General features: G+C 43.6%; 2 protein-coding genes across 5 annotated transcripts; one reads left to right on the top strand and one right to left on the bottom strand.

Annotated features, from left to right (window-relative positions):
• Nucleotides 1-12,115: 12,115 nt before the first annotated feature.
• Nucleotides 12,116-22,669, top strand: GZF1 (GDNF inducible zinc finger protein 1). 3 transcript variants are annotated; one of them, XM_028123780.2, is made up of 6 exons: nucleotides 12,116-12,187; nucleotides 14,806-16,207; nucleotides 17,507-17,601; nucleotides 19,192-19,359; nucleotides 19,964-20,121; nucleotides 20,492-22,669. In XM_028123780.2, exons 2-6 carry the CDS (start codon nucleotides 14,829-14,831, stop codon nucleotides 20,840-20,842), a joined length of 2,151 nt encoding a protein of 716 aa, XP_027979581.1. In that variant the 5' UTR covers nucleotides 12,116-12,187; nucleotides 14,806-14,828; the 3' UTR covers nucleotides 20,843-22,669. The 3 variants fall into 3 exon arrangements, with proteins under 3 accessions (XP_027979581.1, XP_087882810.1, XP_027979579.1); XM_088026684.1 differs by lacking the exon at nucleotides 12,116-12,187 and adding an exon at nucleotides 12,340-12,410 and having other exon boundaries at nucleotides 20,538-22,669; XM_028123778.2 differs by lacking the exon at nucleotides 12,116-12,187 and adding an exon at nucleotides 12,340-12,410.
• Nucleotides 22,670-24,544: 1,875 nt separating this feature from the next.
• NAPB (NSF attachment protein beta) lies at nucleotides 24,545-66,891 on the bottom strand. 2 transcript variants are annotated; one of them, XM_028123709.2, is made up of 11 exons: nucleotides 66,773-66,891; nucleotides 49,967-50,046; nucleotides 47,166-47,282; nucleotides 45,331-45,377; nucleotides 45,101-45,178; nucleotides 37,215-37,270; nucleotides 36,958-37,042; nucleotides 30,273-30,377; nucleotides 29,228-29,296; nucleotides 28,804-28,854; nucleotides 24,545-27,797 (listed from the first exon to the last, which is right to left on the bottom strand). In XM_028123709.2, the coding sequence occupies exons 1-11, from the start codon at nucleotides 66,868-66,870 to the stop codon at nucleotides 27,687-27,689; spliced, it is 897 nt and encodes a 298-aa protein (XP_027979510.1). In that variant the 5' UTR covers nucleotides 66,871-66,891; the 3' UTR covers nucleotides 24,545-27,686. The 2 variants fall into 2 exon arrangements, with proteins under 2 accessions (XP_027979510.1, XP_027979509.1); XM_028123708.2 differs by lacking the exons at nucleotides 45,331-45,377; nucleotides 49,967-50,046; nucleotides 66,773-66,891 and having other exon boundaries at nucleotides 47,166-47,225.
• Nucleotides 66,892-71,501: the final 4,610 nt, after the last annotated feature.

The raw sequence follows: 71,501 nt of genomic DNA, 5'->3' as shown, positions 1-71,501 counted from the left end.
ACTTCATGTGCTGTTTTAAATACTTACATAGGATCCTTGATAGTGATAAAGTAAGATCGCAGTAGTGTTACAGGAAGGTTTTATTTGAAATTGTTCTATAAAAGTGGTGCATCACCCTTTTTGACATTCCATGTTGAATCAAAGTTGATTTATTTAAAAACCAGATTAAATTTATCTAAATGTGAGGGCTGGATTATGTTTATCTGAATGTGATGCTCATGATGAGAAGATATATGCATTCTTAACTCTTAATGGAACCTGAACTCTTTTCAAAATAAAGTGTCATTTATTAGTATATTTCCCATCTCCTGTCATGAATTATCAGATAGGCTTTTCTTGGAGACATTTTATTTGGACTCAAATCCTGAACACTGAAAACTATTTTTTTAAAACTATTGAGAGTATTGTTAGTTTTGATAAAACTATTGAGAACATCATGCTGAAAAGATTATGTATGTGTAAAAATCTCTTGCTTAAAAATGCTTCAGTCCATTGTTGAGGATATAGAGAAATTAGAAACAGAATTAACATATGATCCAGCAATACTGCTTCTAAATATATACCTGAAAGAAGTGAAAACAAGGACTCAGATACCTGCACACCAATATTTATAGCAGTATATCCCCAATAGCAAAAGGATGGAAACAACCCAAATATGTATCAACAGATAAATAGGTAAACAAGACCAGTATATACATACAACTGAACATTATCCACACTTCAAAGGTAATGACATTTTGACAGATGTTTTGACATGGATGAACTTGTGCTAAGTGAAATAAGCCAGACCCCAAAGGCTACAGTTTGTGTACTTCCATTTCGATGAGGTCCCTAGAGTGTAAGATTCAGAGAGACAGAAAGTAGAATGGTGCCTGGGGGAGGCAGATTGGGGAGTTATTGTTAATGTGTACAGAGTTTCAGTTTGGAATGCTGAGAAAGTTTTGGAGATGGGTGGTGGTGATGGCTGTAGAATACTGTGAATGTACTTAATGCCCCAAAGTGCACACTTAAACATGGTTCAACTGGTGAAGTTTATGTTTATATAATTCCTCACACTAAAAAAGAAAGATGCCGTCCAGAAGCATTGTAAAACGATTTACGAAGATCTTCAAGGAACAGTGCCTTAAAGATAAAAAGTGTTTTTAAAAGGCAAATGACCTTTCCCCACCTCCTTCACCCTTAGTGCTTAGACAGAGCTTCTGTCACCCGTTTTTCTTAATGCTTGTAGTGAGCTGGAAGTCATGCAGCTGTGCAAACAAAACTGGGACTGGGCTGCCAACACCTTGCCGTTCTTGGCGAGGACAGGAAGAATCTCATGCGCCTGTGTGAGATGAGCTTAGGCCAGCTGAAACCAACAACCTCCACAGCTCCAATTCCAGTCAAAGCCATCAAGCACATCAAACCAAAAACTTTCAACAAACTATATCTTAGAGATCTTTACGGATCCTTGTGTAGAAACTGTGTCCCTCTGTGGGCTCAGCTTTGCCACCAACTAGCATGCTCTGAGAGACTACGTCAGTGGTCCCCACCCCAGAGTCCAGTCTGGTGACTGAGGTCTGATGTGACTGTCATTGGTGCAAGCCGGGAGGATGGAAGGACGTTTGGAAGTGAGCAGAGGTTAACTTTAACGAGGAGTGAACTTTGGCCTAGACATATAACTCTCTTAACGTTTAAACACTTAAAAAATAACTTACAAATTAATCTGCTGGAAGAGGAGATAGCCTGAGGCCCTGGTCCTCCTTTTCCCTTAGCAGATGGGCCTCTGGAGGCCTGTGAAGGCTTTGAAACTGTGTGCAAAATTACTTAGGTGTATATGGTTCCCTTTTTCCTAGAAAGGAGAGCCGTAACTTTCAATTAGATCCTGCTTAGACAGAGTTTCAGGATTGTGCATCAATTTAGAGAAGTGCTCATGACAAACACACTGTGTGGCCGCCACTTAGGCATTTTGCAGCTATCAGCTGGTTTAGAATTCTAGAAACTGTGATCTGTGATCATAACATGAATCCAAAGTGACAGGAGCACTGCTACCGTATTCTATACTCCTCACTGAAGACTGAGACAACCCGTTCTGCCACTGGGGCTCCAGAGAACCTCAAAAGCCTCCCACATAGTAGGTGCATTGAATGCATTTCTCTGGCATTAGGGAAATGAAATGAAGCTGTGTGATAGGTGTTTCTTCTTGCTCAGTGCATCTGAGCTGAATTCAGCCAGGAGAAGCGGAAAATAGTCATCTGAACTCTTATAGTGGTCTCTGGTTTGGCTTCTTTAGGGCATACGACCGTGCCCATGACCCACATCATCATGTCCAGGACAGCACTGAGAGTCAAGTCTGTCAATCAGACCAGCCATGGGCAAAAGAATGAGAGGGCTACAGAGGATAGGAAGGGCTGGGAAGCTGCATGCACCTTCTGTGAAGTTTCCAGGGAACCGATGACACCAAAGGCAGCTGACAGCCTGGGGGACCCTGTGCAAAAGACAAATGAGTGGCCATTCCTTGATTTATTCACTCATTCATTCATTCATTCATTCGCTTAGGTGCCAGGATGCAGAGCTGGCCACTAGGGATTCACCATTCTGTGCTCATAAACCCCACAGCCTAGTTGGGGGGAGAAAGATTGTGATCCAACAATCACCAAATAAGTATTACATCACACTGTCCTGTGTGTGACTATTGAGTGGTACGTGGAACTCTGAGCTTATGGAATGCGGCTCTGTCATGGTCAGGGCGCTGGGGTTGGCTTTCCTGGGGAGGAGACAAATGAAAGGAGGCTGAAGGGATATGTGGGAACTAAGTGGGGAAAGAAGGGAAGATCAGGCCAGGATGTGCAAATGGCCTGTGCAGCCACTGCCAGACTGTAACCCTGGCCTCGGTGCCCAGGAGTGTAGAGGTGAGAGATGGCGGTGATGCGGCCAGGCGGAGAAGGGCTGGGTTCCTGGGCTCGTGCACGAACTACACTTCTCAGTGTTCACTTCAGGATTCATGCAAACCGAAGATATGGCACTTTTCGGAGGTTATTTAATCACACCCTCTCCAGCTCCCTTTGGATTTTTTGGAGCTGGGAAGCCTTATGGTCTGGGCAGAGCTCACACTCTGGAGCTTCCTGGTTCTGTGGGTCAGATCCTGGCTCTGGCCCTTCAAAGCCTTATCCTCTCTGTGCCACAGTTTCTCCATTTGTAAAAAGGGGTAAAAATACTACCCCTTCATAGTTTTGTGAGAATTGAGTAACGCCAGCAATGTACTTGACATGGTGGCTCACCCACTGTAAGCATGAAATGCACTTTGTTATTATTTTCATTATTGTTAACTTGAGAATTGGGACCAGTTTTGGGGGGAGGTTGCAGGGAGGGGATCTATGTTTGCAATGTTTGAAGGAGGAAGGGAAGGTCCTGGGTCGGGGGGAGGAGCAGGAACAGTCCTGGATTGCAGAAAGGCCAAATCCTTAGCACACACAGCTAGGGAGAAGCCCCATCCTGTAGGAACTGAGATGGCATCAGGAAACCCTCCTGAGGAAGGGGAGCGACTGTGGGATCCACTTCTGGGTGAGGACCAGGGCTGCCGGTGGAGTGAGGAGGAGCCAACAGGTGTTGGAGGAGGGCAGAGCATATATATATAGAGGAGGGCAGAGCATATATATATATATATATATATATATATATATATATATATATATATTTCAAGCTGGAAAAAAGATAGTAGAAACTGGGCAGAGCATATATATATAGAGGAGGGCAGAGCATATATATATATATATATATATATATATATATATATATATTTCAAGCTGGAAAAAAGATAGTAGAAACTGTACATAGGTTTGTCCAAATCAGAAGCTAGAAAGTAGGGCAGGGACAGTCAGTGGAATTGCTTTGTCACTGTTGGGTGTTCACCATGCACAGCGGCTAACCCACCTCCCCGAGGTCACTGAGCCCTGTCCACACCCAGTGAGAGCAGGCAGGTGCAGGTGGCTTGGGGAGGGCCCAGAAGAATCTGCCCTGAATTGAGGAAGAGCCTGTGGCCTAGGCAAGCCCAGCCATCATCCCAGGCCACAGAGCTTCCAGACTTACCGACCCCAGGGGCCGTCCACCACGCACACTGCTTTCACAAGGGCGAGTCCTTTTCACGCTGTAATTCTATCCCCAAAGAAAGAAAGCTAAATGGTGGTCATTAACATTACATTCAATTGCTCCAGTTCTGCTTATTCCTTCCTCCTCTCTGACCAGATGGAGAAGCAGCCACTGCTCATGAGTCCTCCGAGGGTCCTGCACGGCCCTACAGGCTGGGCAGATCGTGGGATCCTTGGGATCGCGGGCTGTGACACCAGCCCTGCTCACCCAGGGACCCTGGAAGCCTTTCTGGTCCACAAATTATCTTAGCTGTTTCAAGCAGCTGCTTCAAGGACTGTCTCAGAAATGAGACGCCAGACTTTAAGAGATAGATTGCCTTAGATGACATTTGCATCGAGGAATTTGCCTCATTTCTGGAGTTTGTTTACAGCGCACAAACTGAACCAGAAAAATTGCAGAGTGGCAGCCGAGGGACCTGAGTGCCAGGGTCTACTGGATATTTGCGAAGAAATGAGAGCAAATGGAAGGCTTGGAGGAACAGCACAGAACAACCGCCGTGTGAGTGGCGGGGCCTCAAGGACTGGGGGCCAGGGATGGGAAAAGTAGACGTTTCCCACCAAGAGAAAACTGTGGCACATGTGTGCACAGAGCCTCGTCAGCAGGTGGACAACCGGAGTGCCTGGATGCAAAGGGCATGGTGGGAGGAGCCTGGAAACTAGATATGCCCTTTAGGCAGATGGAAGGGAGCACAGCATGTGGGGGCTGCGACCGAGGCGGCAAGGGAGCTGCCAGGCCTTGCTGGGGGGGCCCATGCCATCATGGCTGCACTCTCTTCAGACCCCAGGGCCTGGAGAACCGTGGGCAGTCCCGAACGACTGAATGACTGCAGGTGGGATCAGTGCCCTCCAGGGGCCAGCAGAGCAGCGCTCCTCCCAGTGCCCTCTGACAGAGAGCCCGCAGAGTGTCTTGTCCTCTGGGGGCCTCCAGGCTTGTCCCTTCTGTCACAAAGTGCAGTATGCCAGGCACCTGGAACCCACACTAGGAGAAGCCCCATGAATGTGGCTGCTGCAGAGAGCTGTGCGGGTTCCATAGTGGGCTGCCTGCAACACTTGTTAGGGACTTTGTGTGTGTGTGTGTGTGTGTGTGTGTGTGTGTGTGTGAGAGAGAGAGAGAGAGAGAGAGAGAGAGAGAGAGAGAGATGCTGCAGAGAGCTGTGTGGGTTCCGTAGTGGGCTGCCTGCAACACTTGTTAGGGACTTTGTGTGTGTGTGTGTGTGTGTGTGTGAGAGAGAGAGAGAGAGAGAGAGAGAGAGAGAGGGAGATGCTGCAGAGAGCTGTGTGGGTTCCGTAGTGGGCTGCCTGCAACTCACGTTAGGGACTCGTGTGTGTATGTGTGTGCGTGTGTGTGTGAGAGAGAGAGAGAGAGAGAGAGAGAGAGAGACTGAGAGAGAAAGAGTCTGTGTTCACAGTTATGGCAAGTTTTGTCAAGGTTTAAACTTCTAATCACCTTGACTTTCTATTGGAATTGCTTAATGAAGAACCAGCAAAAGAGGTAAGACATTTAAATGGCAGATAGAAACATCTGCTTCATCGCCAGAGAGCTGACTTATAATTTGACTTTAGAACCTGTGGGTTGGATTCTTGTTTTGAACATTACAGTAGGCAAGTGAATGAATTATCATCTAATGTTGTATTTCTTTTATAAGAAGTTGAACTTGCACCATTCATTTGAAGATAATCAAAAATATAAAATACATAAAAACGTAAAATCCAATTTTAATAGAAACTATCAATTTTTACATTGTAATGTGGATTCATTAAAAAGGAAACCTCTTTCAAGTACAAATTTGAATGCAGTGTAATGGACTCATATGAGAAAATTTGACACATATTTCAAGAAGTAGTGGTTTGAGAACTTTGGAGAATTAACTGAGGCCATGACTTAATAGGTTTTCTGTCCTGAGAGTATATCTTAGTGCCAAGAATTTTCAGATAGGGTCAGAAAGTGACAGAGTTAAAATGAGGGGAGGGGCAAGGGGGAACTGCTCAAGGTCAAGGTGGTTAGAGGATATGGAATGGTGGACCTGCCCTGGTGTTAGTCCAGGCTCTCCAGACAAACGGTAGCTGGATATATTGAGATAAATAAGAGGAGACTCATGACAGGAATTGGGTCATACAGTTCTGGAGGTCAAGAAGCCCCATAGTCTGCTGGCTGCAAGGTGGAAAACAAGAAAGCCAGGGAATCATTCAGTCTGAGGTCAAAGGCCACTGGTATACATGCTAGAGTCCGAAAGCCCAAGAACTAGGAGCTCTGAGCTCAGAGGGCAGGGGAAGATGGACGTCTTGGCTCAAGAAGAGAGAGAATTGGCCCTCGCTTTGCCTTTTTGTTCCATTTGGGCCCCCAATGGATTGGACGATGCTGCCCACATTGGTGAAGGTGGATCTTCTTTTCAGTGTACTGACCCAAACGCTAATTTCTCCCATCCCTGCAGACACACGCAGAAATACTATTTTACCAGCTATCAGGGCCTCCCTTGGGCCAGTCAAGTTGGAACAAAATTAACTGTCACACCTGGGATTAGACCAGAGACTAGAAAAATTGAGGGGAAGAAAAATCTCAGTTCTTGAATTGGGGAATATTTCTGTGGAACTCATCCTTTATCATTTCCATAAAGAAGGCTGCTACTTGCACTCAGCATTTCTGCTGCTGAATTTATGGGTGCCTATCTCCTTGCCCTCGGCGTGAATCTTGTACACAGATCATGGGCTTCCTTTTATGATCTTGGAGAATTTTACTCAGTTCTCTCTGGTCTGTCTCTGGATAATTTTAAGATCTCTTTGGTTCTCTTGTTCTGCAGTTTCATTATATTGTGTCTAGATGCGAATTTATTTTTATCCATCCTTCCCAAACCTGAGAATTTATTTAGTTCTGGAAAATTATCAGCCAACCTCTTTGAATCTTGCCTCTCGTTTTTTTTTTTTCCTTCTTCAAGTCCTATTGGGAGTATATTAGACTTTATTATTCTTTCCTCCATCTTCCTTAACCTCTCTTTCACATCTCCCATCCTGTGTCTCCACTGCATTCTTGGTAACATCATCAGGTCTGTTTCCAGCCTAGTAATCCTTCAGCTGTGCCGAATATTGCTTACCTCAATACAGCTTTTGATTTCAGTGAGTATATTTTAACTTTCAGAAGTTTTATTTAGTTCTTTTTCATATCTGCTTGCCCTTTATCTTATTCTAACATATTTAAGTCCTCCTTTTGTTTTAAACAATGTGAACATATTTATGGTAGAATCTGAGAGTCCTACTAAAGTTTTTATGGGTCCAACCTGCTGTATGTTACACCGCTGGCATCCATTCACTCAGGAAGCTTGCTCCCTGTCTGTCCCTCCAGAGCAGTTTTGCATTTGCTTCTACGGGAGCTCCTGGGATGTTTCTGGCCAGAGACCAGGCTTTCTGTTAATTTCCAAGCTAACGGGTTCCCAGGTCTCAGGGACAGCATAACCTGAACCACAACTCCATATGCGGAGGCAGGCCCATAGTTATAAACCTTCAGGGGAGCCTTTTACACCCCTAGCTCACGGTAAACTCAACAGCTCCTTGATTCTCTGTGCTGATAGATTTTGTTTTCTTCTAAACTACTGTTTCATTGAAGGTGTGGTTCTTTGTCTCAGCTTTATGCAAGGTCTCACTGTTCTTACTTTCCCGACTATGTGTGTGTGTGTGTGTGTAAATCCAGACTCCTAGCTCTATTATCAAGACCAGACCCACAGTCCCTTCCAGGGTGGTGCAGCTCACTCACTGACAGGCTTCATGTTGAACTCCTTCTTTATTTCTGGACCCCAGAGATTTTCCAGATTCCTTGCAAACTTGGCCATGAATTCAAACGACAGTTGCTATATTTAAGCTACCATTTCTAAGGGTTTGTAGCAGGAGGACTGTCGTCATTACATAGTTGGCTCTATTGCTGGAATTTTTCAAATCTTGTTTCTATAGCCTAACTTGGGAGAGATCTTTGGCTCCTGGCGGGGTCAGCAATTCAAGGTCACACATACCATTCCTTTTGCTTTGCTTGCAGGAACAAAGTGGGGCTATACTGTAACTGAAGAGACCTTGCTGGTGATCTGAGGGACCCAATAACTACAGTGTGGGAAACAAAAGACCAAGTAGAGAAGTGGCCCTTTAGCCACATGTCTGCAGTCAGAAACGGGGCAGGCACACTCACTGCTGAGCACATGTTCCATTGGTAGAAAGGAATAAGCGTTGCTTCTTTATCTCCTTTATTTTCTTTTTACTGAAAAATAAGACACAGATACAGAAAACTACACAAAACAAGTATTAAGCTTAGTAACAGACCCCCTTGTAACCACCACCCAGGTCAAGATAGATGTGCAGCCACCCCAGCAGCCTGTCCTGTGCCCATCCCAGAGCCGCTGCTCTCCTCCCAGGACATCTCTGAATGGCACATGCTACTTTCTTGCCAATCTCTGTATGTTTTAGGCTCTCCCCCAAGGAACTGTCATGTTTGGTCACTAGCGACCAGGGAGCTGGCACCACTAACCCACTAAAGCACATTCTTTTAGTGTGTCCAACACCACGGTGAAATAAAGTGCCATCTTCACCGGAGATGTGCAATGTTCCCAGAGCCTCCACCTGTCCAGGAGCTCATAGAGAGGCATACACTGACAGACTGGGTGAGCTGCTTGCCTCAAGTCACGTGGGTAAGGAGTATTTTTTTTACCTGGAACCCATGGGTCTCTCATCAGCCTGTTTCCCCCTTGAGTCTTCATCCCCATAGGGGATGCGAGCTGTGCATTACATCTCATTCCAATGTTTACCTTATTTCTTATAGTTGCCCAGTTCACAAAAATGAGTGTTTATCCACTGCAGTTACATCTTGTTTTTCTACAGAAAAATACATGAATCCAGACAAGACAAAAAACTCAGCCAGTGTGCTAGGTGGTGGTCCCACTCACCAGCTAATCAGCAGCCAGAGGTTATGATACAGATGTACCTGGAGGAATACAGCAGGAGCCAATCACAGGGAATCTGCTGGTGGTGAAGAGGGGGCAGCAAAGTCATTTAATGCAAATTTGAAGAGAGAAAAGATGAAAAAGATGATGAAGAACACGGAGGTCGGTTCATCTTAAGAATGCTCTTTAGGACAGATACTGCCCACAACATACATAAAACTTACATAAAACTTCCCCTGAGCAAACTAAATACGCTTTGTTCTTTCTGGTAGACAAAGCTTTATGGCCTTTTTCTCTTTGACCACGAGGAGTCTCAGAGCCACATCCGCAGCCTGTTCTAGTGACGGTAGGTGCTTGGGGTATCATTTCTGCACCTTTGTTCTTCCTATTCTTTCTGCTTTACATTTCAAAGTGTTTTCTGAGCTTAAAATCAGCAGAAGAAACCCAAAAGAAAAGACTGGCAGATCAGCACAAACTTTAAAACTTCTCCATGAAAAAGGAAAACATACACACTAACCGAGACAGTGTGGTACTGAGGATAGTCCTGTGGATCAACTGAACCCGAGTCAAATAAATAATGGCATTTACAGTCAAATGATTTTTGACAAGGAGGCCAGGCAGTTTAATGGAGGAAGGGTCTTTCCAACCAATGTTGGGACAACTGGATAATCACGTGCAATTAGAATTAAGTAGGACCCCTACCTCATATGTATACAAAAGTTAACTCAAAATGGATGAAACTTAAATATAAGAGCTAAAACTACAAAGCTTTTAGAAGAAAGCAGTGGTAAATCATCATGAACTTGGATTAGGCAACAGGTTCCAAAAAAAAACAGATTGGAGTCCATCAAAATTAAAAACCCCTGTGCTTCAAAGGATACCATCCAGAAAGTAAAAACAAGTATCTACAAAATATATCTGATACGGGCCTTTCATCTAGAATTTATAAAAATAACTCTTACAACTCAATAATATAAAGAACAATAACTGAAGAAAAATAGAGGGTCTGAATGAATAAAAAATTTTTCTAAAGGAGATACACAGATGGCCAACAAGCACTGAAGATTTAAGTGAGGAAGCAAATCACCTTTGAGCAACGCAAAACAAAATCATAAAATAAAAAATTATTCTGAACCTGGGGCCACAACTGAAAATTGTGTTCATACCTATTTTCTGGAATCATGGAATGCAAATAGAAAGAGTGTGCCTATGCAAAGATGCCTCTCATTCACTCTTAAAATAGACTGAGAACCTATTATGTGTGGGAAGCTGGCTCCTATTGAGGAGATAAAATTTATTTATTTTTTTTAAAGATTTTATTTATTTGACAGAGAGAGACAGAGCGAGAGAGGGAACAGAAGAAGGGGGAGTGGGAGAGGGCGAAGTAGGCCTCCTGCCAAGCAGGGAGTCCGATGTAGGGCTCAATCCCAGGACCCCAGGACCATGACCCCAGCTGAAGGCAGACTGAGCCACCCAGGAACCCCGAGGTGATAAAGTTGAAAATAAAATCTTCTCCCCAAATGTCTATAAACGTAGTAAAGAAAACACCTGTATTATCAGATAGGCCTTACACCAGAATGTGACGTGCATCACAGGCAACTGACAAAGACAGAAAGAAATCTCACCCTTTCCGTGTTAGCTAACCAGGTACAATCTGTCTCAATGTAAACAGTAATAACTAGTCCTCCAGTAAGAGGACTAGACAGTACGACTGATCACACATAGTTGATCCTCTTTACCTAGTAAGTAGGATGACTATCTAGGTCATCTATTTGGTTTATCCAAAGTAAAAACACACTTCTCATACCTTTGACAGGAGTTAGTTGTGCAACTTTGGAACAAGACGCCCATTAAAGTTAGTCTCCTAGGAAACTGGGAGATTGGGCGCTTTCTCTCTGGATGTCTACACTGCAAAAAGACGGCTCCGGGAGCCCTTGAGCAAGGTTTTTCTAGGTTCTAGGTCGTAAAGCTGACCCAGGGCCTAGCTAGTCTTCAAAAGGAATTAGGTACATTTCAAAGAATACTTACAATGATCACTTTTCTAAACTATATGCTCAAAAAGAGTAAAATATTTTCAACAGTAAGAATTAAGCGTCTTTTTAATCTGCGTTTTATAGTCCTACACATTACCGACATACTCTGCAGGTAAGAAGCCGCCCAGTGCAAGGCTGGCCGCTGAGGAACAGGATCTCGCACAGCTTTAGCGGTGGCTAGCAGCGGGAAGCCAGGGGCCGGATTAACCGAGAACTGTTGGTTTAAGTCAAGTCTTCCAAAGCGGAATTTTGATTAAGAGTGCACAAGGATGCGTGGAAGCAGCAAGGTTTTGGGCTGAAGGATTCAAAGACGGAGCATGAATTCTTTCCACCCAAGGGAGGCTGGGTCTTTGGGAAGCTCCGTAATGACCGCTCAAACCACGTGCGTGGCTGCAGACTCCGGAGACACCAAACCGCACGCTGAAGCAAGGTGTGAGGTGTGATCTCGGCGCTCTTCGGCCGGGGCCGAACCTGGCGGCGACGCTGCGGGAAGAATGCCCGCCGAGCACCCCGCCCCTCGCCAACCCTGTCCTGCAGCACGTGGAAGCGCTTTGTCCGCCACCGGCGGTCCCAGGACGCCCGCGGGCCGCCCGCTCCTTCCCGGTGCCGGCCGGCGTCGTAGACCCTCCCCTTCTCCGAGTGGCGGACACTGCCCGGAACTGCGCGTAGCACAAGGACTACTGGCGCCACGGGCGAACGACCGAGACGGACCCAAAAGTGACCACGCACCTCTCCCCCGCTCACGTGACCTCTGGGGCTGGCCCGGCTCCGCCCCCCGCCGCACCAAGAACAGACGCGGAGCCGCCTTCTTGGTCTTCTGCGCAGGCGCAGACCTTGACTCGCAGCTGGTGACGCATTCCTGCGCGGACTCGGGCCCCGAGCGAACGTCGAATCACGTAACTCAGCCCGAACGGCCGCCGCAGTCGGACGTGCGCACGCAGCCCCCACCCCCAGCCACGGGAGGGGGCGGGGCCGTCTGGGGGCGGGGCGGGCCCCGCGGCGACCAATCGGCGGCGCCCGTGCTGTTGTCCCGCCCCGCCCAGCCGGCCGTCGGTCCCCCGGGGGCCTGGTCCGGTGGACGCGCTGTAGCGGCGGCGGCGACGCCGGCTGGGAGGTGAGTGTGCGGCCCGCGGGCCGTTCAGGCTGCTCGCGCCAGCCGCTGCCTCCCGACTTGTCCGGGCGTGGCGAGCTGGCCGGCCGCGCGTGCCCTTGAGGAGAAGCGGCGGGCCTTGGGGGCGCAGGAGTCGGGGGCGGCCCCGGGGTCGGAGGTCCAGGCCCAATCACGCGGGCGCCGTGAATGCCTGCGGCCCAGCAGGCACCGGATCCGTTTGCAGAGGGTGCGTGTGTCCCTCTGAAGTGTGCGGGTCAGAGGGGCGGAGGGGGCGGGGGCGTGCGCCGTCGGAGCGCGATGCGGACCCGGACGCGGCCGGCGGGAGCGCCGCACCCTCCTTAGTGCGGAGGAGCGGCGGAGAACGGCCGGCGGGAGGGAGATGCTCGGGGACGGAGGTGCGGCCGGGCGCCAGCCAATTACAGTGGGAGATGCAGCTGTCACCCAGGCCAGAGGATTCTTGTCGCCATGATCGCTGCCTTCCCTTCCTGTGCTGAGACAGGATGGGAAATCATGCTCAGAAACCACTTTATTGATTGACTCAAAAATCGCTGTCAGGCCGCCTGTAGGTTCGCACGTCTGCTTAAGGGCCCGGTTGGCCGAGGTTTGGGGAAGTGGAGGGCTGCTGGTGAGGATGGACATCAGGTTGAGCGAGCCCTCTGCAGCCATTTCTCCGAGGCTGGGGCTGGAATCAGTGACAGTCCTTGGCATAGTGTACCGCCCCTCCCCCGCCTCACCCATCTAAGCTTGGTGGGTGTTTTCAGTTGACTATGGAGTCTTCTTCCGGTGACTGCTCAGGCCTCCTGGATATCCTTGTTACAGTTGAACTCTCAGAGGGCAGTCTTTTTTCATGTTTGGGGGTGGCTGGTGGTTGTAGGAAGCCAACTGTAGCCCCAGGTACTGGAAATAGTATCACTGGTGGGACTGGAGAACTGGGTAGAGGTGAGGCTGGTTTTCCAGGGAAGATGAAGACAAGTTCTGCCCTAGACATGTTGAATCTGAGGCAACATCTAAGATCTGGCTGAAGGGGGTTATTAGGAGGACAGGTACTTTGGACGGGTGGTGGAGATTTAGGAACTAAAACGTACTGTGAGAAGGAAGGTAGATTCTAGAGCATAAGGTTGGGTGCATCTTGAGAAAGCACCTAGTCAGGGAGTCTGAGGAAAAAGTAGCTCCATTAAAGCAGAAGTGACCCATGCTGCTGTGGGGTGCCACGGAAGCCAGGGGGAAGAGACCTTGGAGTGGGGAGTGCAGTCTGCAGTGTCCACAGGTGTGGAAAGATCTAGGGAGGAAAAGCAGCTCTTTGCATTTGGCACTGCTGAGGTGAGGGGCATGTTGAGCAGTTTCAGTGTGAGTCCAGAGTCCCACCAGGCCCAGGCTCAAGTGGCAGCCCAACCACTTACTCTTATCTTGTTAGTTACTCTTCTGTGAAGTGGGAATGGTAATAGTGACAGTGGCACCTAGGCCTGGTGTATGGGAAGCCAGTAGCAAGTAGCTTACAAGCCTCAGGTGAGGCTGTAAGCACTTGGCATGTTTGTACTCACTGGAGCCTCATGGGCTCTGGCAGTTTTCTACAAAGGAGCAGACTCAGGTTCAGAGAAATTAAGTTACTTGCTCAAGGTAGCACAGCTCGTGAAATTATTCTCGTAGAGTAGCGGTAATTCACTTATGAGATGTTTAGGGGTGCTGGAAATGGCCATGGATTGTGGACTACTTTTTCATGAAGTTTTCCTCATGGAAAGTAGTTTTTTATTTAGTTGGTTGTTTTCTTTTTTCCTTTTTTTTTAAATTTATTTATTGTCAGAGAGAGAGAGCGCGTGCGTGCACACAAGCAGGGGAGCGGCAGGCAGAGGGAGAAGCAGGCTCCCTGCTGAGCAAGGAGCCCGATGCGGGACTCGATCCCAGGACCCTGGGATCATGACCTGAGCTGAAGGCAGACACCTAACTGATTGAGCCACCCAGGCGTCCCAAGTTAGTTGTTGTCTTTCTTTCTTATTTTATTTCTTTATGAGAGAGAGAGAGCATGGGGGGGGGAGGAGGCAGAGGGAGAGGGAGAAGCAGGCTCCCAGCTGAGCAGGGAGCCCGAAGCGGGACTCAATTCCAGGACCCTGGGATCATGACCTGAGCTGAAGGCAGTCAACCTACTGAGCCACCCAGGCACCCCACGTTGGTTGTTTTCAAAGGCAGACATGATTCTCTAAGGTTTGGTGGCCACGTGTTTTGTTTTAATTATTTGGTTTCCTGGTCAAAGAGCTAGACATTGTTGTTATAAATTCTGTTACGGTTTTGAGGTCTGTGTCCATAAACAAGTTAGAAAATGACCTAGATAAGCAATTACTGCTGTACTATATTTCATTAAGCATCACTTTGGTCAGTTGTGTTTATCATTGGGAGAAACCCTAGTAATATTTTTTGTGTGTGTGCAAACATTATCTTATGAGGGTGCATTAGGACTTCGCTTTAGAACCCGCTAAGAAGTGGTGTGATTTGTATCTTTAGCTGAGGAAAGCTACGTTTTGGCTGTTAATCAGTTTATATCCTCTAGAGAATTGAAATAATCCTAATTTTTAATCCTTTCACTTCAGTGTTTGCTCAGGCTTGAATAATTCTTGTTCTGTTTTCAGAGCTGTTATTAGAAAGAAGAAACATGGAAAGTGGCGCAGTTCTGCTGGAATCCAAATCCTCACCGTTCAACCTTCTGCATGAAATGCATCAACTACGCCTTCTCGGTCACCTGTGTGACGTGACTGTCAGTGTGGAGTACCAGGGCGTCCGCAAAGAGTTCATGGCTCATAAGGCGGTGCTGGCAGCCACCAGCAAGTTCTTTAAGGAGATGTTCCTTAATGAGAAGACTGTGGATGGTACGAGGACTAACGTCTACCTAAATGAAGTGCAAGTTGTTGACTTTGCCTCGTTTCTTGAGTTTGTGTACACTGCAAAGGTACAGGTAGAAGAAGATCGGGTGCAGCGAATGCTAGAAATGGCTGAGAAACTAAAATGTCTGGACTTATCAGAAACTTGTTTTCAGTTGAAGAAACAGATGTTAGAGTCTGTACTTCTGGAGTTGCAGAACTTCTCTGAGTCTCAGGAGGCAGAAGGGAGCAGTGGCTCCCAAGCTGCTGTTGCTCCTGACCCCAGGGCAAGTCCCCCTGGGGACAGTCCTCTCCCTAACGGCCTCGGGGATTCCTCCGATCCCCTAGTGGAGACAATCAGCAATGGTGTGTTGCCAGATGTGCCCCCGAGGAAGTCCAAGGAGAAGCCAGACAAGAAAAAAGATGCAGTCAAGCCTCCCTACCCGAAAATCAGAAGGGCCAGCGGAAGGCTGGCTGGAAGAAAGGTGTTTGTGGAAATCCCTAAAAAGAAATACACGAGAAGACTGCGGGAGCAGCAGAAAAGCGCCGAGGACGACATGGGGGACGCCTGTGGCCCCCAGGACCCTGACCCGGAGGCCATGGGAGCAGAGATGGAGCCCGTCCCAAAGCGTGAGGAGTGCGGTGTGGGGGTGGAGGCGGCACAGGTGCTGCCGAAAGCAGGCAGCAGGGAGGACGCAGGCCGCGGGGAGGGGGAGGACGACGACGAGGACGAGGAGGGCGAGAAGAGGAAGAGCAACTTCAAGTGCACTATCTGTGAAAAAGCCTTTCTGTATGAGAAGAGCTTCCTGAAGCACATCCGGCACCACCATGGGGTGGCCACCGAGGTGGTTCATCGCTGCGACACGTGCGGCCAGACCTTTGCCAACCGCTGCAACCTCAAGAGCCACCAGCGCCACGTGCACAGCAGCGAGCGCCACTTCCCGTGCGAGCTGTGCGGCAAGAAGTTCAAGAGGAAGAAGGACGTCAAGCGGCACGTGGTGCAGGTGCACGAGGGCGGCGGCGAGCGGCACCAGTGCCAGCAGTGTGGCAAGGGCCTGAGCTCCAAGACGGCGCTGCGGCTGCATGAGCGGACGCACACAGGCCACAAGCCATACGGCTGCACCGAGTGCGAGGCCAAGTTTTCGCAGCCCTCGGCGCTGAAGACCCACATGAGGTAGGGTCGCGGCCGCCGGGCCAGGGCCGCTGCGAGGGTGCTCTTTGCCCACAATGCGGCCTGTTTGTGTGCTGGGGCTGGGGGTGTGGAGAGATGGAGGTCGTGCTAGGGTTTGACCGGCGTGGCTGTGTCTGCAGACGTTCCACTTCTTAATTTGTGCCCTCTAGAAATTGGCGCGGTGGGGCTGCTTTGGGACATCTGTGAATTCTCTTCTCCACTCAGCCTTCCTACAGGCCCCAGGCTGATGGCTGTCCCCCTCACCCTGTGCCCAGTGCCAGCGCAGAAGCCTGGACACGGAACCCAGGCCCCGCCTGTCTTGTTGCACGACCACTGCAGGCCAGGCTTTCCTGATCCCAGAGTAGCCTCTGGAGCTTACGGTGCCCGCCATGCTTATGCTTGAGGGCCATTCGGGCTAATGACCATCATTGCTGTTTTCCTGACTCTTCATTTAGAACTTGGGCCTGTGACCAGCTGGGTCCCACGGTCCCATTAAAGACCTCCATGTGAGGACGTTTAGGGCTTTAGGACACTCTGGTCGTAGGTGTTCGTTCTCGGGGCTTGGAAAGTGCCACTGGTTAGTCTAACCTCCAGCATCAGGACAGTGTTTTCTGTTCATAATTTTTGAACTATAGGTGGAGTACACCAGTTTTTAAATAGGTTTACTTCCAGTGCTGACTGTTTGCGCTTGAAATCCAGACAAGCAGTTTCTCCTCTATTGTAGACCTGCTGTCAGGCTGGGGCGTCTTTGGGGTGGTCGCATGGTGTTCATTGTCTTTTTACTCTGTGATCAGTTAAAACCTTGGTGTAGGAAGTGCGCAGTGAGTCGTGGTTGATGGCTGCTTCATACTGGTTGTGAAACTCAAATGCTGGTGCACGCTCCTCAGAAACCAGCTTTCCTTAGCATTTTGAGAACCGTTCTTTCTGGACTGGTCACGTCGTCTTAGGAATCGACGGTAATGTTTTTGATCGCATGGTGCTTGGTCAGCCGTAGTCCCCAGGGTGTCTGTGGTCGATTACTCTGATGAGGAAGCTTTGCAAATACTGCACGGTACTATTCAGTGGTGAAGAGAGCGAGCAAAGGCGAGTGTCTGCTGGCCAGGGCCGTGCAGCACCCCCCGCCCGGCTGGCCTCCCACGGAAATGGACTTGGGGATGGAGGTCGTGGGCCTGTGTATTTCCACTTCAGCCATTCCCATTCGGTCTCTTGGAATAACCATCTTTGCAGGCTAGCGTGGAAATTGTATTGCAAAGTGAGCTTTGAGATACATCCTAAGTTATCATCTGAATGTTGTACTTTCAGAATTCATACAGGGGAAAAACCTTTTGTCTGTGATGAATGTGGTGCAAGATTCACTCAGAACCACATGCTGATTTATCATAAAAGGTGTCACACAGGTAAATACTCAATGCTGTTGTGATTGAATGTCTTTCTAGCTGTAGAAGAAACTGCCATTTAATTTAGAAGTTGGCATCTACCAAAGTGGTGCAGGCTAAGGCCATGATAATAGCTTTTCCATCTCATAAGTGAGCAAAAACGAACAGCTCACACATGCCCGGGGCTCTGGTGTTGGCATGCTCGTGGCGGCAGCCTGTGCACACTGGGCGGTGGGAGCCGGCATGCGAGTCTGACATATCAAGAGGTGTGAAACAGCTCCTGCTGTTCTAGCCCCAAATTCCATTTCCAGGAATCTGTCTTAAAGAAATTGTTCAAAATATGGGAAAAGCTATATGCTGTCATTCCCCTTCTTGCTCTCCCTAATAACAGAGCATTGGAAACAGCCTGATTGTCCAACCACAAGGAAGTGTGGTTCAATAAACTGGTAAATCCATCCCTTCCCGGTGCCTGATGGGGCCACTCCCAGGGCTCTGAACATTAGGAAAAACACCTGTGCTTGGATGTGGACTGGAAAATGCACAATTATGCAGACAGCTAGTCCCAGCTACATTGAAAACCTGCACTTAAAAGACTGGATGAAAATAAATTGCTATATAATGTTTGAGGTGGTGGGATTATCTCATTTCTATTTTTCAAAATTTTGTGATATGATTTTATTACATGAGGGAGAAAATTTAAGTTGACTTTATTCAAATTCAGCACAGCAATGCTGAGGTTCAGAACCTTGTATAGGATACAGAATCTAACTGTTGTATACTGCTGTTATCATACTAACCCAGTTCTTTCTTGCTTGCACTTAAAATTTTTTATCTCTAAACACCGCCATATGAGCCTCAAGTTCAAACGCAGGCGAGGCAGAGCTGAGGCATTTAACGATGGGAATTACTGAGACTCTAAAATGAGAATTGGTGCCTAATGGAAGATTGAGGGTGGAGGTGAGGTCAGGTCTCACTGAAGCATTATGCGAGAACCAGTCATGTGATGAAAATATTAATGTACTCAGGTTCTGTTAACGCCAGTATTTTTATTTTGATGTTTGTAAAGTCAGGGGTACACCTAATAATTGGATGAGTCTGATTTGTGGGATTAAAAGACTCAAACTATACAACATGAAGTGGGAACATTTTTCTCCTGTTCTGTAACCCAGCCCAGGTTAATTGGAGTTGCTGCCCCAGAGCAGCCATTTATACGTGTCCAAGTAAAAACTTCCTCTCCTCTCAAGGGGCTTTTGCCCTGATAAAGTGCCACGTGAGTGCTGCTTTGAAAAATCCAACAATTTCCCCAAACAGGTTGTAAGGTTAATTTCTTGTTTGGAATGACTAAGTTTCCAAAATGTGGGCTGCCTGAATGATCTAATTCTAGGCTGGTGGAATCCTTTTTGGGATTCCCAAGGCTATTTTACCTGAACTTCCAGGAAGTAGCAGGCATCTTACACAAATAGGTGTTCTAGGACAGTTTTAACTAGAAGATGTAATGTGCTGCCCAGCACGGTGCTTCTGAGTTCATATGTGTTCTAGAGTGTGGGCCAGCTTGTCAAGTGTTCTGGTGCCTGTATCATTTCTAACTTTCCGTCTCATCTTTTCATGTAGGTGAAAGACCTTTTATGTGTGAAACATGTGGCAAGAGTTTTGCTTCTAAGGAGTATTTAAAACATCACAATAGAATCCATACTGGATCCAAACCCTTTAAATGTGAAGTTTGTTTCAGGACTTTTGCCCAGCGGAATTCACTCTACCAGCACATTAAAGTCCATACAGGTATGGCTGGCATGTCGTCAGGGAAGGGAGTCCAGTATGGCAAGGATAATGTCCCAAAAGTTTTTGATTTACTAGAAAACTATTTGGAATTTAGCATTGTTCTGTGTGTCATAATAGCATTTTTAAATTTCTGAGTTTCTAAATTTAAATTTTAAATTTCTGAGTTTCTAAATTTCCTGGAAACAAAACAGTTTCCAGGCCCTGACAAACTGGAAAGGTATGAGTGTTTGGATGTGGATATGCAGACATTTTTAACATTTTCAGATTAGGAGTCAGGGTAATGGTCTATACATATTCGTGTACACACACATAAATTCAGTTATAATGGGACTTGGAATTTTATATTCTATTACTGCGGAAAAAGGTGAACTTCTGTAGACGTAGTACCAGCTTTTGGCTTTGGCCCTTTTTGGGTGTAGACCATAAATCCTGGTACTAGAGGGATAGATTTGTACCTGTCAGTCGACTCTCGAGTCGTTCCCAGCGTAGCCTTCCTGCAGCTGCTTGCCAGTGGGCTCCCAGCAGCATGACTGCAGAGCGTTTCAGAACTCAGCACAGTAGGCTGGGGAGACCAACCAGTGGCTTTCTTCCCTTCCCATCTCAGGGGAACGTCCTTATTGCTGTGACCAGTGCGGGAAGCAGTTCACCCAGCTCAACGCTCTCCAGCGTCACCATCGCATCCACACGGGGGAGAAGCCATTCATGTGTAACGCGTGTGGGCGGACATTCACCGACAAGTCCACTCTCCGGCGGCATACCTCGGTAAGCAGTGGCGTGGCTTCTGCGGGGCCCGTCGCTGGTCCCCAGGTACACGTAACTCTAGGCAGTCAGAAATGCCAGCCATCATTCCATACGGTGGTCATAGAAGATAGCGGGCCTTTCCTTTTCAGGTCTTCCCTGCAGGGAGTACATTCACAGTGTGAACGGAGAACCTAGTCTCAGGGCCCCAAAGGCACAATCTGTGATAAGTGCTTCTTCACTGTGACAGTGGTGGGAGAGAGAGATTTGGCCATTAGTGAAAGGGTATTTTGCTATGGTGGAAACTAAATTTAAGTTGAAAAGAGACCATTGTTTTGAAAGATGCATTTGTTCAGAGACATGTTGTGACTTCTGTTTTGTGTTTGATTTGTAGATACATGATAAGAATACTCCATGGAAGTCTTTCCTTGTTATTGTAGATGGCTCACCCAAGAATGATGATGCGCACAAGACTGAGCAGCCAGATGAAGAATATACGCCATCCAAACTTTCAGATAAATTGCTGTCTTTTGCAGAAAATGGCCATTTTCACAACCTCGCCACAGTCCAAGGCAGTGTACCCATGGTGCATGAGAACAGTTCTGCAGACACGGCCTGCAAGTCGGATGATTGCGTGGTGTCTCAGGACACGCTGCTGGCCACCACCATCAGTGAGCTTAGTGAGCTGACTCCGCAGACAGACCCGATGCCCGCACAGCTTCACTCGCTGACCAACATGGAATGAGAGCTTAGTTAGCTGCCAAGCAGATCCTATACTGCTTCTCCACGTGTGTGATTGCTGTATGCAGGTTAATGTCAGGGGCTAAGACGAAGAACTGTCTATGGGCAGAGTGGGCAAGAATACCTTCTGCACATTTTCCTGAATCTCTGCTAACTTGCACGTGTTTATCAAAGCATTTTTAGAGCTTACCCTTAAAAATCCCAGTCTGCATGATCTCAGCCACGCTTGATCGACAAACAAGGCAGTTAACATGACCTCACTGGATCCTGGTGCAGGTTGTGTGCGTAACACTTGTCCTGATGTGTAGGAAGTTTGGACAACTACGTAACTGTAGAATACAGAGCCCTGGCCCAGCTCATGAAGTTACTGTTAGTGATCTCCCTGGTCTCTCAGCCTGCCTTACCCTTCTGTGTGGGTTTAGTTCTCTGATAATTTTAAGCTATTTTTCTACCAAGCTAAAATAAAACTGGGACCATGTATTTTCAGCTCTTTCTTGTTGAATGGAAGCAAGTCCGTTTTGCTCTGGGGACCCTTGAGTTGGACTGAAGAAATGGATGGTTGCATTCATTCCCCTCCACCTCCTGTCTGTAGGCACTAAAAAAGGAATGACAAATTGAACACTTGAAAAATGGCTTCGTATAATCTGTATTCACAGCACATTCGCAGCTAGGGAGTTGGCCATAGGATAACTGCTGAAATGAAGTGTGGTTGTTGGGTTTCATTCCTAAAGTCTGATTAGATAAAAGCTGTCCTACCAAAGATTCTAGCAGCAAATGGTGTAGTAGGTTTTGCAGAGGTGTGAAAGTGAAGAGGCTTTAGAACACTTGAAACACTGTGGAGTCCTTTTATTCACAAGTAGCAATGAGGTGATCTGGCAAATCTTAGAACACAGAGTGTTAGTATTTTTGGCTAGGTTTTCCCGACTTACTCTGTGATTTTCAGAAACCTAGAATTTCTCATTTACGTATCAGCAGCTTGAAACAGCCAAGTAATTCCCACGCATTTGTTTCCTTGGGAACATGTGAGCGTATAAGCAGAAGGGACCAAAAGCCTTGGAGTGTCTTTGATTATGCCTTAAGAGTGGGTTGTGAAGAACCAGGAACTTTGTTTTCAGTGCTCCTGTGGCTGGCTCTGCTGGCCTTCTGCTTAAAATGAATTTGCAGTGAAGTTAATTCTGCTGTATTTGCTAAGCCCAATTCTTGGTTCCAGTGGCTTGGGTGTGTTGCCGCATGCTAAGTGCTTTGACTCACATGTAACCCTAAACATAATAATTTAAAGAGAGAACCCCGAAGAATTCTTTTGTTCACTAGTTGCTCTTTTTCTTACGTTTTAATTTATTAAACTTGCTGTGAAAACGTTCACTTTCTGAGAGAAAGGTACTTTATCCTAAGTTCCAGGATGAAGACACAGCTGCACTATGCCAGAAACTAATGTGGGAAGACTCTCCCTAAATGCTTATTTTGTTCTAACTTGTAACATGTTAATTAAATACTAAAGCCACTCTAAGATGTTTTAGAGGTGCTGATAACATGTTTCACACTTGCTCTTGAAGATGGCAGTACTGAATTTTCAATGATGACAGCATATCCTGGTTGTGTCTACAGAACAACAACAACAAAACTGTCACACAACCATTTTACTTTTGCTAAGAGAATGAGCCTGCTCAGCTGATGTACTGTTTCATGGAATAAAGTCATCTTAATGAGAAGGAGTTTAAATAATAGATTATTTTGTTACCTACTGGAAGAATTTTTGTCTTGAATTTGTTTCTTTAGAAATTCTACAAAAAATCGTTTAATGTGTTAATAAATGTTTGCTTTCTAAAAAGTTCGGCAGGTCTAGAGTTTATTTCCACTGTTAGAATCTAGTCTTTGTAGAAATAAGATTCTTAATTGGAACAAGTGTAATTCTCTTCCATTTCATGAGTAGTGAAATGTCAAATCAGGATCTATAGTCCTAGGACTAACTGTCTGGACTGCATAATGACTACACACATGAAAGCCTGGTGGTGAGGGACGCTGGCCTCTGCCTGCAGGGGTAGTATGCCGTGTAGTTGGTGCTGGGGCGGCTGCCGAAAGGCCTCTTCAGTGATGTGACAGTCTCCGTCATGGGTACGTCTCCAGCTAGACCCATTTCTCTGTCCTTAGGGCACGTCTCCAGCTAGACCCATTTCTCTGTCCTTCCCAGGAGGGTAAGGCTGCGTCCGAGAGCAGAGAAATGCAAAAACCCTGTAGAAGACCCAGCACAGAGGGATTTGTGGGTGTCGTGATTCCTCCTAATCCAAGTACAGTCCTGCTGAGAGAAAGCAAGGCTGGCCTCTGAGTATGTGGGTCCCAAAAGCATGATCAGAAAGTGCCCAGGGTGCGGGTGCTGCTCCTCCCAGAGCATCATGAAAGGCGACTGCGGGGGTGATTTAGTGCCCTCCAAACATTTTATGGGAAATGCTCTCAGCACAAAGTCCAAAGCATTCTGCCACCTTGGATTTTACCAAAATTTGTTGTACAGAATTTGAAGAAAAAAGCCATGTTGTGGTGGGGGTCGCTGGGGAAGACCTTTATACTAATTGACTTTAATAGAAATGTGGTTTTGCTGTAGGTGATAATCCAAACCAACAAATTTAAGTTTTAATTCTAACCTGTTCAGTTTTACACCTTGCCACACCAGGGACATATTTTGAGACCAAATGTATGCTTGTCTCTTTAACTAAACTTGATGGTGTTCATGTTACTTGAAGTAACGATATTGTTTCAGTGGGGAGTATGAGGCCTGGGGCACTCATGCAAAGGGTCATTTGTTCACTTGTACCCAGCAGGCCGCAATAACCAAGCAGGCTACAAACGTGTCTCAGAGGGCCATCTGGCATATCATCCTAGTTGGGCCCCAGAAATCATCTACTCACTTCTACCAATCTGTACAGGGACCCTTTACCACGGCTGGTAAAGCCAGGTTTTTAAACCACCATGGTGGCTTCCATTAGGAAAGGATTCTGAGAAGAGAATTTGAATGAGAACTAAATGAGAATGATCAACTTCTCAGAACGCCTAGACTGGAACAGCCTGTTCTACCATTCATTTTTTAAAACTTGCTTTGAATTATCTTTTAAGTTGTTGTGAATATATTGATGGACCTGACCACTGTTCTCTGAGGGGAGGAGCCGGCCCCGTGAGAGCTCCTGCCCCCAACCACATCCTCCTCCTCCCCAGAACTTGAGGCCCAAATGGCCTGTGGCTCGACCTACCCCAGGGGCATGTGTCGCCCCATACAGACATCCTGCAGAGTTACACGAACACCCGCACTGTGAACAGACTTGAGGGGCTTCAAGGTTCCTCACCCCTCCCCCCCGACCTAACAGTCTTCTAGAAACCCTGCCTCCCTGTACCTGGCAGGTGACTGGGGCCTAAGGTATGCCAGCAAGAGTCCCTTGCCAGGGGTGGCCAGAAGGGACGACACCGTGCAACCCAGTGACTGCACCTACAGGCTGGTACTAGGGCTTCCTCATAAACCCTCTGCTGGCAGACCTGCTGCAGTGCCCTGCATTTCCAAGTGATGGAGGTTTTGAGGTAGCCAAACTCATGTTTGGATGGATATTCAAAGAGCCTAGTGAATATTAATATCCATTTCCTTAAACCTTAATGGGAACAACTTCAAAGAAAGGAAACTACTCTTGATTTGTGTAAATTTACATAGGAAAGACCCATCAAAATATTACTCATAATTTCCACTTTATTTTCTGTACAGGGTGACATAAAACATACTCTTTCTGCTAAGGTAGAGTGATCGTCACATGGTTAGTTTTCACAACATAATCCTCCACTGGAGAGCACGAGGGAGGAGACCCCACAGTGCCCGACACCGCACTTGGCAGGCAGGGGCCCGCTCCGGGCCACAGCTCCCGCTTCAGGCAGGTGGGTCGCAGGCGGCATGCTGTGCTGCCGGGTCCCCCGAAGGAAGCCACAGAGGTTTGCATTTGGACATTTTAAATGCACAGTATCAGAGAAAACAATAAATGCACACACTTTGGTTACAGGGATGGCATCACACACGGTCACAACTGTGCAAAAATACTGTTTTCAAATCATTAAATAAAAAAGGAACTCACACAAGCTATAAAAATGTTGCCACAAAAAGCAAAGCTTTCCTGTAAGAAATTTTAACTGACTCTATGAACCCCAGATTTGCTAAAATACAAGAACCAGAACATAAATAGTCATTATATTTTATTCATAAAGAACATTCTGTTAACTCCTGAAAACCTAACTCGGGCCTCTGAGTCATGGTACTACCCTATGTTAAGGGGACATTTCAAAAGAAGGAAGTTTGGATAATGTTAATGGGACTTTTTCTTCTCATTTTCCTTTTATCTTCTGGCAGTTCTGTTCTAACCATTACAATTATTTTTACTCTTTTCATGTGAAGTATTAAAAACAAAAAATTCTTAACCCAGCCACTGATCCCAGTGTTTATTTCAAGACAAACCAGCAACTCTCCAACTGACAAAACAAAATGGTACCAGTACTGTTTTTACAAACCCCACCTCTTTCTCAGACAGGGATCTGACAGGGGACCATGATGAAAGCTAAAGGAATCCTCTTAAGAGCAATCATTTGGTTCCTACTTTCAGTGGTCAAACCAGACAGTCCTTTTAACAAGTGAAAACAAACCTTGCACACTAGTGATGAAACAAGCAGGCTGGCAGGCTAGGATTTAAATGCTCTCCAGATGGGACAGACTTATAGCCTGAGGACACAGGCAACAAAAGCACCCCTCATGCCTCACTTTCACAAAAGTGCATTTGGCTGGTTGTGGAACAGATGAGGCATAGGAACCCACTCTCTGCTCTAATCATTTCTTTGTAAGAAAGTCTGACAGGAAGTGAAGAAGTACCAAATGGGCTGCATTCCAAATTGTACTGTAAGTGATAGCCAGCTTTCTTCTAAGAATCCCAGAACTTTGAAGGAAGGAACATTCATCATATCCCAGGGTGCAAGGCAAGAATGTCCACTTCTTCTGGTCCATTTGGCCCACACTGTGACATCTCTGACCTTCCTCCCCACCAGGCTATGTTGGCAAAGGTGGCCCTACAACTGCAGCCAGGAAATCCACAGCCGCCTGAGGGACAACCTCCACTACCAGGCCTCAGCTGGCCCTTTCCAGCCGCCTGAGGGACAGCCTCCACTACCAGGCCTCAGCTGGCCCTTTCCAGCCGCCTGAGGGACAGCCTCCACTACCAGGCCTCAGCTGGCCCTTTCCAGCCGCCTGAGGGACAGCCTCCACTACCAGGCCTCAGCTGGCCCTTTCCAGCCGCCTGAGGGACAGCCTCCACTACCAGGCCTCAGCTGGCTCTTTCCAGCCGCCTGAGGGACAGCCTCCACTACCAGGCCTCAGTTGGCCCTTTCCAGCTACTTTCTTACTACTTTCTCCTTCATCTCAGCCCGACCCAAGCACCATCCCCTTGCCTTCCTCCACACTCAGCCCATTTCGTGGCCACACTCTCTACTTCTGCCCAACATAAGCCTACCAATCCCAGTGGAGGGAATCCAAAAATGACAACACCCTTCAAATGCCAGTTTCCATGTGACCTAACATGGGAAATTTCATTATCTGTCTTTAATGACAGCTACATAATTTAGAAAGACCCACAAGCTAGGACTGGCAAAAAAATGCATGTCAAACTTAAGTCAGTTAAGCATAAAAATACACACAGGGAAGATTCCAGAAACAAGACCATGTCTAAAGTACAGTATCTGCATGTAAGTTCATAAATCAATAGAGCACATATTATGTAAACCAAAACGACATACTAAATTCAAACATACAAGCCAAAACAGTTCCATTAGCCGAGAGGAAAATCAATTCTCCCCAGAAGCTGGTTGCCCTTCTTCCCCAACTGGACACATAGTAAACCTCTGTACTATATTTACCCCACCTAACCCATCACATTCCATAAAAGGGTAAAATTAATGACCCACTCTCTCTGCAGCCTTGAAGAGGATTCACATGGTGGTGGCACACCAGGCACAGTCTCAACGTGGGTAAGTGTATGAATGTGAAAGTAAGCAAAAGGGACATGCCAGTCAAATCACTTTTATGTGAATATCTCAACTAAAAGTGGAAACTATCTCCAGGAAAGGGAAAAACTGTTTTGTACAGATCTCTTGTGTGTAAAGGAGTACGAATCCATCAGACTCATCCTGACGTTCGCCCACACACATCAGCAAGCCCTGCCAGGAAACTCTCTTTTCTCACAACGTTAACTAAGGGATGCTGGCAGACCCCGGCTGTTCTGAATTTTCGCATGCATGTTAGCAAACACAACAATATAAAAAGCAAACAAATGGGTCACTAGCACCGTCAAAAGAATCATGACGACAACAACAAAAACCATTTCTAGGAAGTGAAGTCATAAAGCTCATTCTTAACAACCATCCCGAACTAAACATGTACACTTAAAGAATACATCCAGGTGGGAATTTATGGAAAATATGCAAAGCATCTATTACAATGATTAGGCTGGGTACTCCAGTCCAAGAAAATGACATAAAAATACATAACAAAGTTGAACACGGGCTCTGCAGATATCAAAATAACAGGAAAAAAATTCTGAAGTAGTTCTCAGAAAACTCTGGGGGCTCTGACAAGCATGAAATAGCCCATCACACCCACGATATGCACAGGAGCTTCCCAGCCGTCCGCTTCATGAAGACACAAACACAGGGAGTTTAAACACACAGATGGTTTGGCTCATGTGCAACAGAAGTAAGCCATTAAATGGGCATCCCATAAAGATCATGTGGCCCTAACATGAAACTAAAGAGGAGTCAGCTGCATGCCACAAAGACATAAATGTTCACTTTAGGTCCCCGTCTCCTTCTCCATCCCCTTGGATGGACTTTTTGATACGAAGCAACATGGTCGTGAGCCACTGATCTAAGCGAGATATTGAGTCAAATTCCTTCACCTAATTTAAAAAAAGAGGAACAGGAATTAGTCTATGGAAATACAACCAAAACACACACAAAAAAAACACCTCAAGCTGTTTAAACATTTCTAGTGATAATCCTTCATTTAAATCATTCATTCTAGTCTATAACTTTATTCGTGAAAAATGGTTTGTTTAAATCATTCATTCCACTTTATAACTCTTTTCATTAAAATGGTTTGTTCTGTGACTATCTGGATGGAACCAGTGACAAGTTCCTGTGCTTTTTAAACCGCTCTGTGTGCTAACATGCTGAGCTCCTAACTGCCTTTGTAACTGGAAGAGTATACTTAATGTGACAAAGGAAACAAGACCCTGTATAAGAAGGGAACATGGAAAATTCATAGTGTTCTAATATTCACTGAACATGCATCCACGTACTTGCAGACACAGGATGTGTGAAAGTGGAATTCCTTTAACTCATTTCAGTGCACTACCAGAAAGTGATTATTTCAATAGGATGCAAATGGTTTGGTAGCCAAAGTGAAACAGGAAAACATTCTTTTCCACTACTGCTTCAAAGCCATGAGTAAATTAAAGGAGAATACTAAGAAATCTGCTTGATTCTAAACATAAGATGGCAAATATGGGAAAACAGAAAACTAATGAGTATAAAAAAGTCTTCCATTTCTTTTATGCCAAGAATATAGCAAACTCTCACTGTTTTTATATTTTAAGCTGTACTTAACTGATTTTACTTTATACTTATTTATGGATCAGATTATTTTCAAAAGAAAACATTCAAATAGCAAATTTTAACAGTATGCGATAGTCTCTTAAATTTGCATCCCAGCCAAATTCAACATGGCTAATAGAATTAAGTAACTGTAAAGATTTGTGGGATATATAAAACATGACCTTTGGGAAATACAACTTAGGCATATTGGAAAAATGTTCGAATAAACATTCAGCACTCATACAATGAAAAGATGTTTCTGTAGATTAAACTTCCAAGAATGTACTGTACCCCGAATGCATAACTTACTGCTTCAGTGTAAGCTTCACTGTTCTGTTCTTCATGAGCTTCTAGAAGTTTCTGGTAGCGTAAGTATGGAAAAATTAGTTTGGTAGGCTAAAAAATTCCACCTATGAATAGATACTTCAAATACAGAAATAGCCTTAGTATCACATCAACTGATATTGCCAAACACCTTACAGAATAGAGAAAATACTCAAATATAAGCCATGAATTATCCCAAATCAGGGACCTAGTTTTTGTGCTCACATTTCTGAGTTGCTTGGTTTAGAACACAATGCTTATGTCCTTGACTCTGCTGGCATCTGAAACCTATTCTACAAAAGCAGGAGAGTACCAGTGCTCCTCAAAGAATTAGAGTTTCACTTTAGACCTGATCCCACCTGACAGCAAAGGCTTTTTTTTTCTTCTTCAAATTTGTGATGTTACTTACTTTCAGTAACTTACATTCCCTTGAATCAGTAAATGCTGGAAACATTTCCTCATATTTCTCAAGAGCAAGCTGAAAGAGAAAAGCCACTCATTAATGTCAAACTCACTGAATCAGGAAATAAAGCCCTTTCTATCTGAACATCTTACCACTTCAGTAAGATCTTTCTGCAGCCTATTTAATTAAATGTATAAGAAGTATGCTGTTAAACTCAACATCAAAATCAACACAGGAAACCCTATTCAATTTGAATTGCCACCTTCAGTTAAGAATAAATTTCTAAACCAGTTTTTCTGAATTAGGTTGCTGTAGAGAGGACAACATGGACCAAATCTAATTTGTAAGAACTCACAGACCAGGTGTCTGTTTCCACCCACTACATAAAAAAGCTCTTCCTTAACACTGTCCAGATTCCACATAAATCACAGTCAGACCTCTGTGCTTGAGTCTGGAGGGAAGGACGCCTTTCCTCTCAGCAGTTTTACTTCTGCTTTCCCAGCCCCAGACATGACGACAGCAAGGCCGCCCAAGTCTCTGCCTCTGGTCTCCCCAGGCCACATTCTGATGTGATTTTGGAGTTTGAAACAAAGACTGTTATTCCACTTTTATTGTCTCCTCCCTATGCCCCCTAATTTCTTTTTTTAAAGATAGATTTATTTATTTGAGAGAGAGCATGAGCGGGAGGGGCAGAGAATCTCCAGGAGACTCCCCGCTGAGCAGGGAACCTGACACAGGACCCTGAGATCACAACCTGAGCTGAGACCCAGAGTCCGATGCTTAACCAACTGTGCCACCCAGGGGCCCCAGCCGCCTAATTTCTTTAAAGCAAAACTACTGAAGGGAATGCAGCTAGCACTTCGGCAGTGGTTTCAAGATTACAGCTGGGATGCACAGCATAGTATTACTGTTATTATTATTATTATTAATGCATGCAGTTTGGTCTTACTATAACCAATATCACCCAACAAAGCATATCGTGAATGACAGAGGACCTGAGGCCTGTTCTCATGGTAAAGTGCAGCTGAAATTGGCACTGCAGGACTCTTACCTTGGCATTCAGTTCATCTACTATGAAGTGACAGAGGGCTGCTTTAAAGAAGTAGTCCTTTGCACTGTACTTCAACAAAGGATTATCCATGGTGTTTGCCCCAACCTAGGCACAGAAAGATTTAGATTTCAAGGGTTTGCCTTCTTGTAGTAGGCAAACTGATCCTCATCTGCCCTTTAGAAAATACTTGTGTATCTTACATCAGTTTAGCTATGAATATATTCTTTTAACCCAGTATCACACACTAGACAAGAAACAATATTTAATATATAAGTGCTAACCTGTTAAAAATGCCCCAGAAAACTTCTACTTCTACTTCCAGGAAGATGGAATAGACATTATTTTTCTCTATCCCTCCTGCTAAGAGCAACTGAAAGCCCCAGTCATTTTATATAAAACCAACATAAGGAGACTGAAAAGTAGAGACAAGACAGGAGACCAGCTAGGGACCTTGAGACACACAGAAAACACAGCAGGGAGTTCTCTGGGTTTTCGTTTTCTTTCACATATCCCTAACTTGGAACAGAAAAAGCCAGCAACCCGTAAATGCCACACTAGAAGCAGCAGAAAAAAAAAAGAAAGAAAAGAAAAGAATACACAGAAGTTTGCTTTCTCTAGCTGAAGGACCTGGAAAAGGGCAGCCTAGCAAGAAAGAAAAGTTTAGGTAATTACTGCTCTACTCTAGCCAAACACCACAGAACACTATGGCCCCACCCCTACTCACTTCAGTAAAGGCCCTAGAGAGAACTGAGATGTCAATGCTTTTGAGATGCAATTGTGGAGGAACCCCAAATCCCTGCCAAGGTGGCTTCACAAAGGCCCAGAAGGGAGCCACGCCTTCATCCCTGTCAGCTTGTAATGGCCCACCCTCCTCCATCCCTGCTGTGAGGCAATGGAGACCATGTGGGGAGCCTGGGTCTCTCCTCCACCCAGCAGGAATGAGGCATCATCCCTCATCTCCCAGCAGTTGTGGTTTCAGAAGAGGCCTAGTGGAGGATTAAGACTTCTATCACCACCCAGTAGTAATGAGAACAATCCCAATGTGGTGTTGGTGGAGGGCAAGAAAGGGTAGGAATGGCCGCCTCTGCCCAGCAGTAAGCAACACTCCCCTTCTGCTGCCAGAGCAGGGTCACAGGAAACCAGCTGAAAGAGAAGGTTTATTTATTTGTTTTAAGGAGAGAGAGAGAGCATGAGCAGGATGGGCAGAAGGAGAGGGAGAGAGAATCTCAAGCAGACTCCGTGCTGAGTGCAGAGCCTGACACAGGATTCGATCTCACGACCATAAGATCATGACCTGAGCCAAAACCAAGAGTTGGACGCTTAACTGACTGCGCCCCCCAAGCCCCCCTGAGAGAAGGTTTAAATATGATCTAGTCCAGCTGTCACTAAGAAAGGAGATCTTAAGCTGAATGAAAAATAACAACCAATAGATGACGGCTCTGAGGTGACAGAAATGTTAAGATTATCCAACAAAGATTTTTAAAGGAGCCCTTAAAAAAATGCTTCAACAAGCAATTACAAAAATGCTTAAAACTAAAGAAAAAACAGAAAGCATCAACAAAGAAAAAAGAAATTTCCAGCAAAAAAACCCCCATAAGATATAAAGAAGAAACAAATGGAAATTTCAGAACTGAAAAACACAATAACTTCACAAAAAGTGGACGGGTTCAACAGAATAGACAGGAGAGGAAAAGAATCAGTGAACTGATGACAGAACATTAGAAATTACTCAGTCTGAATAAAAGAGAGCAGAAAACAGACTGAAAAAAAAAACAAAACAAAAAACAAACGAACAGAGCATCAGGGACCTATTGGACTATAAAATAAGGTCTAACCCTCAGGTTGTCTAAGTCCTGGGAGGGGAGGACAGAGAGAAGGGCTGAAAGAGTAATTTAAGAAATAATGGCTGAAAACTTCCTAAATTTGGCAAGAAACATAAACCTACAGATTCAAGAAGTTTAGTGAAACCCAAACAGGATAAAAGCAAAGACACCCAAGCCAAGCCACATAAACTTCTGAAAAACTGAAGCTAAGGAAAAAACTTTAAAAGTGGCCAGAAAAAAAACAACACCTTACCTACAGGAGAAAAATAACTTGAATGAAAGTGGACTTCTCATCTCTCAACATGCTTCAGGAATGAAGGGGAAATCAAAACATTCCCAGATGAAGGAACACAAAGAATTTGACAGCAGTAAAACCTATCCTAAGAGAATGGCAAAAGGATGTTCTCTAAATGCAAAGGACACAATGAAAGAAGTAATCTTGGAACATCAGAAGAAAGAAAGAACACAATAAGCAAAATATGAGTAAATACAATGGGCTTTTCTTCTCCTCTTGAGTTTACTAATATGTTGGAAGATTGAAATTAAAATTATATCATTGACTGAGGTGGTTCTTAAATATGCAGAGAAAACAGTTAATTTATACTGAATGGGGAGGAAAAAGGGACAAAAAGTAAGACCTCTATATTTCACTGGAAATGATAAAATGATATCATCATCAGCTTATGATAAATCATGTACATGTTACTTAGAGCAACCACTAAAAACAGGTAGTCAAAGACATTTACTCGAAAACACTACAGATAATCAAGCAACCCACTATAAGGCAGGAAAAAGAAAACAGAAAAAAAAAACCCAGATAAATAGAAAACAATAAATAAAATGGCAGACTTAAGCCCTAATATATCAATAATTATATTAAATGTGAATGGTCTAAATATACCAATTAAAAGAGAGAGATTGGAAGAATAGATTAAAAAGCATGACATAACTATATGCTGTCCATAAGAAACTCACTTCCATTATAGTGATAAAGACAGGTTCAAAGAAAAAGGATGGGAAAAGATATATCACATAAATATTAACCAAAAGGAAGCAGGTGAGGCTATATTATCAGATAAAGCAAGACTTCAGAACAAAGAAAACTACCAGGGACAGAGGGGAACATTATATAATGATGAAAGTGTCAACCCACCAAAAAAACATGGCAATCCTAAACATGTATGCAGCAAACAAGAGAGCTGCAAAATATGTGAAGCAAAGACTGATAGTAATGAAAGAAGAGAGACAAATCCACAATCACAGTCAGAGACTCCCAACACTCCACTCTCAACAATGGATAGAGATAGAAAATCAGCAAGTATACTGAACTCAATAACGCCATCAACTGAGAAGATCTAATCAATACTACAGAACATGTTACCAAGCAACAGCAGTCTCACAGAACAAATGCCAAGTCAGACCATATTCTGGGCCATAAAACAACTTCAACAAATTTATAAGACTTGAAATCACAGAGTGAATTCTCCAGCCACAATGGAATCAAACCAGAAATCAACAGAAAGATAAAGAGGAAAACCTCCAAACACTTGGTAATTAAGCAAAACACATCTAAATAATCCACAGAAATCAATACATACAATGAAATAAATAAAATATACCAGAATTGTGAGACATAGTGAAAGCAGTGTTTAGAGGAGAACTTATAGCACTAAACATGTATACACAACAAAGAGGAAAACCAGTTCCTATCTCAACGCCCTAAAAAAAGTATAAAATAAATCTAAAGAAAATAGAAGGATGAAATAATAATATTAGAAATCAATGACACTGAAAACAGAAATACAGAGAAAATCATTGAATTCTACCAAATGTTTAAAGAACAAACATCAATCATTCACAAATTTTTCCAAAGAAGAGAAGGGAATACTTTCCAACTCATTCCATGAGGCTACTATTACCTTGCTACCAAAACCAGACAAAAATCTCACAAGAAAATTAAAGATCAATATCCTTATGAATATAGATTGAAAATCCTCCACAAAATACTAGCAAACTAACTGTGACAACTTATTAAAAGGATTACACATTATGACTATACAGTACAGGATTAATTTTCTCCTAAGTGAGGTCTTGCCTTTGTCTGTGGTTCCTGGGGTGTTATCTCTAAGCCCTTGCTTGGAACGGCCTGCTTGAAAGACTGTTTTTGTTTACCTGGGTGTCTCTGACAACACGGTTCAGCTGAACCGTTGGAGGGACTGGAGAATCTGTGACTGAGCCACAATAAAAATTCTAGACACCCAGTACAGGTGAACTTCTTCCCCTGTTGGCAATACTCCATGGATATTTTCATCACACATCATCATTGGGAGAAGTAAGTGCTACCTGTACAACTCCACTGGGGAAGGGCAAAACAAGTTCTACACCTGCAACTCTCCTGGACCCTGCCCTAAGCACACCTCTTGCTTTTGCTGATTTTAATCTGTATCCTTTGGTATAATAAACCATAACTGTGGCGTAACAGCTTTCACTGAGTCCTGTGAGTGCTTCTAGAGAATGATCAAACCTAAAGGTACTCTTGAAGAGCCCCAAACTTTGCAATAATCAAGAAGGATTTATCCCAGGAATATAAGGTTGGTTCTAAATATGAAAATCCATCAATGAAATACAGCATATTAATAAAGAACAAAAACCATACGATCATCTCAACAGATGCAGAAAAAAACACTTGACAAAACCCAATATGCCTCAAGGATAAAAACACTCAACAAAGGAAGAGAAGGGTACTTCCTCAAACTGATAAAGCATATCCACAGAAGCCCCACAGCTAACATCCTATTTAATGATGAAAGACTGAAAGCTTTCTGTCTAAGATGGGAATAAGACAAGGATGTGTGCTCTTGCTACTTCTAGTTACCATTGTTCTAGAAGGTCCAGTCAGGGCAAATAACAAGAAAATGAAGTAAAAGGCATCCAAATTGGAGAACAAGTATAGCTATCTGCAGATGACATGATTACATGATTTTGTACAAACAGAATCCCAAGGAATCAAAAAAAAAAACAAAAATCAAACAAACAAAAATACCCAAACCCATTAGAGTTAATAAAGTAGTTCAGCAGGGTTGCAGTGTATAAAACTAGCAATTAACAATCTAAAAAGGAAACTGAGAAAACAATTACATTTACAATAGCATCAAAAAGAATAAAATACTTAGGAGTATATTTAACCAAAGAAGTGCAAGGCTTACACACTAAAAACTTTAAGATATTACTGAACAAAATTAGAGAAAATCTAAATAAATGCAAAGGCAACTTGAGCTCATAGTTTGGAAGACTTAACAATGTTAAGACATCAATACTTTCCAGATTGGTCTACAGATTCAATGTAATCTCTTATCAAATTCCAGCTGACTTCTTAGCACAGACTGACAAACTGATCCTAAAATTTGTATGGAGATGACAGGGTCCCAGAATAGCCAAACAATCTTAGGGAAAAAAAGGATCAAAGTTGGAGGACTCACAGTTCATGATTTCAAAACAAAGCTACATGATCAAAACAATGTGATACTGGCACACAGACAGACACGTTAACCAACAGGACAGAATAGATGGTCAAACAGAGTATCAGTCAAATAACTTCCAATAAGGGGGCCCAGACCATTTAATGGCAGAAGGACAGTGTAGTCAACAAAAAGTGCTGGGAAAACTGCATATCCACAAGCAAAAGAATGAAGTTGGATCCTTACCTAACACTACATACAAAAATTAACTCAAAATGAATCAAAAGACCTAAACCTAAGAGCTCTAACTATAAAACTCTTAGGATTTCGTCCAAGTTAAAAACTACATGTCAAAGGACATCAACAACAGAGTAAAAAAGCAACCCACAGAATAGGAGAAAATATGTGCACATCACATATCCGATAATATCTAAAATATAAATATAAACGAAATATGAATATCTAAAATAAGAATTTCTAAATTCTTAAGAAATAAGAATTCCAAAATGTAATACTAAAAAGCAAACAACCCACTTCAAAAATGGGCAAAGAAATCGAACCATTTCTCCAGTGAAGATATAAAATGGCTAACAAGCGATTGAAAAGGGTCAACATCACCAACCATGAGGATAATGGAAATCAAAACCACAACGAATCACTTCATACTCATTAGGGTAACTATTACCAAAAAAACCCAAAAAGTACTGGTGAGGATGTGGAGCAACTGGAATCCTGGCACATTGCTGGTGGGATGTAAAATGGTGCAGGTGCTGTGGAAGAGTCTGGCGGTTCCTCAAAAAGTTAAAAAAAGACCTGCCACATAAACCAGCAATCCCAATCCTAGGTATATAACCGAGACAACAGCAAGCCTCCCCTCACAAAAACATGAACACAAGTGTTCAGAGCAGCATTATTCATAATAGTTCAAAAGTGAAGAAAACTCAAATGATAAACATTCACTGATAAACAGGTAAACAAACTGTGGAATATTACTCAGCTATGAAAAGAAAGGAAGTATCATTACATGTTAAAATAAAGAACTTTGAAAAAACTATGCTATGTGAAAGAAGTCAGTCACAAAAGGCCACTTATCCTAGAAGGCCTAGAATAAACAAATCCATTGAGACAGAAATTAGACACTGGTTTCCAGAGACTGGGAGGAGGGGAGAATGGGGTGTCTCCCCAGTGGTGGATAACGAAAATGCCTTGGAATTAGGTGCTGGTGATGGTTACACAATTCTGTGAATATATTAAAACCCGCTGACTTGTATTCTTTACCAGGATGAATTATATGATGTGTGAATTATATCTCAATTAAAAGCAAAATTAAGTAAAATGTATAATTAAAAAAGAACAAGATTCAGTGACTTCTGCCGGAAGTTGGTGAGACCGTAGCAGCCTCACCTGCTCGTAGATCTCGATGGCTTTCTGGTACTGCTCCAGCTGGGCGGCATACGCTGCCACTTTCAGCAGACACTTGTTAGCTGAACTGAAATCAAGAACCAGAGCAGAGCGAATAACAATCCAACAAAAAAATTAAAAGGTATCCCAGTACACCTCCATTTGGTACAGCCCAATATGCTCACAGAGTGCAGTAAAGGTTTGTCTTTTATCGCACATAACAAAACCCATTTAATTATATTAAGGAAAACAGCACTTGCCTGTTGGATTCTTCCCCTTTGTAATAATCAGCCGATTGTTCATAATGTGCAATAGCCTGAAAAACACACATGTATTTTATTCAAACTACTTCTCTGAAGAGCTACATTTAAAAATTACATTTGCATAGGTATTATTCCTACAGATAAGCCTATTTCAACAGCACACCTTTCACAACTTGGCCTCCTTTATTTGGGGAAGACACGAAAGCATGCACATCCAGAAGCCCGGTGGCATAATACTCACCATCCATCAAAATCTCTTCTTCCCTTCCCCCAAAGCAAACGCCCAGCTACGCCATTTTCCCAGCCCCCAATGCAATGCCAGGCAGCTGTGACCTGCTGTTTCCAATAGAATGTATAGAGGCATGCTGTGGGCCTCTACCAGGCTTGGCCGGTCCATCTAACTGTACGTCTTTCTCCAGGCCTCTTCCCTTCCCAGGAGCTAGAACGGCAATGACCAAGTCTGGAGTGATAGTGGAAGCCACAAACCGAGGATGGCAGAACTACTGTCTGCCTGGTTCCTAAATAACTACAAAGGGCAGAATGTACTTCATCCACCATGTACTGCTGCCAAACCCAGAACGGCTACACTGGATGGTTATTTTAAAGGCATATTAAGTCCTTTTGCATTTTAGATCTATAGCTTGCTAGAGCAGCACAGACTTTCCTCATTAATACCTTAAGTGTCATCTAGAATAAGGGTGTTGCCTTCATTCTAAAATGTGTGGTGCTGAATTAACAGTCAAGTGGAGAGGAAACAAGTTGCAGGCTGGAAAGCTAGAAGGCTTTGTCACATTGTGGCATAAGATATAGTAAAGTCAAGCATACGACAACTCAGAAGGCAGAAGACAACCCTACTGGAGCCAGAAACTCTAAGGGAAGAAGCTCTATGGAAAGAGACAGATGATAGCGTGTAATGCTGTTTTCAGCAGTTTTGTAAGAGAGAAGAACTCTGGAAAGAACTAGCTTATTTGTAGGCAATTATAAAAGGGATAGGTAAAGTCCAGTGATAGGGCCTTATAAGACTGGAAAGGCCAGTGGCCTCTATACCCCAAAGAGCAAAACATAAGCCTGAACAACATTTTAAACTAGGGATCTGATGAACTTTTCTGTAATAGACCAGATTATAAATACTTTAGGTTTTGTGAGCCGTATGATCTGTTGCAACAACTTGGCTCTCCTGCAGTGCCACAAAAGCGGTGTCCATGTTCCAAAAACTGTATTTATGGACAATGACATTTCAACTTCACTTGATTTTTATGTGTCATGAACTGCTTTTTTCCCTAACAGTGATTTAAAAATGTAAAACCTATTCTTAACTTCTGGGTGTACAAAAACAGGTAGTAGGTCTATAGACCTCTGCCTTAAATTTCAGGGTTTTCCCAGTTAAGTCCTAAAGAGGAAGCTGGCATTATGCAAACATCAGACTACAGGTGCTCCCTTCCCACTAAGCCCATAGCTTCAAGGAAGTCCCACCAAATGACTTAAGAGAGAGGCACAAAGACAAAACAACTAACAAAACAGGCTAGAGAACTACGTTAAAGCTTTGGCTATGGTTCCTGAGAGCTGACTGGAAATGGACAGACCTGGCCGTAAAGCCTCAGCCCCCGCTTTCTGCATGTACTAGTGCAATGACCAAGACCAACAATGATTTGGTTTACAAAATTTGTTTACCTCTGAGGCCTCAGGCTGAAGGGGCCACAGCACATTAGTCAAGTCTGGACTGCAGAGCACCACTGACAGTGTGTGAAAAACTGACATTTCTGGGTGTATTTTTTTTTTAAGATTTTATTTATTTGATAGAGCACAAGTAGGAAGAGCAGCAGACAGAGGGGCAGGCAGAGGGAGAGAAGCAGGCTCCCCGATGAGCAGAGAAGTTCGATCCCAGGAACCTAGCCCTGACATTTATGGGTTTAAATAATTATGTTTTGGGTCTTTTTGATCAGCCTATCCTAACTAATATGCTCCCCAAACAAATTTTCTGAGTATTATTTATAACAGGGGCAAAACTGGAAACAAGGTAAGTGGTTAAATATAATAGACTAAGATTAAGAATAATGACAGGGCGCCTGCCTGGGTGGCTCAGTCGGTTAAGGGTCCAACTCTTTTTTTTAAGATTTTATTTATTTATTTATTTGACAGAGACAGAGAGACAGCAAGAGAGGGAACACAAGCAGGGGGAGTGGGAGAGGGAGAAACAGGCTTCCCGCCGAGCAGGGAGCCCGATGTGGGGCTTGATCCCAGGACCCCGGGATCATGACCTGAGCCGAAGGCAGACGCTTAACAACTGAGCCACCCAGGCGCCCCAAGGGTCGAACTCTTGGTATCAGCTCAGGTCTTGATCTCATGGTTGTGAGTTCAAGACCTGTGTTGGGCTCCACACTGGCTGTGGAGCCTCCTTAAAAAAAAAAAAAAAAAAAAAAGATAATGACAGAGTATCAGTATGGAAATTTCTTCATGAAATATTAAATTAACAAACAGCCATGAAAGAACAGATACACTGTGGACCTCTTTTTACAAATACATAAACACATACAGAAAACATCTGGCATAGATTCCTTTGGAGCATTTGTCAGAGCTGTCACATACACACACCTGTGGGATAATCTGATCAATGTATGTATTCTCCCATTAAAATGCGAGGACAGGTTTCATGAGAGTTTTGCTCAACATTATGTCCCTGAGCCTAGCATAGTGTCTATCATATGGTAGGTGCTCAATAAATAGATGCTAAGTGAATGAAGGCAAGTTGCATTTAAAATGATGGACCCCTATTAAATTGTTGCCAATATCTTAATCTGGAATGCCCACAAAAGAAGTTTTTCAGTGAATTCCTAATAATATCAGTGAATTCCTGACTAATAATATTTTTTGAACTGTCACCATGCTCTCAAGTATTTAGCACTCTTTTCCATTGTAACAAATGGGGTAAAGTATGAGAAACATGACCAAATCTTCAGTAAAGAGTATCAGATTACACAACCTCCTGGGGGTGGGGTGGGGAGTGTCACTACTTATCTTGCTAGTTCTCAACACCAGAACTCAATGAACAGTGTTGGGTTGAACTAGACGTAACTGTGGTTTTGGGGGTAAAAATAAATGGCCAAATGTGGACAACTGTGGATAATTTGGTTTAACCTAGTTCTTAATAATGATATTGATTCATCGAAATATTGTAACTGTAAACTATGGCTAGATTTATCATAGTAAAAAAGAAAACTAAAGCTTGATTTTTAATAATCTAATTAAACCAATAATCAAATTCTATGATAGTCCCAAGTTTTGACTGAGGCTATAGTTGAAAGGAAAGCTTATCTAGTGGCTTAACAGAGACGTTTCAGAGAAAAGAGGTTGTGACAGGTCATCTTTGGATGTTCATACCTGTTTAGAATTTTAACATGTAGTGAAATTTACCAGGCACAAGTAGACCCTTCCACATTAGAAATCTGTTTCTTACTTACAATTTCAAAGATCATGATAAATATCAAAAGTAGAACACAGCCACCAATAACAACAGCACACACAACAAAAAACCAGATACAAAACCAGCTCGTTATCCTGTTATTTAAGTAGCCCACCAAAGGAATTGCAATAATATTCCTTCCTGGGGAATCTGGTAAATGTCACCATGCTGGAAAATACATAAATCCTGAAATGAGAGACAAGACCCTCTAGGACTGCAGTCCTCATCAGTGTTTCAAAGCAAATGCAATTTCCAAGTGTCAAGAAGAGTCCACTTTGTAGGTGAACTTAAACAGCGTTCAGATGGGATCAATTCTTTTAGAACATATACCCCCAGATAGGACCTAACATGAACTTGCCACAGACACACCTACATGGTAACAAACAGTAGTAAATCATGTTCTCGAGGGGCTGAAAGAGAAATGGATCACAGTTCCTCTGGGTCATTTAAAAGGCGTTCCTATGGGCGCCTGCGTGGCTCAGCTGTTTAAGCGTCTGGCTCGTGATTTTGGCTCAGGTCATGATCTCATGAGTCATGGGATAGGACTGAGCCCCAAGTCAGGCTCCACGCTCAGTGGGGAGTCTGCTTAAAGATTCTGTCCCTCTCCCTATGCCCTGCCCCCTTCACGCACGCACGCTCTCTTTAAAATGAATAAATCTTAAAAAAAAAAATAAAAGCCCATTTAAAGAGGACCCATTTTATTATTTTGTTTGATTTCATAAAATCAAAGAAATAATGTTAGTCTTTGAAATTTCACACTTTGTTCACTAGCTAAAATCTGTGAATGAATCAGAGAACATATAGCAGCTTATATTAACAGGGAAAAAAATTCATTTGTAGTAAGTGAAATGTAAGGTACCTTACGTTATATATATGTGTATATATAATGATACATATATATACTGATAACATAACTGATTTTTCAAACTTAAACTTCAAGTACAACGGAATACATCTGGTGAGTCCCACCAGGAAAGCGAAGGCAATGATATTTCTAAACACAGGAGCCCTTGGGGCACCTGGGTGGCTCAATCGGTTAAGCATCTGCCTTGGGTTTGGGTCATGATCCCAGGCTCTCTGCTTAGCGGGGAGCCCTGCTTCTCCCTCTCCCTCTGCCTGCTGTTTCCCCTGCTTATGCTTGCTTGCTCTCTCTCTGTCAAATAAATAAATAAAATCTATTAAAAAATAATAAACACAGGAGCCCAAACATCAGGGAACACTACAAGGTAACCCTGTGTGCGCTGAGTAATACTCTTAAATTGCTTTTAAAAGGGCACTTCACATCAGTGAAGGGAGATGCCACCTGCTGGCCAACTCGTAGAATGGCAGGAAAACCATGAGTTAACGGGCTTCAGAAGCTTCCATGACAGACCATACTTTTTTTTTAGAAGAAGGGAAACAAGAGTATGCTATAGATCATTTTACCCCCTCTGAATTTATGGAGAGCCACGTGTGAAGTGGTTGCCCCAGAACATGCCCTGGCAGCAGCAGCAGCACAGTGCTGTGGGCTCCCGCCTCAGAGTGCTTTCCTGACCACGCCAGGCAAGGAGCTGACGCCGCAAACTCTGCTAGAAAGACACTCTGCATGAGTGCTGTCCCCCCAGGATGATTCAACCTCAATAAAGATATTGTGCCACTCCAAGACACCCTGACCAAATACATATCCCAGCCACACCAGACCCATCTCCTTTCTGTTCCATCATCAATTCTGCACCAGGGAGCAAAGAAGGGTTCAGGTTTGGGTCTCCTCATCCTCTCCAGAGTCTACAGATAGCTTCTTCAACAAGAAGGGGCATATGCAATGCACTCGGTGGCTCTGATTTAGTCACAAGCTAAGTATCCTTAGAAAACCATGGCATATTATGACAAAAATGGCCAAATTATGAATTCTATGTAATAAGTCAGTGAATTTTGTGCTGCAATAGCCACAAGGTAGTGGTCAGCATGAAGTTAGAGGGAAAAGGTTAACGATGCCAATCCAACTTTAGCAGTAAGAGATACCTCCCCAAACCAAGATTCTCTGTGTTTTGGTAAATACGCTGCTATGACAGAGATGGGTGCGTCGTTTGCCTATTTCTTAGAAACTACTATGTCCCAGAGTTCTGGGCTCTTGGGATACATCAGTAAACCAGAGGTAAAGCTCTGTGCTGATATGGGCACCCACTCTAGTGTAAGGAATGATGATGATGAGCAAGCATTTGTAGCACATGAAGTAAAGTGACAAGTGTGCTGCAAAAAAAGAAAAAGCTGAGGTGGGGGAGGTGTCTGGGTATGTATTCGTGACAGGGTGGGGTTCCAATTTTAACTAAGTGGTCATGATAAGTCTCATGGAAAAAGTAACAAATGAGCAAAAATTTGAAGGACAAGGGGAGTTAGCCATGCAGGCATCTGTGGAAAAACCCCACAGAGCAAACAGCAGTGCTAAATCCTGAGACAGGAGCTCATCCAGCATGTGTGAAGATCATCAAGGAGGTCATGGTGGCCACAGCACAGGGTAGCATGAGGGAGGAGGGTGAGGAAGAGCCAGAGGAGAGTTCAGAGAGGCAAAGGGCTGAAGGGGCTGATCAGAGGGGCCTCGGAGACCATCTGCAAGGCTCTGGCTATTCCTCTGAGTGAAGAGGAGACAACAGCAGGTTGTCAGCAGTAGAAACACAATCTGATCTACTTTTGACAAGGATTGCCCTGGCTGCTATGTTACATGGGGGAGGCGGTCACTACCACTGACAGTATCAAAAACCAGTGTAATATACACGAATTTATCATTTTGTATCAGGAGGAAATTCTTATGTTGGTAATAGTATCCATCTTGCTAACTTGGCTACCCTCTTGAGGGTCCCCTGGGATTTGGGTCAACATGCTATTTCTCAGTATAAAGCCCCCTTTCTCTTAAGAAAACACACAGAAGCAGAAAAGAAGAGAGTGAATCCAAAAGGAAGGAGTGATGGGGACCCTGTGCCCAGGGCTCAGAACTCCAGCAGGAATAGGAGCAGGGAGGCCAATTTGGAGGCTCCTTGCAGAGATCCAGGGAAAGCTGACAACAAGGTAGTGAGAGGTGCCCAGACCTGGGAGCATGGAGGACAGCACCAAAGAAATTGCCCACAGGCTGGATGTAGAGAAAGAGAGGAGGCAGAGACACCTGTGGTTCGGAAGGGAACATCATGGCGGGGTATCAGAATTCTGACTCAGACACCCTGGGTTGGAGGTGACGGTCGGCAGACAGGAGGATAGAGGAATCTGAGGTGTGGAGAGAGGTGTGGGCTGCAGATAGACTTGCGAGCCACTGGCATACAGATGATCTGTAAAGCCGTGATGCTGAGTGCAGAGAGAGTACCAAGGGAGCAATGTGGAGTGAGAGAAGACAAGGAGTAAACCCCAGGGTGCCCCACACTAGAGGGTGGGGAGAAGAGGCGGCACCATTAGGTGCCTGTGACAGATGCCGAAAGAAGGCATGAGACAAAAGAAAGAGGGACCCCTGTCTGATGCCAAAGTGGGCTCAGGGAGTGTTCTGACCATTCAGATAGGACACAACTATACTCCTAAGAGCATGCTTGGTGCCCATCAGCCTGGCAGGAACAACCAATGGCCTCCACTACCGTTTCTCCTTCTCACTCACACCTCCTGTCTTCCACAGTACTCAGGGCAGTGTTACACAAACATCTGTCTCCAGAGCTGAGGCAGCCTCTGGAGTCTGACAAATGTCTTCCTCTTGCCGAGGTGCCCTGAGCCCTGCCAGCAATCTCCTGACTGAGAAGACAGTGTGAAACAGGAGGAAGCTCCGCACTGGGGCCAGCTTTGCCTCAGCTCTGCTGGTTTCAACCTGAATGGTCCCAGGCAGTGCAGTCCTTCTAAGCCCTAACTTCCACACCCATAAAGGGGCCTCTGTGTTGTAAAGCTGAAAGCAGTTAAATTCACAGCATGCCAGCAAGAACAGAGCCTGGGAAACAGTGGTGCTCAGTGAGCATTTTCTCCTGCCTCTCTTCTTTTGCTACTATAAACCACAGCTCAGAAAATGAGACCTGCATGAAACAGGTGTGGCCAAGCTGGCATTCAGCTCTCTTCCTCCTACAGGTCAGGGCCTGAATATAAAGGTGTGCATGTGCCTGCAGTCCTGAAGCTCCCTTCACGGGGCCACAGAGGCCTGGTGACCAAGAGGAAGACTTCTGCTAACACCACCATCCTGACATGAATCACCCAGAGCAGAGATAACAGGCAGGCCTGGTAAACCTTACCCAGCTGTCAGGTGCCAGGTGCTCACCCCAGGAGAAGCCCATCCAGTCCTCAACCTGTCAGGTCCCCCACCCTCCACGTGAAGCCATCTCAATGGCTCTGCACCACTCAACTCTACTGGAAGGGAGAGGGCTCCCCGAGTCATGTCATCTACCTGCCTTGTACCCAGCTATGGAGGAACCGTGCCCTGGCTTACCTTCTCGATGTCTACCAGTTCAGTCTCATAGATCTCCGCAATGGTGATGTGGTGCTTGGCTGCGATCGTAAACCTTCCCTGGGGGAAAAAACAAAAAAACAGAGTTACGTTCTGTTTTTACCTTTTTGAATGCCAATCCCTTTAGGAAACAAAAAACAACAGCAAAAGTACAACTGTAAGCCATCTCCAGGATTCCACCCCACAGCCGCTCAAGCAAGGCAGTGTCTTACCATGTCTGTGTAAATGTCGATGGCTGCATTTAAGCAGTTGATAGCCTCTGAAGCGAAGGCATTTAAGAAAAACAATGAAAAATCCATTCAGTCAAAGAGGGTTCCGGGGAGCCTATCTTCCTGGCTGTTACTAGAACGTTAAAGAGGTTGAATTTGGGGTGGACGATGTGCAGCCGAGTTAGTAAAAAGCAAGCAGAAATCACACACAAGGCCAGACACCTCGGTATGCTCGGTCCCCAGCAGGGGCAGTGCAATTTAGAGAACTGGAGCTGGCGTGGGACTGGCTCACTACTCTCAACCTGCCAGTGAAGACCCCATCCAGGGCCAAGACTGCATTAAAAAGCAGACAAACCATGAGGGCTGTCATCAACACTCATCAGCTCTAGCTGCTAAAACATAAATGTAAATGCATTCTTCACTGATATCATGTATATATATGAATTCTGGAAGACAGTCCTTCATAAGGAAGATCATTTCAATAGATTTGATTCTTCATGCAGCCAAAATCAAAAGCACTTTGAAATACCTGTTCAAACAACCCTTAAGCAAAGTTAACATTTCATACAATGTTAAAAGATGCTAACTTTTGGTGTACCAGTATATGCCAAAAGGAAGAAAAAAAATCTAGTAAGTGATACTAATAAATTCTATTAATTTTTTAAAACACTGAGCCAACAAATTTCCTGTCACAAAATGGTGGTCCTTATAATGTTGCCCTATGGGCAACAGCTCCAAATTTATTGCTTTTGCTTTAAAGGAGGTAGCAAAGAGAAAAGGCCTGACAGAAGAATTAGAAAGGTACAGAGATTAACAAAATTAAAAGCAACTTTTTCCCAAGCTATATTAAGAAATGTGGTTTGTTACACCTTTAAAAATGCAGAAAAATAAGCTACCCAGAATGCCACTCAGACCCACTGCTAGTATTTTGATGTACTTTTCCTTCCAGTATTTTCTGGATGCATTTCTATGTGCACATTTCTTTATAAATTTGAGATCTCAATTCTCATGTGGTTCTTTGGTTACCATGTGGACAATGACCAGTCATTGAAGAAGCTCTGAATCCAGGGACTTTAATGCCTGCATCATATTCTAGAATACTGATGCATTTTAATTTTACCATTCTATCCTTGCTGTTCATTTAGGCTGTGTCCAGTTTTTCACATTCGGAAATAGAGTGTGACAATCTTTATACAAAAGCCCTCAAAGCATTTTCATTCTCAATGATATATTCATAATAAAAGTTGGGATTTTTGTGTTAAAATACACTGCTAAAAGAGAAAAATGGGAGACTCCACAGCCTCCAGCGCATGTGCTACAGGAATAAGTTAGTACTTTTAATCAATAAATGTATACTCTTAACTAAAAAAAAAAATTTGCAAAATTTTGCCACTTTGAATACCCAAGTTCATTCTTTCTTCAAAACCAGTACTTTGAAAAACACTCTTTAAAAAGTCAGATGAATACTGTGTGAATAAGTTGTTTTTAACTATCAGATATTATAATCTCCCATTAACTGGATCTTAAAATGCACCACGTATTTAGGAGTGAGGAACCATTCCTTCTCTTTAACGAGTAATAATATATTCATAAAATTAAATGGCATTTAAGAAAACAGTGCTGTCAACTAAACAGCTAGGACAAATTGAACACAATTTCTCCTCATAAAAGCTCAAAATGATTACAGAAAAATCCCTAAAATTACTAAAATGTCTATTTTCCCAAAGCACCAAAATTTATTTTACCAGGACTCCAAGGTCCAGCAGCATACCCTGTGAGAAAGGTCCCTGACATCGACCCTACGGTTCTAGTTGCGCAGAGATGCAGGCACGTCTTACCTTGAGGGTCTGCCTTCTTGTAAGCATTGCCAGCATCCACAAAGCTGGTGGCAGAATCATGCTTGCTCTGAAGCTGCATATGGAGCTTGGCTGCCTGACAAAATGCATTTCCTGCAGCTGAAGAAGACAAGTCACTACAATTAATCACAGAGCAGCCGGTGTCCCCAGGGTGGTCCGTGCTCTAAGTGCTGGACCTACCCCTAGAAAAGTTCCTTGTCACTGAAAAGAAGCATTCCAGTCAGAAGCATATATAAATGTGGTCAAGTGCACTTCAGGTATGTATAAAGAAATCAGAACCAAGTTCAACGGTGACAAAAGTGTCTCTCAGCCCCAGAAAACCTCCCAAGTGACACCTGGGCAACAGGCCTCCATTTAGTACCAGAGCCAGTCACGTTCAACTCTGTCCCCCAGCATATATTAAATACTGACTTGTGGCTTTAGGCCACAAGTATTTAAAGAAAGGTAAAACACTGAGGTCAAGGATACTTATTTACTCATCTTTCTATCTCACAGAGTCCACTGGACTTGGCTGTCATTGTTGAAGAAAGCATTAATGGAAGCTTCTTGGACAAAGTAAGTATCTCAAAGAGTGAAAATCAAGGCCCACAATTTCAAAACTCCAAGTTTCTTAAGTTATAACAAAATCGGACTGAACTTCATATGAGGTTTAACATGTCTTTATCTCCCACTTAGTGTGAAAACTTGCACATTCCCTGTGGGATGACGGATGGGTTTGGTTACAGGGTGCTGTCCAGGTTTCTGTTGGAACAAGGCACAATGTGAAAGTTTTATGCACTTAATTTTTTCAGAAAAGGTTTCGATCAGGGACTGTAGATTCTGGAGCAGCAGAAAAGAATGAGGGAAGGAATCCCTAGCACAGAAGTCTCACGAACAAGGAACAAATGCTTGAAGACAAGAAAAGGCTGGGAACAGAGGCCAGTGACAAGTCCATGCTGCCTGCAGGAGGGATGAACACAGTGGGCAGGGGAAGTGAAGGCTGAAGGTGCCATGAGGCCAGTTCTGGGAGGTTTAAATGCCAGCACGAGGAACCTGGACAAGGATGAGCCCACCCACTGTCTTGAAGTTCTTGGCTCAGAGAGAACAACCATAGACTGGGAAGCACGAGGCCTGTGGAGTCACAGCTCAGTAAGGTCTGGAATAGGGAAGTCAGCACTAACAGGAATGGATGGGAAAGAGATCCCTCCACTAGGAAAAACATGATGAAGAATATCATAAGAACTTGTGGTACTTAAAAAAAAATGTTTTTAGTCATTTCAAAAACATTCAGAAAAGTACAGAAAATCGTGAGAGACACCAAAAAACCCACTGCTGGTATTAAGAAATAAAGCATTCAATTCCACAAAGCTTTGGCTATCATCCCTTATTCTGACCCCTCTTCCAGAGGTAACCACACAATTCCTACTCAGGCTTCTGGACTTCCACTAAGGGAAAAGCAGCAGTACAGACTCCTGATCCAGCCTGCCCAGGCTCGACTCTGGCTCTGTGCCAGACAAAAAGAGTGCCCAGGCAGTGTTGAGAATACTCAGCCATCAGTGTGGCACAGGCACTGAGCAATCAGAGAGGAAGTGGCCCCCAGTTGGAGCTGGGACTGGAGAACCCCTGCCCACCAGGCTTTACCCCTTAAACTGGCGACTCATGGGGCTGGCAGTCCCAGAGGAGGGGCCAAGCCTGCCGCCAGGGGAGTAAGCAGGCACATGGGTACCTGTGGCAGCAGCTAACTGAATGGCAGCTCTGATGGGCTCTGCCTAAGGAGAGTACAGTAATAGCTTGGACCTCCCAAGTAAAGTGCTTCCAACAGACTGGCTCCTGTTATGCATGCATCGGCCAATCTCATTAGTACACGCGAATCTATCCTTAGACCATACCTTTATAAAACACAAAAGATAAAAAACGCTGAGACAATGCTCTTTTTCTCCTCTATTGTTTTCAGTATGTTATAATTCAGATAGAAGTACATTTTGAAAACATAACACATCGTTTTAACCTAAAACTTAACCTATAAATGAATTTTAGTCAGAAAGGAACTTTCAGATTCATGTACTTCTACAGCCATTTCTTCATAGAAATGCTTTTAAAGTGTCAGCCTTAATGGGTAAATCAACACAGTATACACCCTAAGCTTATACAATGTTATAGTCCATTTTATCTCAATAAAACTGGGGGAAAAAAAGCAGATGGGGAAATGATTTGTAGAGGGCAAAGGCCCTACTTTAGATCACACAGCAGGTGCAAGCCGGGCTAGAGACCCAGTCCCTGCTCCAGCTCAAGGCAGTCTCCATTTTCAGGACAGAGAGACCCTATCACAGAGACATAACAAGCCCCTTTTTACATGGTAGGGGATGAATTTGTTTCTCAAATCAGTGTTAGAAACAGTCATCCTCTCTCAAACCAGTAAATAATTCCATTGTTTTGGAAGTGATTTTGTTATGTGTAATTTCACTGGATAGAAAGCATTATGTTAAAAAGTGACAATAAAAATGTTGAGGTTTATAGAAATAACACCCTTACTGGGTGTTCCATTTCTCAATGGAACCTCAATCAGCTATCACAGAGCTGTTCCCACAGTAAGAAATTCTCACCCAATGTTTAGGTAAAGAAAAATAGGCTTTGTTCACTTAGATCAAGGTTCTTTTCTCCCAGACCACAGTGGCCACACCAGTTACTCCAGCACGTACACCTGTCTCAGCCAACAGGAGGAAATGCAGACAGTTATTTCTTCCTTCAAGATGATTTTAAAGTTATTTGCCTGAAAAGCAAACAAACAAAAACTTTATACATACCACTCCAATTTTTAGCCATCTTGAACATATTTGCAGCTCTGGTATACATTTCACAAGCCTCTTCTATTTTTGTGTTTCCTCTGAGAAAAATTTAAAAACGAGGTTAAGTTTTACTACAGCAACCATCCACATCTCTAATTCTCCCTCCCTCAAATAATAAGCATTTAATGAGCACTTACTATGTGCCAGACAAGTACAGAATCTTAACAGCTGCTCACTCAAAGCATATACTCTTATTAACCCTATTTTCCAAATGAGGAAACTGAGGCATACATAAGTAAAGTAACTAGCCCCAGGTCACAAAGCAAGAATGCCACAGAATTGAGACTCAAATACAGATCTGGCTGATCTCAGAGCCATGCCCTTAACCAATTTCCATGCATGGAAATTGAAGTTTTAGGTCAATTGGAGAAATAAGAAGTACATTAGTCAAATGAGATTAAATTTTGAAGGTTAAAGACACTTTTACCCTGTTAATTTTTAAGAGTTTAGCACTATGTTTATTTAGACTTTAAAAACAAAAAAACAAAAACCTGAAGCCAGAGCATAAAAGAAATGCCATGTTTTTTGACTGCTATATTATCACCTCTGGCAGGAGACAAGCTCTTCTCCAAGAAAGGGAGGGGGAAGGCCTCAGAGTCCAGCCCATCTTCCTGTGTGGAAATGCATTTACGACATCCTGAGAGAAGGAAACTCTACTGTTGCTTGCATACATACTGTTCTGGAAAGTTCTCCACTAGACAGTTGATTCCACTGAGGGACAGCTTTAGCTGTCAGACATTTCTTCTTACACAAAGGCAAAAATAATCCTCTGTAACTAGCACCAGAGTTTTCCAATTTGACCTGGTTCTTCCTAAAAGCTAAACTAAGACCCCTCTATAAATGATGTTTCTCTACCTCTTCTATCTACGCTATAAACATAAATAACCAGAAAATGAAGACAAAGTACTGCGTGCAGTGCACATGAGGAATTCAGAGGGGTTTAAGGACATAAGGACTAAGAGAAAGGGGAGATCAAGGCTCACTCTTCGAGTGGGCACAATATGAACAAGAGTGAGCACATACACATATGCCAGAAACTCAAAGAGGCTCTGAGCTCTGGCAGAGGGGCATGGACAGCTCTGTATCAATACGTGTCCCACTGCAGTACACTGAGGCTCACATGTGACTTGCACCTTAGGCAGTAACTACTGTCTTACCCCAGGCTAGTTCTTTAACTTCTCTGGGCCTCAGTTTTTGCATGTGTAAACAGCAGATAATAGAATCTATACTTGTTGGTCATTATAAAGATCAAAGGAAATAATCCATATATAGTGGCCACTGTAGGGCTTGACCCAGAGTAGGTACTCAATCAGGATGATTATTATAATTAGATTCATGTACTGAAGGCATAAAAACTTTTGGGCATATTTGTACAAATAAGAGACATGTCTGCTAAGGGACTTATATCTGAAATATGTAACGAACTCTTACAACTCAATAATAAAATGACTAATAATTAAAAAAATAGACAAAGGATCTGATTAGACATTTCCTCAAAGAAGATATACAAACAGCCAATAAGCACATGAAAAGATGTTCAACATCATTAGCCATCAGGGAAATGCAAATCAAAACCACAAATGAGATCTCATTTCACACCCATAAGGATGGCTAGAATCAAAAGACAGTAACAAATGTTAGGGAGGATGTATAGAAACTGGAATCCTCCTATACTGCTGGTACAAATGTAAAATGCTGCAGCCACATTTAGTGAGTTGCTCAAAAGGTTAAACATAGAGTTACTATATGACCCAGCAACTCCACTCCTTGGTACACACCCAAGAGAAATGAAAAGACTACGTCCATACAAAAACTTGTATATAAATGTTCAACCCTAGCATCATTCATAACTGCCAGAAAGTGGGAACAACCTAAATGTCCATCAACTGATAAAAAAAATGTGGTATACGCATACAATGGGATATTAGACAATAAAAAGAAACGAAGTACTGATATATGCTCTAATATGGATAAGCCTTGAAAACATTATGTTTAAATGAAAGAAGGCATGAGCATATTGTAAGATTTCACTTCAGAGTAAGCAAATCTATAGAGACAGAATACAGATTAGTGGTTGCCTAGAGTTCTGGAGAAAAATGGGGAGGGGCAAGGAGAGTAGAGTTTCTTTTTGTGGCGATGAGAATGTTCTAAAATTGACTGTTATGATGGATGCACAGTTTTGTGACTATGCTAAAAACTATTGAACTGGACACTTTAAATGGATGAATTTTACAGTATGTGAATTATATCTAAAGCTGTATCACTCCCTCCCCCCCCACGCACACAAAAGAAAAAAGCCTTCGGGGGCTATGTCACACAGTGAATGACAGGATGGCGACAAGCCACACCAAAAATGCAGTGTCAGAATTAGTAAAGCTTTCTTTCAATCACACCTTCATATATTAAAACAACAACAACAAAACAATTAGCTAATTACCCCAGTGGAAAATTCCCAAGTTTCCGATCTTAGCCATAACTCCTTGGAGCTAACAAAGGCTTACCACTTTCTTATTTTTCTAAAGTGTACCAGGAATCTTGCACTGTAATTATAGTTCATTCATTCTTATTAAAGGTTTCCAAATAAAACTAGCTTAATTAAAATGTACTTTACCCTATTATTTTTGGAGACAGATTCAGCTAGGAATAATAGAACACCTACATTATGCTAGGTTTTTATGCTGGGTATTTCCACATGTGTTATGTCATTTTCATCATTATTACAACCACAATGAAAGATGCTAACTCCATTTGACAGAAGAGAAAACTGTATCTGGGGATACCTGGCTCAGGTCATGATCCAGGGATCTTGGGATTGAGCCCTGCATCAGGCTCCCTGCTCAGTGGGAAGCCCTGCTTCCCACAAGCCCTCTGCTTGTGCTCTCTCTCAAATAAATGAATAAAATCTAAGAAAAAAAAAAAGAAAGAAAACTGTATCTGGAGATCAATGGCTCAACCAAGGTCATCTAGCCAAGGTCAGTAGTGGAGCTGAACCTGATACCAAGTTCAGTGATCATTACAAAAATAATGAATACATTTTTATAAAAACTTAAGACTCTCACCTCTCCTAAAATAGAATCACGAGAAGTATACTCATTTTAAAAGCACTCGAAAAACTTACTTCTCACAAACACAACTTTAACAATTTGAAAAAATGTACTTCTGAAATCATTCCAAATGCCTACTGTGTTCTATTCATGTGAAAGTTAATGTTTCTGAGTTTTAAGGACAAATATTCAGAACTCATGTTCAAATAATTCAAATGATTGTTATTCAGAGCCCCCATAAGTGAAGTATAAGATCCTTGAAAAGAGAAACAAGTTTCTATGAGGGAATCTACATTGTAAGGTGATACAATATAAGTACAGGGCACTGACCTGACATTAAGAAAAGCTAAACTGAGCCAAATTAACTATTTGGGGAGATTATGCTACCATGAACTTGAAGAAAATGCTTTTTGTGCCACTAATGGAAACAGTGACCAGCCTAAGAACCACCACTGCCACCACCATCACCTACATCACCATCACCTCCATCACCTCTACCACCACCATCACCACCCCACCCATGCAGCCCCAGCTGACCCCACCAACTCTCAATTCCAGGGGCAAGGCAGACTCCCTTCCCTTCTTGACCATGCTTATTCAGGAGACATTCACTGAGATCAGTAAGTGTCAGAAAACACTAAGAAAAGAATGTTCTTGGGGCGCCTGGGTGGCTCAGTCATTAAGCGTCTGCCTTCAGCTCAGGTCATGATCCCAGGGTCCTGGGATCGAGCCCTGCATCAGGTTCCCTGATCCGCGGGGAGCCTGCTTCTCCCTCTCCCACTCCCCCTGCTTGTGTTCCCTCTCTCGCTGTGTCTCTGTCAAATAAATAAACAAAATCTTAAAAAAAAAAAAAGAAGGAATGTTCTTGCCCACGAAGAGATCAGAATACTGAGGAAAAAGTATTTAACTTCAGGGCTTGGAAAAGATCGGAGTGCCCACCCCACCTCACATGTTGCACTGAAGAAACGTGGTCAGAGCCACAACATGTCCCACCAGGAGCCAGTGAACCACAGAGCAGTGCCTTGAGCCGAGCCTGCAAGTCCCTGCCTCTCTTCACAGTCGCATCCTGTCTGTTCCTATTCAGATGCTGGGGGCACCGGGAGGAGAACCCAGCCTGGGAAACTACAGCCCATTATTTCAAAGAGCTCCCACAACATCCACATGCAGATAAGTCATTGATCTTTTAAAAACCAATTAATCCTCAAATAATCTGAAGTCTTGATTTTTCCTCATCCTGAATAAGAACTATTTTTAGAGCACTACAAAACCCTGGCAACCATAGTACATGCTCTTTTAGGACTGTGGGTGGGAAGAGGGGGGCGTTAAAGTAGCAACATGGAGACTAATGGCACACACATCATGAGATGTACCCAAAAGAAAAGGAGGCAACTGCTAAGGGAGAAATAAAGTTGCTTCTAAAATCACAGAGTAGGGCGCCTGGGTGGCTCAGTTGGTTAAGCGACTGCCTTCGGCTCAGGTCATGATCCTGGAGTCCCAGGATCAAGTCCTGCATCGGGCTCCTCGCTCGGCGGGGAGTCTGCTTCTCCCTCTGACCCTCCCCCCTCTCATGCTCTCTCTCTCTATCTCATTCTCTCTCTCAAATAAATAAATAAAATCTTTAAAAAAATAAAAAAAATAAAATCACAGAGTAGCAGAGAAGAAATATCATAAAAAATGACACAGTGCTGTGAGAATGTGAACGCAGAACTAGAGACAAAATTCAACTCTATCATCGTAGTATCCTGAAGGGATGTCAAACTACATCAGGGAACTACAAATACGGACCACTTTTCGGAGTGCCTGGGACCCGTGGGGGAAACCCCACCGACTAGGACAGCTCTTTACTTTCACTATTTATGAGCAACATTACTTTAGCCCTTAGGCTGACCCTGGGGACAGAGACCAGCACAGGGCCTGGCACACAAGTCTCAATAACAACGCTGACCGCTCAGGGTCTGGATGGAAGAAACTACCCACATTACATTTTTTGGGAAGTTTTCCCATATATCATTCAAAACAAAAAGCAAACACAACAAGTATCTAGAAAAGGAGAGAAAAATTCAAACTCTGTTTAAAATATCTCTACCATTAACAGAAACACTGTTTCTCTACTCCCAACACTTCTGACACCAAATGTATGGGTTTTCCACATCAAGCAATTCTCCAGTTCTCTGCCGGCACCAGCTAGGTGTCCTACAATTCAATTCAACTGTGACACTACCCAGAGTCAATGTAAACCCCACAGGATAAGGGCCCAATCCCTCAAGACTGCCCCCACTTCAGACAACAATCTCAAGTAGTGGGTCCTCAAGATACTCACATCTCTAACTTGGCTAAAAATCAGGAGTTCCCACAACCCCCTCCTCAAATTTGATTAATTGGCAAGAACTCACAGAACGTAGGAAAACACTTTACTTATGATCACAAATGATATAACTCACAGAGTTATATCATTTAGAAGAGATGCACAGGGCGAGGTATATTGGAAGGGAGTGCAAGGAGCATCCACACCCTCTCCAGGGGCTCCGCCTCCCAACACCTCCGTGTTCACCACCCCATAAGCTCTCTGAACCCATCATTTAGGGTTCTGGTAGGATTCTTCACTACACAGGCACGACTGTTTAAATCACTGACCACTGGTGATTAACTCAATTCCCAACCCCTCTCCTCTCCTGGGAGGTTTGGGAGTGGGGCTGAAAGTTCCAACCCTCTAATTACATGGTTGGCTCCTCTGAGGACCAGCCCTCATCCTGAAGCCACCGAGGGACCCAAAAACAGTCACCTCATTAGCATGAACTTTAGTATTGTTGAAAGGGGCTTACTATGATACAGAAGATGCTTCTCTCACCCTTACCACTGAGGATCCCATAAGCACTTTACAAGTTCTGTGCCAGGAACCAGGGATGAAGAACAAATATATATTTATTAGATCACAACATCACAGCCACATAGAACTATTTATTCTATTTTTTACCTTACAAGAGCAATTTTTTTCATCTGTACTTCATTTCTATAATCTCCATATTCTAAAAACTTAAACTTTCCTAGATAAACATAACCATTTCAAGATGAATTTATTGCTGGGTTTAATATATTTCTAAAGAGTCCAACTTCTTTCATGCGATGCAGAAAGCAGAAGTATCTGCAGCAGGGAGGTGCACAGGCACCAGGGAGATGCTCTTCATCAAGCTACCTTGAACTCTTATACCAAATGCCTGTAAAACCACTAGACTGAGGTCCTTTGTTTTTTCAGGAACCAGTAACAGGAGTAGTGGCAAGGACACAGGCTTTGGACAGGTGAGACAATCTACAGAGGAACACTGTCATTTATTAGCTAGGTACGGCCAGCACAGAGCAGGCAGCCCCTCCTGGGTCTCAAGAGAAATTCCACCAGAGCCGCCGACAGAAGCTGAGCAGGAGCCACACTTCTACTACCAATGCAGTCTCAGGGCTCTCTGCCTTGGACTCTGGGATTCCATTTTCTGAGAACTTTTCACTTTATTTCTACTTACTTAAGGAAAACAACAATCCTAGATTCTCAGACACAGGAAACAATCTGAGACATTTAAGGAATGGCTAACAAAAGTATCCGTGTTTAAGCATAATTTCCTGAAAAGAAGTTTATAAGAACATGTACAGCAAAGAGGGCTAGTTGGTCTTTATTTTGGTATTAGTCCCAATGCCTCGACTTGATATGGAGAGTCACCTTTCTTATAGAGGGGAAAATGTGTAGCTGGACCTATTAATAAAACAAATCAAGATACTTAAATATATAGGAAAGCTAAGAACAGTAGTTATTGGATGGACTCAGAAATGACACGTACAACATGACTTACCACAGAAGTTTTTATATTTTAATTTCCATCTTTATGAAAATTCAATCTTCAAACTGAATCTCAATCTGTAAGAAATCCTGGTGAAACTTGTGAATCCCACAGGATAATGGTGGCTGCCTGAATACCAACTTGTCCTTATGTCCTCCAAACCCAGACAGATCAACAAGCAGCAGATACAACCATGCCAACAGCAAAACTAGGAGACAGAATTCAACAAGACAACTGGAGAAACTAGCAGAGCCAGTGACACTGCTCCTCCTCCAGTGACACTTCCTCCTCCTTCCCCTCAGGAGGAAATGCATGGACACAAGAGGGGTTGCAGCAGGTTCCCACAACAGCAGTTCACAGACAGCAACACCCTAGTAAGGAAGGGCTGCATAGGGGGGGAACACAGAGACCAGGTGTAAGACCGAGAGGGCCAGAGCACTGGAACAGGGGAACTTGGCTAGATGTGGTGGCCTCCAGAAGATCCCACTTCTGGGAGAGGCAGAGGCAGTTCACAGAAGCTTAGGGAAAGAAGGGAAAGAAAACCAGTGATAGAAATAAACTAAGAGTCTTACGAAACAAAGGAGAATCATAGCACTGGGAGTAACATCAAGCCCCTACCCACCCCTCCCTGATACTTTTCATCAAAAAAAAGTCCTTAATGGTGTCAACAGAAGAGAGGATTTAAACTAAGAACCCTGTGAAAGCACCCAAACCCCTCATCTCCCATTGCAGAAACACATGCTATTATGAGCCCAAGAAACTCCAAGACACTCTAAACAGAAGAAGGCAAGCAGCATCCATACAAAGCTACCATGTGAGAAGTAAGAATAAAACCTTTGCAGCTGACCAAAGTGTTCCCCCAAACTACCACAAGGCAGAGGAGAACAATTCCATATAATTTAAATATTATTAAACAAACATTTACAGATATGAAACTACATCACAGGTCAGAAGCTCAAAACTCAGAATGCAAGAGCATGCAGGGGACCAGAATATGCCACCCCAAAATACACCACTTTGGCATAAAGATTATTTTGAACTAGAGGAAAATGAGAATAGCAGATACAGAAAGACACCTTCTCAGAGCTTCCCCTATCTGACTAAATGCAGAAACTTCTAAGGTATGAGGACTGCCATAAATCCCCTCTCCTGGGAAAGTTTTATGGCCATGAAGCCGATGGAACGTTCATACAGAGACAGGCCTGCACAAACAAACCTTACTCCTTCGTTTCCCAGTGTGCTGCCCTTGGAAGCCTAAAACCTTTTGTCCTGACACTTCTCTACAAATACATTGTTTTGTTAAGACGCTATAAGCCCAGTTCTAATAACCCCTTTGAGTTACTCATTGCTGCCATGTTCAATAAACTATTTTTTCTTTTCAGTCTGTCTGGAGAACCTAGGAGACTAGAGAACAAAGGTGAAGTTCTTCCTTCCCTACATGCACACAAAAAATAAAACCAGGAACTCCTATTTCAAATTCTAGAAGGAAAGAAAAAAAAAAAAAAAGACCAAGTCATCTCAGAAATGAAATCTTAGCTAGAACATACCTACAGGGAGAACAGATTCTATTGACACTGAGGAGAAAAATGAAAACAGCCAAGAGCATGGAAGTGGATTCAAGAAAAAATGATAGGATAACTGGAGTCCCTGAAAAGGGGAGTAAAACAAAACAAAATATTGAAATAAGATTTAAAACTACAATTTCAGAAAATTTTATGGAAACAAAAGAAGATATGAATCTAAGTACTGAAAAGGTCTGCCATGTACTGGGAAAACTGACCCAGTGAAACACATCTAGTAAGACTATTAGATTTTATACATCAAGAAAATCTCTAGGCTTCCAGGCAAAGTCACTTACAAAATTAAGGAAATCAGGTTAGCTTCAATTAGACTTCAACAGCAACATACAAAGCAAGATGACAGGGGAACAACATATTTGAAGAAACTCAAAGGAAAAAAAGTGTGAGTCAAAGATCACACAGCCAGCCAAGCCAACCAATAAGTACCACTGATCGAAGCAAGAACTTAAGGAATACCACAATGGCTTCCAACTATGGAGATGACTAAGGAACATCAGTAAAAAGGTTGGTGGTGGTGGCATTGAATATATTTTACTATAGATCGAAGAGAAAAAAAAAGTAGAAACAGGGTAGAAATATAAAATGGAAACATCTTTTCCAACAAAGTACAAATAACTGAGCCCCATCTTCCCACACACATAAGCTGGACAGAGGGAGAAATTTAGAACAGGCTCAGGGACTGGCACATAGGTAATGGGTGTTTTCCCACATCAAATACTAGAGGCCTACTAGAGCTAAGGACATTAAAAAAGAATTCATAGTCTAAAGGTTACCAAGTAGAACAAAAATACAAAATTTCCAAAAATAAGAGAAAAGAGATCACATGAAGAAAATTAAAACATCATACATAATTAATAAAGACATAATAAATATAAAGCAAGATGACAGATTTAAAAACCAATCATATACCAGTCATACAAACAATGTAAGTGGACTGAAGATTTTTAGATTTGCTCACAAAAAAGCCAACTGTGTGCTCAATAGGAGAGATACAACTAAAATAAAGCTATTCTGAAAGGCTTATGATTAAAAGGACGTCAAAAGTATACCACATACATCAACCAACTTTTGTTTGATTTGTTGCAACAACAAATAACCCTCAAATCTCCAAAGGCTTCTTTCTCACTTACTTTACCTGTTACTGCAGGCCAGTTGTGCTGGTTCTTTCTCCATGTGTCATCCCTCTATTCTGGAATGTAGCCTATCAGGAGTGTGTGTGTGTGTGTGTGTGTGTGTGTGCGCCTATCAGGAGTGTGTGTGTGTGTGTGTGTGTGTGTGTCTGGAATATAGCCCTATCAGGAGAGTGTGTGTGTGTGTGTGTGTGCGCCTATCAGGAGTGTGTGTGTGTGTGTGTGTGTGTGTGTGTGTGTGTGTGTCTGGAATATAGCCCTATCAGGAGAGTGTGTGTGTGTGTGTGTGTCTGGAATGTAGCCCTATCAGGAGTGTGTGTGTGTGTGTGTGTGTGTGTGTCTGGAATGTAGCCCTATCAGGAGTGTGTGTGTGTGTGTGTGTGTGTGTGTGTGTGTGTATTTTATTCCCCCCCACCCAACCAGGACAGAAGCAAGGGATGACCCCTGCAGCTTCTGCTCAGGCAGAGAGTGCATCCCCCCTTCCACTCCCTCAAAGTCAGTCATGGGCCAGAGCAGACTCAGTGGGGAGGGGAAGCACACTTTGCCCAGAGCCAGGCAGCACAGGTCACATGGCAGCAGACAGAATGTATAATCCTCTTACATAATACAGTCCTCAAGCAGGCAAACACAAATAATAAGAAAGCAAGGATTGCTACTCCAGTATCAGACAAGGCAGAATTTGGGCTCAAAAATACCAAATGAAAGAAAGAAATTCACTCGTTAATGCTAAAGATACAATTCATAATGGAATTATATTAGTTTTGAACATCTACTTACCAAACATAGTAGCCACCTTCATAAAGCAGAAACTATAAGAAATGCAAGATAGACAGAAATGCACTTATAAAAGGAGATATGACTATACCCCTTTTAGTCCAAAGCAAGTCAAGTGGACAAAAAATAAACACAGATGTGAAAGGCCTTGACAACATAATCAAAATCTACATCTCAGGGATCTCTATCAAGGCATACACTCCAATAAGAGAACATCTGCCTTCTTCACAAGTGTGCAAGGGCCATTCATAAACACCAATCATATATCAGGTGGCAAAGAAAACCTTAGTAAGTTCTCTGATGATAATGAAAGAAAACTAGAAATCAAAGCACCTCCACCTCGAATACAACCCACAAATTCTTGGATTAAAGGGGAAACGAATGACAATAAAAAACTATATATCAAGATCAGTGCAGGGGGGATACAATTTAAAACATTAATACAGTTTTAAAGGAAAATTCATCCATGAGTATTTGGACCCATATAAGTAATAGAAATAGTGAAATAAATACCATCTTCCATTCCCCCCAAAAAGCCAGAGGAAAAAATGGAAGAAAGCAACAGAGTTAAAAGCAGAAAACAGGAAACTAATAAAACCTGTGAGTCAAAATATTAGCTGTTTGAGGAAAAGGATCAAAAGAATCAAGAGAGAAAGGTAAATGCACAAAAACAGAAGTGACAAAGGGAAGTAACTACTGAACTAAAGAATGTTCAAAAAAGTCAATTTAAGGGTTCCACTTAAATCTTCAAGGACCATAGCATGGGGTAAAAGGAAAATCTCTACATTCTTTTTATGAGGCACCTGTAACATCGATACTTCAACCTGATGGGCTATATACAAAAGAACCGTAAAGAAAATAATTCAAAGGAAAATAGTTAAAAACAGAATCAAATAGCACATTAAAAAATAATACATTATAGTCTATAGGGGTTATTCAAGGAATGCCAGGACAGTTTAACGTATTAGTAACTAAGGAGAAAAATCATGTTTGTCTTCACAGATATTAAAGAGGCCTTCAAAATATAACTCTTGGGGTGCCTGGGTGGCTCAATTGGTTAAGTAAGCATCTGTCTTTAACTCAGGTCATGATCTCAGGGTCCTGGGATCAAGTCCCCTGTCAGGCTCCTTGCTCAGCAGGGAGTCTGCTTCTCCCCCACCCTCTGCCCCTCCTCACCACTCATGCTCTCTCTCTCTCCCTCTCTGTCTCAAATAAATAAATAAAATCTTTTTAAAAAAATATGACTCTTCAATCTCTGATAAAAACACTCATTAAAACAGAAGTTGACAGATACTTCCTTATCATGAAAAAATATGTACTTTAAGCCAAGAAGGAATGATCTATCAGTTATTTCGATTTTAATTACATTACCATTACTTATAATAAGCTCCATTTAAATACAGAAATGGTTAGCATTCTAAAATTCTACTTCCAATGTTTCCTTACTGTGAACCCTAAGTGTTAGTCACTGAAAATGCTTTGAAGGTACAAACACTTTAGTGATCTTACCATCTAATCAAATGAACACAAAGTGTTCATAAGAACAGACTGCAAAGTCTCCTAGAACTTGGATGATCCTATGTCCTGGCTGGATGGACAGACAACCTTGGCTTATACCCATCTTCCTGGCATCTCAAAAATATCCCAAATTGAACAACCTACTCATGGCCACTCTGTAACTCACAGAAATAGGGAACTATTGGAAAAAAAAAAGTAGAATTATAGTTTAAATGTTATTCATATATAAAAGTTAATATTTAGAGGTTGACAATTAACTAAGTAAAATCAGGAGGTAAGAGAAAATGCAAGGCCATGTAACTATTCATTTTTAGCAGAATCATTAGATACTGTCTAAAATTAGTAAGTCAAGAAGTAGAAGTATTCCAAAATTATTTAGAATTACAGTGGTAACCATCAGAGGAATTAAACAGGAAGTTAAAAACCATTACTTCTGGGGAGTACGATTTAGGAGAGGGGAGACTCAGGGAATACTTTACTTTTTAACTGGAACTTTTCCATAGTCCTTGCATTTTTCTCACATATGTAGTAGCTACTATATTTATAATAAACACATATTTAGGTAAAACATAGAAAAACGTGACATGAACTCCCTTTCACTTTGTTGCCTTTGCTCTCGAAAACTAAAGAGTAAAAGAAAAAAATCAACATGTTAGGAGCATTCACATATTCTCTCTACCAATATTCACCAAGTGCCTACTGGCTGGCACACATCGAGTGAGGTGCGGGGTGACAGCAATGATATTAAGACAGACACTCACCAGGAGCTTACATTCTGGAGCCACATACCACCATGGGTCCTCCCTACCTATTCTAAGATTTTTTTTTTTTTTTTTTTTTGACAGAGAGAGCACAAGCAGAGGGAGAGAGGGAGAAGCAGGTTCCCTGCTGAGCAAGGACCCCGATGTGGGACTCGATCCCAGGACCCTGGGATCATGACCTGGCCTGAAGGCAGCCACTTAACCGACTGAGCCACCCAGGCGTTCCTCTCCCTACCTCTTCTAAACAAGTGCACCTCATGGGGCTCACGAGAATGAGAACAGATGGTGAACACTGCAAATGCAAACAGAAAAAGGCCAATCTAGAAAGATTTTATCATTTGGTACACAAGCTATAACTTGGCAGTAAAACTAGAAAACCAAAAAAAAAAAAAATTTTTTTTTAAGTGGGGGGTGGGGAGGGAACAGTGGGAGAGGGAAAAAGAAAATCTCAAGCAGGTTCCACACTCAGCAAGGAGCCAGACTCAGGGCTCAATCCCATCACCCTGAGATCATGACCTGAGTGGAAACCAAGAGTCGGATGCTTAACCGACTGAGCCACCCAGGTGCCCCTAATGCTTTACAAATGCTATCATATGTCCTCATCACATTTTGGCAAAATTTAAAAACAACCTTTGAGAAATGAAGCTGAGTGAAAAATACCAATAATTGATGGTCTTACAATGTTCAAGAAATATTCCCAATTTTCAAAAATAGCTAAATTATAGACTCATAATTGCGTCAAGATAACGCAATACGGTCTTTCATTAAATTTGACACTGCCAAATTCATGGCTCTTTACAAGCTTTACAACTGGGCAACATCCAAAAGTAGGAGAAGACAGCATTAGCCATGCAGAACATCTTCCAACTGCCATTCTTAAGCAGCCATTCTCTTTGATGTGCACTGTGCAGGCTATCCCCAATCTGGCCTCCTATTAACAAGGAGAAGATAGCAAGAGAGACCTTAGCAATTCAAAACTACTTTACTGTCACACTCAGGCCAGTTTAAGATCTTAATGGCAGTTCATTAAGATTCTACAATCGAATTTGAAAAATTCCATAACTCATCCCTGGGAACAAATGAAATGAAAACAGAACTCTTTTGGTGGTAGTTTTGCTATACTATGCTAAGCCCTTCAGAAAGAGTAAATTTTAATTCAATACCACAGCTAAAAAAACACACCACTGTTTAACTGGCAGTCAAGCAGAAAAGCAGAACACCCATAATAGGTATTTTGTGATGGCTGCATCCCTCCGTGGCTCACTAACATCTTGCAGACAAGCATGGGACTTGTGCCTTGTACACAGAATACACAACTGACCTTTCCTCAGGAATATACAATGTATATTTTCATTTAATCTTACTGAAAGCAACAAGAAACAGCAATAGAATAGTAGTGAGAATACAGTATTGCCACAAAACCTGTGTGGGTGGTGGATAAACAGGGGGTGAAGAAAATAAGCTCCTAATACATTTTAATCTGCAGTTAGGATAATGAGAATGAGTCCATGGGAAGTGTGCTGCAAATGCTGAGCATCTTCTAATGGCTGCCACGTCTTCAAAAGAGCATCACCTGTCCCCTTTAAAGCACTAACTGGTCAGCTCTTAAATACATGGAGCTTGGACGAAACTGATGATAGGTCAGTATGTGTGTTCTGTTAATTCAGGAGTCTGACATGGGGAGATGGACTACACTGTGGTGTCAAGAAAGGGTAACAAGTAGATGGGAAAATTCTACATTAAAAGAAGGGTGGCAGGGTGGACTAACATGTGCTCCAGCCTAGAAGGATGAGGACAAGTATAAATGATGTCAGATATAATGGAAGATTCTAAACATCTAAAACTGATACAGAATCGGCCTTCCTACTGTAACTGACAGAGAAACTAGGCCTAGTTTTTGGCTTCAAGTAATTATATACTATTAAAACTCACAGAACCGTGAGTACTCGTCTTCCCTAAGCTTTCCTGGAGCCAACTATCACTGAAAATAACACAGTTCCCCATAGGATAAATAACACTTAACATGGTACAAAACTCTTTCAAATCTTTAATTAAAAGACCAAAGATCTAGTCCTAAAGGTCTTTGGCTCTGAAATTCCGGCAGAGTCACTTAATCTGTCTGGCTCTCTGCTTCCTTGGTAAATAATGGCTGACAATTTTGATGAATATGCTAATTAATATTTCATAATCACCATCTCCAATGGTCCTAAATGTTTTATAAGCATAAACTCACTGAACCCTCACTATGAGATATACTATTATTACCCCTTTTTATAGCAGATGAAACTAACGCACAGAGAGGCTAAGTACCTTGCCCCCCAACCAAGAGCTAAGACATCAACTGGCCTGCCATATCCAGGCCAGGCCTAGGATGCAATGACTTGTGCAAACTAAGTGTAAAGAGTGAAGGTGAAAGTCTTCCTATACCTCCTGTCAATGAAACAGGTGATCAACAATCAGCAAACAAACAGAAGTTTGTTTATAAACAAAAGCCTTTTCAAAATCCTTTTAGGATTACTGGCTCAAGACTTGGCCTAGTTTCACAAAAACAATAACGCAACACCTCTTCACAGAAAGGAGGGTTCCCCTGAGACCAGTATCAAGTGCTGTAATGTTTTCCTCTGCCAATTATAGATTCTCTTCCACGGAAGTACATCCTGACTTAAAATCTGCTGTGACATTAAGATCACCTCTAGGCAGGAGGTGCTAGAACATTAAATTTTATTTGAATAGATTTTAAATGTTTTGTGAATCACAGAAAGGAGCTATTGTTTGGTGTCAGCATCAAGTATGAGGCAGTACTCCTTAAGTATCAGCGTATATCAGGGTAACTTGTAAAAGGGGGACAACTTATTATGAATTTGCTGTGTTTGAACTACACGTCCTGCAAGAAATTTAGAAACCAGCTAGGATAAATGCCCTTTGAGAGGTTCCTGAGGAAAGGAACCCTTACCTTTATGCATCTTTGCATTCTGTACTACTGTGCACTGCATGAAACCTGTATCTAAGCATTTCCTGGAGATGTTTTCACAACGGTAAAGTGTTATATTATAATCAAAAGAATGAAGGTGGCAAAACAAGCAGATTCCAAACTGAATTTAGTACAGAAATAAAACTCTAATAAAGTACTGGTCCTTCTCAAAAATAAAAATATGCTCTTGCTGTCGGCAGATCTTCCACTTTCAAAAAGAAAAACAACAACAACAACAACAAAAACCACCAGGAAATTTCAGCCTCTCTAATCCTAAACAGCTGAATCATTCACATATTCAAGCTCTGCTTTTTGGGAGGTCCGAATTTAAGACCTTCCCTAGGAGAACACGTAAGAATTACAGAAAATGAACGGGATTCCCCAAAGACGCCGACTTAGACAGGAACTGCGTTATCCTTAATCAAACAGGAGGCACTGGCAAACCCATCAATCTCTGGTGAAGTAAAAAGACTTTGCTGAGAAAACGTATTCGTTCTCCAACGAACATTTATTAAACGTCCACTTGGCGCAAGGCAAACGGGCACACGATCTCTGGAATGGGGGCGCCGCGACAGTCTGCTCCTCCCGGGGACCCACCTGCCCAGCCAGATGCGCCCAGATGCACCAGCAGCCAGGCGCCGGGGCGGGGGGTCCCCGGACCCGCCCCTCCAGCTCCTCCTGGGCTCGCCTCCCACTAACACGGGTCTCCGAGGGACGCGGCTTCAACCGTGGCGAAATGAACAAATCTATCCCGCCGTGGCGGCGACTGCACCCCTCCAGGCGAGGCGTGGGACCCCCCCGCCGAACCAACGCGTGGATAACGCCGGGGCGGAGGGGGCGTGGGGGCTCGGGGGACTTCCGGGGATGTCTGGAAGGTGTGTGAGGGCTGAGGGACCCCGAGAGATCCTGGAGGTTCCAGGGGACGTACGGGGGTGAGGTCTGGGGGCATGCGGGGGTCCTGAGAGCCCCTGTGGCGTTCTTGGTAGGGTGTCTCTGGGAGGCTCTAAGGCTTAGGAGCTCTCTGGAAGATGCAGGGGAAATGAGGGCCCACGGGCGTCTCAGGGGAGAGAAGGGATTCAACTGGACGCGCGTGGGGGCGGCTGGCTGAGGAAGGGGCCCGCGACGGAGACCCCCCTCAGGGCACTCGCGGTCTGGAGCTCACCCAAAGAGCCCTCGGAGGAAGGAGTGGGAGGCCTTGACTCGCTTCTCGGCCTCCGCCATCAGCTGCACCGCCTCTCGCTCCTTCCCCGCGTTGTCCATGTCGCCCGCTGCCACAATCTCCTCTCCCGGCTCCGACGCGCCTTCAGCGCCTTCGCCCTTCTCTCCCAGAGATGGGGAGCGCAGGCGTGGTGCGCAAGGCCTTTCGGGACTTGTAGTGCCGGGTCGGACCCTGGCGCCGGAGATGGGGGAGGTGTCAACTACAATTCCCAGAGGGCCGCAGAGCCAGGCGGGGTGGGGATCGGAGCTTGCAGACTGCCAGCGCCCGGGATTTTGGGGCGAGGGGCGTGGCTCTCCGTAGGGGTCTTAGTCCAAGGTGAACTTTAATCATTTAGTATGCGGGGAAATGGAAGATGACGCGTGGCTTTCTAGTTAGGGTAACCTCAAACACGCCGCATCATGTTGGTTCAGGAATCCCTTGCTCACCACGACTGACACCTGGCAATGGGATAGATGAGGAAACGGTGGATAACAGATTGGAACGTTCAACCTACGCGCAAGTTCTGCAAAAGGGAATCTAACGCAGCCACTGAAAGCAATTTCATTAACCATGTGATGCCCATCCACCCAACCACCCACCAGCAACAGCTGGAAGAAAGAGCCATTTTTATCTCCAGAGCAAGGCGTTTAAGAATGCATCATTTTCCCCAATATAAATTCAGAGTTATTTTTCAGTTTCTCCGTATTACAACTTAATGTCGGTTCTCTCTTTCTTGGTTATAAATAAGTTGCATTTATGCTATATATGCATAATCCACTCTTCGAATTGAATTATTTTCCATGGATGGGAAGCTTTGAGCTCTCTTATTCTTTACATGGTGCTGGCCCTAGAGGGTGAGTCTCCTGGGGCACAGGCCTGCCTGGAGGACTTCTAATTCCCTAGCAGAAGAATCCATAGATAGATGCTATCATGTGCCAACAATTTCCAGGCCTGTCCTGGAGGGGGTGGCTTTTTTTCTTTGTTTTGTTTTTTTGTTTTGTTTTGTTTTTGTTTTATACAAAATCTAGACCATTTGCATTTGGCAATGCTAAAGCAGAGGTGGTGAAGCAAATATGAAAATCACTGCCAAATGAGAATGTGTGACAATGTCAAACTGTCTTTAGAATGAAGCCTGTCTTTAGAAGCAAGGCAACGAAGGCCAAACTCCTAGAAAGGTAACTAAAGCATATGTCACAGAGTTCAAACATTGAAGGAACTCTAGAGATGGAAGTATCAGATCTTCAGGCAGAATTTATTTACTATTACTACATGCAATACTCTAACTTCAAAAGCCTAATTTGTGTTCTTTTGAAGCAGTATTGGAGAATAAGGAGGCAGGAAATTAGAGGTGTCAGTAAATGTCAGATTAAAGAGGAAAAACTGCAAAATTGGACATAAGCATTTGAAAAGCAGAGCAGTCCATGGGAATTTCATGGAGTGGAGCCAACTCAAAAGCTCCTAAGTGCAGCATCATTATTTTGATTAAAGCAGCTCCCAAAGCTGGCCCAAAGTAACGGATGTTCAAGAAATACTGATCCCTAAGCCGCTAGCTGTTTATATCAGGATCTCCTGAGGTTGGAGTCTAGGAAATGTACATTTTAATAAGAACTCTCTGCGCTATTGTAAAGCATACAATTCTAGATTCTCAAATCTGTGGTCAGCTCAAAAGGAGGTAGAATGGACTTCCTCCTCTGAGCCAGAACATGCAGCTAGGGGTGGCAGGGTACATCTTGACATTTTTAATGTTTCTGGGTATTTCCTTCATTCTCTTCTTTCTGACAGTCACTCCCATCCTTCCCCAGTCCATACCCAAGTAGGGAAAAAACTTTAAACTGTAATTGTTGTGTAGAGCACTTGTTTTCTTCTTCCAGAGGCTAGATAGAGGGAGGTGGCAGGGCAGAGAGAAAAACCTCAAAGAATGAGGATGAATGAAAGACAGATGAGGACTCCTCCAAGCAGGAGGGAAAAGGAGACCTGCTCTGCTGTGCGCCAGGGAAAGAGTGAAGCCCTCAAGTAGAAGCTGTCCTAGAGTGGGTCCAAAGGACCCATGATGTACACCTGTGCTGACCAGGATGGTGGCCACTCACTGAAAGAGGCCATTTAAATTTAAATCAAATAATATGAAATCAAATGTAAAATTTTGTTCCTCAGTCACACTAGCCACATTTTAACTGCTCAATTGCCGCATGTACCTAGTGGCTGTCATATTGGAATGCACAAATACAGAACATTTCTATTTATGGCACGAAGTTGACAATGCTGGCCTAGACATATCTTGCCTTTCAGCCGCTCTGGACACTTGGAAGAAAAGACTTCAGACAGTTTCTGAGAAGATGGAGAAAGAAAGGAGGAGCCTGCACCCTTTACCAGGCAGAACCAAGCAGAACCTGCAGGCCTTTCCCTATGATCAGGGCAGACTCACAGGCATTCAGACTGAATGAACACACAGGAAGTTAAACTGGAATGTCGAGTGTCCAACTGTTCACCCTGAGAGGTGCTCTGCAAAGGCAAGACTGAAGCCATTTGTGAATAGCCTGCTGTAAGAGAGGCAGGATCAGAAAACGATCTGTGTGAAAAACAAGGTGTGGCCCTTTGCATGTGTTCACAGAAGGCAGTGCAGCATGGGAAAAGTCCTGTGTGGAGACCAGTACCAAGGGAAGGTGCAGTGGGCACAAATGCATTGCACCTCCAGGACTGTCCGGACTGGGATCTGGAGTGGCAGTGCAGGGGCCCAGTGCACTGGGTGAGTTTCTCCCATGCCACTGAGTGCAGTTGGCTCCCACTACCCCTGCCTGCCCTGCAGCTAAGCAGCAGCTACCAGGCCCTGCATTCACTTAGTGTCACCCACCCCCCTCCCTCTGATTCCAAAGTCTGTAGGAAACTTCTGGCCATGACTAGCCTGGGGGTCCCAACTGCCAGCACCTGCAATTCTCCTGAGGGTTCTCTTTGGCCTTCCAGCCTGTTCTGCTGGAATGCCAAAGAAGTGGGGAAGATTAATTAACTACATTAACAAGGAAATCAATGCCTCTTGGCCTCCTATGAGCAGCCCTCAATCAATGAATGTTGGCAAATTGAAAGATAAGTCACCCTTCTGGTGGGACAACCCTGAGCAATGTTTTACACTCACTCATAGGGGTCCCCAGTGGCAGTGAGCTCCAAGCTGCTCAGAGTAGAACGTTCCTTGTTCTGTACTCTTTACTGACTTTCTTCCCTTGCCTTTCCCCACACTCCTACTGGCACTGCCTTCTGGTGTTACTGCCTAAGAAATTGCTTTCACTAGAATCCTTGTCTCAAGGTCTGCTTCTGGGAGAACACAAACTAAGACGGGGACCGTATGCACTGAGGACTGATAGGTGTGTTCTGGTACCCAGACACAGTCATGGTGTTCATTACAAATTCATAAATCGGTATTGCCATCTGTGGATAACTGTATACTTGGGGTTCTGGTTGTCACTTCAAACTTAGCAGTGAAAAGCTATAGTAGTTGTTTATTATTTAGTATCATTTGTGGTTCTGGGGCCCGACTCGGCTCAGATGGGTGGTTCTCACTTGGGGGTCTCTCAGTCAGGTGGTAGCTGGAGCTGGGGTCATCTTCAGGGCTTTCTACTCATGCCTGCTGTCTGAGATGGGAAGACTCGAAAGGCCAGAACAGCCAAGGCTCCTGGTTTCTCTCTCTGAATGTTTACATGGTGACCAGGGTTCCAAAGGTGCTAGGGGGATGGGAGCCAGGCAGCTGCTGAATCACCTTTACAACTTAAGGTCTCAAGTTCTGAGGCATCATTTCTATTTCCCTGAAGCAAATTGCTCAGGCTCACCTGTATTCAAGGGGAGGGTCTCAAAGGATTTGTCAGAGGTGTTAAACCCACCAGAGTTATATTCAAGGGAGCCTGGTTGCACTGACAAAACTGTGAAGCTGGAGCCCCCAGGCTGTGGAGCAGCCCCTCACCTCCAAGGGCCTTGGAACCCTGGGAGGGTCTGCCCCATCTTTGGCTGCCTCCTCCACTGATGTCTCAGCCTCAGTAGCCTAAGAGTGGCTCAGAGGTGTCGGGAGGGACAAGGCCAGGGCTGCTCCAGTGTGGTCCCCTTTCGAAGGCAGGGAAGAAAAGAATTCATTCCAGAAGGCTCTTCATCCAAAAGCATCAAAATAATGAATTAATGAAAATAAACGTTCTCTATTCATGTTGATGAGGCTGGGCTTCTGCACTTTGTGTAGCTTTGAGGCTAGAATTTAATTATTCTATTCATGGTGATTCTTTTCATTTTCCTCATGGACTCGCAAAACCCGAGAGCAATTGAATGGGGAACTCCAGAGGGATAATTAAATAAGTGGTTTTTATTATATATTTTTTAAATTTTCAAATCAATAGTAGTTTGTGTATGTGTGTGTGTGTGTTTGAGACATTTCATGCTGTGTCGAAATTACTACAACTATTCCTGAAGACAGTTCTGTTAATATTATTTACCATTTTCTTAAGAAATTGTTCTGTGAAATTTAGACCAAAACATTAGAAAAAGCAAAATTCAATGTACAAAATATCTGTTAGAGGAAACATAGAAAATGGTAAATTAAGTTCAAGAAAATACTTGTGAAAAAGTAATATTATGTCATTAATTAATGTTATTCTTTTCATTAACTGATATGAAATTCCACCACACAGTTTGAAATTAATTGGATACTTTTAAAAATGGCAAA

The sequence above is a fragment of the Eumetopias jubatus genome, unplaced genomic scaffold (genome assembly GCF_037043125.1).
Source record: "Eumetopias jubatus isolate StellerSeaLion01/CBP00866 unplaced genomic scaffold, mEumJub1_p1.0 scaffold_9, whole genome shotgun sequence".
Lineage (NCBI taxonomy): Eukaryota > Metazoa > Chordata > Mammalia > Carnivora > Otariidae > Eumetopias > Eumetopias jubatus.
This window is presented reverse-complemented; position numbering and strand designations above follow the sequence as displayed.

Coding starts and splice junctions, on each gene's coding strand:
- GZF1 (XM_028123778.2), top strand. CDS start 12,371: ATGCCTGCGGCCCAGCAGGCACCGGATCCGTTTGCAGAGG. Junction 12,411..14,805: donor ACCGGATCCGTTTGCAGAGG/GTGCGTGTGTCC, acceptor TTCTGTTTTCAG/AGCTGTTATTAGAAAGAAGA. Junction 17,602..19,191: donor TCATAAAAGGTGTCACACAG/GTAAATACTCAA, acceptor CTTTTCATGTAG/GTGAAAGACCTTTTATGTGT.
- NAPB (XM_028123709.2), bottom strand. CDS start 66,870: ATGGACAACGCGGGGAAGGAGCGAGAGGCGGTGCAGCTGATGGCGGAG. Junction 47,283..49,966: donor GATGGCTAAAAATTGGAGTG/GTATGTATAAAG, acceptor TGTCTTCTTCAG/CTGCAGGAAATGCATTTTGT. Junction 45,179..45,330: donor TCGACATTTACACAGACATG/GTAAGACACTGC, acceptor TTTTTCCCCCAG/GGAAGGTTTACGATCGCAGC.